Source organism: Budorcas taxicolor, chromosome 18 (genome assembly GCF_023091745.1).
Source record: "Budorcas taxicolor isolate Tak-1 chromosome 18, Takin1.1, whole genome shotgun sequence".
Lineage (NCBI taxonomy): Eukaryota > Metazoa > Chordata > Mammalia > Artiodactyla > Bovidae > Budorcas > Budorcas taxicolor.
In genome coordinates this window covers 33,353,783-33,425,871 of record NC_068927.1, presented here as the reverse complement: position 1 = coordinate 33,425,871, position 72,089 = coordinate 33,353,783, and positions in this window count along the sequence as shown.

Below are 72,089 nucleotides of genomic sequence, written 5' to 3'. Positions count from 1 at the left end.
ATCTATAAAATAAACTATCTCTAAAATAAATAAAACAGGGGATATAGCCAATATTTTATAATAAGTACAAATGGAATATAAACTTTAAAAATTGCCATTGAGTTATACACATGAAGCTTATACACATCAACTATACCTCAATGAAAAACAAGTAAAAAAAGAAATGAATTGATTACTCTTCATAGTTACTTCACCCTTACAATATCACTAGACTCAGTCTGGGCTCAGAAAGGATTCCAATATTTCTTAGGATGAAACTGTATCTGAATCATCTGGATACTTGATGATTTGTGTACTGATTCTCTGTTTGTTTGTTTTTTTTAATTGAAGTATAGTTGACTTACAGTATTATGTTAGTTTTAGGTGTACAACATAGTTATTCAAAATATTTATAGGTTATACTCCATTTAAAGTTATTATAAAATATTGACTATATTCCTTGTGCTGTCCACCATATCTTTAGATCATATTTATCTTATTCATAGTAATTTGTACCTCATGATCCCCTACCCCTAGGTTTTGATACTACTTGTTTGGGTGGAGCTTTGTTGTTGTTGAGTTGCTCAGTCGTGTCTGACTCTTTGTGATCCCATGGAATAGAGTATGCTAGGTTTCCCTGTCCTTAGAGCTTGGTACTGTTCATTTGTTGGAGCAGTCCAGGCTATCTGTATGAGGGTAGTTTGGAGACAAAACTTTGATCTATGGATGATGTTGAACATCAGTGATATACATATGTTTAATACCAGCATGCTTAGCATTGGGGGTGGTACCCTCAATCCTTTGGTATTTATTAACAGTTCTCTCTTTTGAACCAAGAGTTTGTTTTTCCCCTAATTTTATGAATTTTTCCTTTATATTCCATCATTATGATAAAGATCTTATTGAATAATTCCCATTTTCTAGAGAAACTAAAATATTATTTCACATTACAGCATGTCTCTGATTGTTATAATTAATGATTAAATAATTTAATATAATGGTTAAATATAGCTCAGTTGGTAATCTGCCTGCAATGCAGGAGATCTGGGTTTGATTCCTGGGTCAGGAAGATCTCCTGGAGAAGGAAATGGCAACCCACTCCAGTATTCTTGCCTGGAGAATCCCATGGACAGAGGAGCCTGGTAGGCTTCAGTCCATGGAATTTCAAGAGTCGACACGACTTACTGACTAAACCGTCACCACCATAATTTTAAAATAATTTGTGAAATAGAAAATCTGTGCAACAAACTTCAATTTCTATTTGATTAAAAAATACATATGGATAACTGTTAATTTCAATTACTCTGAACTCAATAACTAGTTTTTGTGTACAAGTCCATAATATAACAACAAGATACTAATTAGTCAGAGTGGGAGATGTTCACAATGTGTTCATAACTCTTTGAAGTCCTTCGTGTGATACATGTTTACATTATACACCCCCAAAACTCTAATCTTTTTTCTCTGGACATCAGATTGCCTGCATGTCACTTAGAGCTTGACTTACTGCAACTGTAATTTCAGTAAGGGTCATGGAGCAGAACTATATATGTACTCCACTGTGTTCTTGTAAACTTCACAAGGAATTTCTTAGTGTTCATTTCCCAGTTAGCTGATAGGTTACTAAGGCTCATAATCTGAATATTTTTAAGTTGTGTTGTCTACATACCAGAACCTACTACAATTTTAATGCCATTAGCAGGCAAAGTGAATGTAGTGGTATTGTCTTATGTATTTGACTAACTCAAGACAGTCTGTTGATGTAGCAGTTGTTTGCTGAACATCAATAATTTGTGGTTCAATGCAGAGCCTCAGGGTTGGTGATATTGTTTTATGCTTGTATAATTTATTTTGCTTGTTTGTTTAAGGCATAGCAAACCCAGGCTGGAACAACTTTCTAAAGATTGCTTTCTGTGAGAACAACTCTGCCTTGGTTCTAGACACTGCACTAATTAAGTTGAGCTTGCTGCTGCTACTGCTGCTGCTAAGTCACGTCAGTCGTGTCCAACTCTGTGTGACCCCATAGACGGTAGCCCACCAGGCTCCCCCTTCCCTGGGATTCTCCAGGCAAGAACACTGGAGTGGGTTGTCATTTCTTTCTCCAGTGCATGAAAGTGAAAAGTGAAAGTGAAGTCGCTCAGTCGTGTCCGACTCTTAGCGACCCCATGGACTGCAGCCTACCAGGCTTCTCCGTCCATGGGATTTTCCAGGCAGGAGTACTGGAGTGGGGTGCCATTGCCTTCTCCAGGTTGAGCTTACTCATTATCTTAGGTCAGGCCTGGAATCAGAGCCTGAGAGGTTTACTGTGAAAGTGATTTTTGAAAGAGTTCTCTCAGAGAAATCTATAAGAAATGAGGAGGAAAGAGATGAGGACAGGAAAGCAACCCACAGAGATATGCCTTCCAAGGCTCAACTTCAACGTTGTATCACAGGAAATCCTGAAGATAAATTGTTTTACAGATGTCCCACCTAATGATAACAAGATAAGACTACCATGGCCGTGGTCTGCCTTGGAGGTATGAGGAGTATAACCTTCCAACATTCCAGACATCTGTAGGACAAGTTGGCTCCTATTGGTCAAGAATAATACTTTGGAGAAGATGGGTGCAGGTATTGGCAGTCAACACCATGATTAAGTGGGGAATGGAGGTACTATCCTAATAAATTGCATCTGATTAGAGAATAGCATCTGCCTCACCCAGCCCATATAGCAATCTGAAACAGGAACTTGTGTGTTTCTTTTTTACCAGGCTTTATGAATATAAGAAAAAGAATTGAGAAAAGATAACTGAAACTATAAAAGAAAGTATCTAAATTCAATTTGTACTTCCTTACGGAAAAATTAAGATGTCAATTGCAGAAATTTCTATCTTATTACAATGACTTAATGATCTTTCATCTGTAGTTGTGCACTGATGTCTGTGCAACACTGAAGTTTTTAGAATCTGTCCTTTGTAGCAGAATTGTGATTATGATTTTCACATAAAAACACAGTAAGCATCTCTAGTTTTAATATCTGCCTCTTTGAACAATATCCATCATGTTATTAGCCCTAACACTTGTACTATGACACTACAGGATGGTGAAGAGGTGAAAAACCAACTTATTCTAGGTTAAGAATAACTTGTTATAGCAGAGAAGTCATTTGACATATAGCCATGGCTTCATATACAAAAAACTGCTTTGTCAGCTGTATCAGTGTGGTGTTTCATGGTTTAATATTTTTTTAAAGACACTCCCCTTGTAAACTATGATCTTATTTTTGGTAACTTCTGTTCATCAATATATGGTTTTCATCTACTCCTGAGACTGTGGGAGGAGTTGAGTTCCCCACTTCTCAGAGGTATAGGCAAAGTCATATAATTTGCTTTTGAGCAATAGAATATAAGTACAAATGCATATAAGTACAAATGATATGCATCAGTTCCAGGTAGCAGCATTTAATTGTTGATGCTCAGCTCTTCAGACTGTGCTTTCCCCTGGGGGGAAAATGTTTTTGAAAGGGTGCATTTGAGTAGAGGCATCTAGAGATGCTGAGATAACATGTAGAGGATGGATGGATTGGAGAATCACCTGGACCAGACATGAATGTTGTATAAGGATACCATTTAACATGACACTGATGCTTTTGGTGTTACTTGCTGAACCCAATGTGATGTAGGGTATCCGAATAAAGGTATTGAATCACTTTACTCTATCACAGGAATAAACGAACACCAGTATTATGCACATTTGACAAAAAAGTTGAACTACTAGTACAGTATATGCTTTCCCTAGAAGCAAAGAGAAAATGGGTGAAAAGAAAAAAGAAATTTGAAAACAAATCTGCTGTGAACCTAAGGCAATTTTCTACTACTTGCAGGATGAAAACAAAGTATCTTCTGCATTGCCTAATTATAGTGGATATGACCATATGATAATTGCATGTCAGTATACTGTCAGCTCCCAGTGAAGACACAACCATTTGATTATCATATCTTCATAAATACTAATGACATTTTTGCGAAGGAAATTTTTAAAACAATTTAGACAAGATAGAAACACGATGATCAATGCATTAACATTTCTATAAAGTGCAATGTTCTAGACTCCAAATACAATTAAAATCTAAATAATAGAATTTAGAATCAGAATAATAACAAAATAATAACAAGTTCACAATTGCATCTTCTTGACTTGCTTCTACTAATTCTAGTATTATTGTCATCACTGAGTATCTGATTTTTTAGCTAGTTATATTTTATGTAAATTAATCTTCATCAAAATATAAGTCAGATATTACTGCTCACAATTTTACCACTGAGAAACAGAAAATATAAACAATCTGCTCAAGGTCACAGAGTTTCTATGAGAGGGGATTCAAATACAATTTCATTTGAGTAGGACTTCATGAAAAACCTTAGCTTGTATCTTAGCTTAGTGATGACTTACTTACTGGATTATCTCAAGGCCTTTTCTATTATTGATGTTTTTTACATATGAAATTAAAGATAATAATATGTCTCATAGGTTTCGTGGGAGTATGGAATGAAATAACTCATATGAAAACATCTAAACATTATAAGAACTCATACAAGACAATATAGTTTTCTTATTATTTTATAAACAATTATGAGGATATTATAAGTGTTATCTGAATCTGTGCCCATACTTGGTTCTGTTTACCGTTTCTTGTAAAGAAGAGTGATTAAAAAAAAAAAAAAAGCCTCAAAACTGCCTTACATGTAATTGTTTAGTTGGTAAGTGTAAGTGGTTGATTTAACTGTGTTGGTAATTCTTTTTTGAAATGTATCCCTAGCAAATAACTGTATAGCTCATTGGAGCAACCAAAATTAAAAATACATACATAACGCTTAAATACTCAAAAATAGCTCACAGTTAAACATCATACTGCTTAAAATTTTAAAAGATGCAGTTATCTTTTTTTGGCAATCTCTGAATATTCTCTGGATTCTTGGTGGCTATAAAATGTTTTCAAACAGTAGTTTTTACAAGGTTCTGTTAAGTTGAAATTCAGAGAGGTATGCTGTTTTCCTCTCTTCGGTATAATCTCTCTCTCAGTTTCCTCCTGGTATATACATACTCCCTGAAAAATACTTCACTGGGAATTGGGCTTCTCAGGTGGTACAATGGTAAAGAATTCACCTGCCAGTGCAGGAGGCACAGAAGACACCAGTTTGATCCCTGGGTTGGGAAGATCCCCTGGAGGAGAAAATGTCGACCCATTCCAATATTCTTGCTGTAAAATGCCATGGACAGAGGTGCCTGGTGGACTACGTACAGTCCAAAGGATTGAAAAAGAGTTGGACATGCCTGAGTAACTGAGCAGAGCACTCTGAGAAATAGATTAATTCAGTCAATTTTGGAAGTTTGAAATAGGGATAGGTAATTAGAAATTCAGTGCTTATCAGTGTGTAAAGTAAAATAATTTTACTTCATTCCAAATAAGTTTGGAATATCCATGAAATACACATATACATACATACACACACACACCTTTGCATTATTTAACATCATGTACAGTTCTCTTAGAATTTGAATCCTAGAGGGTATGATTACTTACTACATATTTTGATCAAAACAATTTAGAATATAAAATATTTTCTACTTAAAAATGTTAGGGGAAGATATAAAAAGAATAAAGGTAAATGGCAGTACTATGGTAGACATTGGTGTACTATTTGTATACTTGTTCACTGGACACATATATATTTGTACACTCACTATATGCCAGGCATTGTTCAAGGAATCAGGATATGGCCGTAAACAAAACAAACCCCATTGACTTGTAGAGCTCATATTATAGTGAGCAAGATAGACTGTAAACAGATATATAGCCATGGTAAAGGGTGGTCAATGTCCTGAAGGAAAATAAGCATAGTAAAAGTGTAAGATTTATAAGACTATTTGTATAGGATTTCATACTGTTTACAATTATTTTTTAATTGTCCTAAAACTTTAATAAGGTCTTATTTATTACATGCATTTTTATGGTATAGAAAATACTCTTTAAGAAGTTCACAGACAAGAATCATACACTATTGCCAATTGCCAGTGATGTATTTTTTCAAGTTCAAGTGTCATTGTGTGACATTTTTCTCTGGATTTTGGTAAATTATTTTCTCCACTAGAACGTCATTACTCTAATGATTTGTTTTCTTTGTAAAGTACTCCTAATTAAGCAACAATAGAGATATTAAATTTAAAAAATTTCTGAAAAGTCAAAAGCCCTTTTAGCTGTTTTCATGCACTTTAACCCTAAAATACCTCTTGGATGTTGAACGAGGGTTCGTTTATTCATACTGTACCCAACATTCTAATTGCAGTAGTTTGGTTTTCTGATTCTCCAAACTATCGTATATTAGAAACATCACAGTAGATAATGAAGGGACGTTGAGCAGCAAGAACATGATTGGTCAACTGGCAACATCAAATCTAGGAGGGAGAATGGAAATGTATTTAAAAATAAATTAAGATGTACACCCACAATATGGCAATTCTATTTTAAATTTTTTTGAGAAACTGCTGTACTGTTTTCCATAGTGGATTTACATTCCCACCAACAGTGTACAAGAGTTCCCTTTTCTCCACATCCTCACCACCACTTGTTATCTCTCTACTTTTTTGAAATTTATTTTTTTATTTGAAGGATACCTGCTTTACAGTACTGTACTGGATTTACAACAGTGTGAATCAGCCATATGCATTCATGTATCTACTCCCTCTGGAACCTCCCTCCTGCTCCCCTATCCCACCCCTCACCCGTCTAGGTTGTTACAGAGCACCAGGTTGTTATATAGCAACTTCCCACTAGCTATCTCTTTTACATATGGCAATGTATATGTCTCAGTGCTACTCTCTTATTAATTTGTCCCACCCTCTCCGATAAGGTTCTTGCAGGAACACAATGACACATTTGAACTGGGATACTTTAGGGTATTTATTTATTAAAGAGACTGTTTATAAACTCGTGAACTCAGTGCTGGAAAATTCTAACAGATGATTTAATACTTCCTGGGATAGTAAGAGACCTTATCATGTCTGAAGGCATCCAGAATAGAATCTGGAATAGAGAGAGAATTTATGAATAGAGCCATTTGATGAGGAACTGTGACTTTAGTGGTGACTTCCACAAAGAACAGAGGAATAAATACCCAAAACTAACATGCCTTCCTCCATCTAGTCTCCAGATGGTGCTGTTCAGTGGACAAGACCTCCCAGAAATCAAAGGGCAAGGCAGTTAGTCGTATAGTAGATACTGGACTGCCCGGTAGGGCAGGGAACAGATTAGAGAATGGGTCTAGAGGGGGAAATAGAAGATAGATCCATAGGTATTCAAGGCATCCCCCTCTGGAAAGTAATACTTTAGCAGAGACCTGAGCTAGTTACAGGGCAGAGATCATAACAGTAGTCTGGCGGAAGCTCTTTCAAGACTGAGGGAACACAAAATTGTAGGGTCTTCAGCAGCAGCCCACTTTTGAGCAGTGCCTGAATATCATGAAGAACTATCTGTAAAACAGGTCCCAGTGTTCTCTTCTTCTGTTAGTATAAGCAATGTCCTATTCTGTCTTTTGTATTTATATCCCTTTTCCAGTTCCCACTGTTATCACTCTAATTTAAATATTCGTTATTCTGGCCAATATTATATACGGTGTGGTCCAATTATCCACAGGTAACTTGTTGGGGCCCAGTCCTGACCAGGTGAATTATTGCCACTAATAACATCTAGATAATTATTTGCAGAAAGTTAATACACGCCAACCAAGCTTCATCAGAGTAAGATAGCCAGTATGTAATAGAGCGAGGGTGTTTCAAGATGAAAAATTGTAAACTTAATGAGATGCTGACAGTGATGGGGCGAAGCAGTTGGTTGCAGACAGAACACTGGAGCTCTGCCCGAGTTCATGGCCTGGTGCCTTTAGTGACTATTTCTTGCCACATGTGGCCATTAAAGGTATGGAGAGAAAATAAAAATGTCTATTACTTCATGCATTCATTCAGAAAATATGATTTGGGCATCCACCATCATTCTAAGTTCAAATGATGTAAAATAATTGGGAGTATGTGCTGTGTTGTGCTGTGCTCAGTCACTTCAGTCATGTCCAACTCTTTGAGACTCTGTGAACTGTAGCCTATAGCCTACTCTATAGACTGTAGCCTATAGTCACCATCTGCAGTGATTTTGGAGCCCAAAATCACTGCAGATGGTGACTGCAGCCATGAAATTAAAAGACGCTTACTCCTTGGAAGAAAAGTTATGACCAACCTATAGCATATTGAAAGCAGAGACATTAGTTTGCCAACAAAGGTCCGTCTAGTCAAGGCTATGGTTTTTCCAGTGGTCATGTATGGATGTGAGAGTTGGACTGTGAAGAAGGCTGAGCACCGAAGAATTGATGCTTTTGAACTGTGTTGGAGAAAACTCTTGAGAGTCCCTTGGACTGCAAGGAGATCCAACCAGTCCATTCTGAAGGAGATCAGCCCTGGGATTTCTTTGGAAGGAATGATGCTAAAGCTGAAACTCCAGTACTTTGGCCACCTCATGCGAAGAGTTGACTCATTGGAAAAGACTCTGATGCTGGGAGGGATTGGGGGCAGGAGGAGAGAAGGGAACGACAGAGGATGAGATGGCTGGATGGCATCACTGACTCGATGGACGTGAGTCTGAGTGAACTCCGGGAGTTGGTGATGCACAGGGAGGCCTGGCGTGCTGTGATTCATTGGGTCTCAAGGAGTCAGACACAACTGAGCGACTGAACTGAGACGGGAGCCTGCCAGGCTCCTCTGTCCATGTGATTCTCCAGGCAAGAATACTTAAGTGCGTCACCATGCCCTCCTTCAGGAGATCTTCCTGACCCAGGGATTGAACCTATGTCTCTTATATCTCCAGTATTGGCAAGCAGGTTCTTTACCACTAGTGCCACCTGGGAGGCCTAGTTGGGAGTATGTGTGTGTGTGCTTGTCGCTCAGTTTTGTCTGACTCTTTGTGACCCCGTGGAGTATAGCCTGCAAGGCTCCTCTGTCTGTGGGGATTCTCCAGGCAAGAATACTGGAGTGGGTTGCCATGGCCTCCTCCATGGAATTTTCCCAGCCCAGGGATTGAACCCAGGTCTTCTGCATTTCAGACAGATTCTTTGCCATCTGAGCCACCAAAGAAGCCCAACTGAGGGTATCAACTTTAAATGAGATGATCAGAGAAGGTTTTGTGAGATGAAATTTTAAATTTATACTGTAAATGAGCATGGGGAGAAAAGGCTAAGAGTCCACTGTAAGATATAACAGCTTCCTAATTGTTTTCTATCTCTTAGTTCACCCATTAATAGAGTTTGTCTCTAGAGTAAGTGGTGATGATGCTGATTATAGGATTAGGATGATGAGAGTAATATTGAAGGTAACAAGACACCAAAGGTGATAAGAATTGATATAATAAAATTCTCATAAAGGCAGAGGCCATGTGTCTTTTGTTTGCTCCTTTATCCTCAAGCATCTATCACAGCCACAACATCAACATTCAATAGATAATTTTTTGGATGAACAGAAGCATGAATGAAAGATGATGATAATGACTAGGACTGGTTCAATTCAATTGAGTTGATGATAGTGTATTATGTACCTCAAAATTAGAGAGAGTCAATTTTCGTCTGTTTCAGTGACTTTTAAGGAAATGAACCATTCCAGTGATATTGTATCTCAGACAATTAATTTTCACCTTACTCTGTTGAGCATTATCACCTAGTATTTAGCACATTGCTAATTATCACTTTGTAACCATTTGTAAAGTGTGAAAAACCTGCTGCACACATTCCTTTCTTTCACTAGTTGTGTTTCTATTCCAATCCAGAATAGTGACATACAGTACAGCATTTGTGGTAACAAATCTAAAATCAACTGATATTTTTTCTTCTAAAAAGTAAAACATCAGTAATTCCTCTGCATGTACTGACAGAAAACAAAAGTGTTTTATGTGAAGTATTGAATGCTTCATTAAAAAATCCAGAATGAAATTCCAAGTCAATTGTGTATAACTACATCAATATAATACTGACATAGAGGAAGGAAAAATAACAGCTCTGGGATCATAATACATGACTCAAATCTGATCTGTGTAGTTGGCTCCTGGGAATATTACATAAATACTCTAATTTTCATTTTTAACTTTTGTTATAATTATGAGAATTACTTTACACCCAGCATAAAGTAGGTACTCATTGGATACTAGTTGCCGACAACTTTCAACACAACTACATTCAACACAGTGTCTTATTAGAGAAATTGTCAAGCTATAGATGGAACTAAAAGTTATGATTTTAACTGCTCAAATAAGCTTTTAACTTTATTATCCTTTACACCTACTGTGTGTACAGTTTAGTGACAGATATTTTAGAAAAACTACTAATGCATTAAATATGATCCTTGCCTTTAGCTTATAGTCTATGAGTAGATGGCTATAATGCACTAATTAATTCTGAATCATTGTTTGTTAAAAGTAATTATAAATAAATTCTGGATAAAAGCATTATTTTTATTCTAAAGCTATGAAATCATTTTATGTAATCATGAAACTATGGTTAAATAGCTTATGTCTATATGATTATAGCTACTGTATGTACAATTTTGTTATATTTCCTAGAGTCCCTCATGCCTCAATGCCTCCTAAAGACTTTTTTTCTTTCCAATACTAGCAATATGTCATTCACAGCTTAATAAATTGTTACGAAGAACAGATACAAGCTGAACCTTGTTATTATGTGACTATCAAGACATTGCAAGGGCCAGAGATTCTGAACTTGAAGAACATGAAATATAAAAAGTTCAGAGATCATCCGAATATGGTGCATGGTTCCAAATATGTGACCTTCTGGAAAAGGCAAAACTATGGAAATCATAAAAATCAATGTTTGCCCGGTATTAGGGGGGACAAAGTGGAAGGATGGATAGGCAGAACACATGGGACTTTCAGGACAGTGAAATACTCTGTATGATACCACGAGGATGGATGCTTGTCATTATATATTTGCTCAAATTGATAGACTGCACAACGCTAAAAGTAAGTCATAATGTAAACCATGCACTTTTGGTGACTATGATATGTCAGTGTAGGATCATCAGTGTTACAAATGTACCACTCTACTGGAGGATGATAATGAGGGAGGCCATGCATGTGTGGGCGCTTCCCAGGTGGCACAATGGTAAAGAATCCACCTGCTAATGTAGGAGATGGAAGAGATACAGGTTTGATTCCTGAATCTGAAGGATCCCCTGAAGTAGAAAATGGCAACCCATTCCGGTATTCTTGCCTGGAGAATCCCATAGATGAGGAGCCTAGCGATCTATGGGGTCGCAAAGAGTCTGACACAACTGAGCATCTAACCACCACATGCAAATATGCATGTGTGGAGGCAGAGGGTACACCAGAAATATCTGTACCTTCCTCGCAATGTTGCTATGAACCTAAAACTGCTATAGAAAATACAATCTTAATAATAATTTTTAAAAGTCCAGGAATAATGTCTAATTTTCAAAAGTACATAAACAATCAGAGTTTATTTCTATCCCCACAGACAAGTTAGTATTTCTAACAGATGGATGGTGGGACATCAGAGTGAGGAAATGGCTGACTAGGTGTCGGTAGTCTAGCTGAGAAGTTGCTGTTTCTAGAGCTGGATATGTAAGGGAGAAGAATTCCTAGACTCCTAGATAAGTTTGGTGATTTGAGGAGAAAGAAGACCATCAGTTGCTTCCAGATGGTGCCTTGCTGATCTCCCTGTCAATCCAAATACATTAGAAGTAGCAGAGTGAGTATTGTTATATAGGAGATTTTTTTTTTTTTTTTTTTTAGTTTCATAAGAGAATTGTAGTTCACAGAGCAAACTGCCACCTCAAAATCTGGGTTTGCAGGGGTATCTAGGGAGGCACAGTTGAAATCTGCTTGGAATGGAAATTGTTAAAGCGATAAACTGGTAGAAAGACTTAAATGATAATTTCAAAAAATTACTGGAGTCTGAGTGTGGACTTGCATAAGAATGAGAAGCTCCTGGTTTGAAGCAGTCTTAAAGTGACTTCCACAATTTTGGGGGTTTTACCTCCAGGAGCCCTACCAGCTTCTCAAGGTAAAAATCTGAAAAAAATCCCTTCCTGACTCTGATACGTAGATAGGAAGGGTAATTCTCCTGAATACTCCCAGAGCAGTCTTCACAACAAAGGCTTACTCTCTAGGAGAATTGTCTTTATCAGAGCTTTATTTATTTATTTATTTTCAGAGCCTTATTTAATGTGGGGGAAAAGAAAATATCCTACTTCAGCCCATTCTAGTCTTCCAGTGTTACCAAAGGGGAACAAAAATCTGAGAAAAACCTGTGAATGTCATAGCCCAGGGACAGAGGACTACTAAATGTTTAGGAGTTAATAAGAGGTATACACAATGCTTCCCCTCTCCATACCTTACTACTATGCTAATAGAACTCCAGTATAATAGTATAATGGGAAATTACAACTGAAAGATGTACAAAACATGAACTCTTCCTGAGAAGAGTTATGCAGTAAAGATCAAAATCCAGAGAGCAAACAAAAAGAAAAACACTAGAGGAATTTGAAGCCTCTGGGAACTATAGCCACAACAAATATTTAAAAAGCCCACTTTCAGCCACACTAAAATAAATTCCCACACCAAGGACCTACATATCTTAGTTATCATTCTAATACAGCACATCCATCTTTCAACAGAAAAATTACAAAACATGCCAAAAAGCAAGAAAAATTAAAAAGTAGTCTGAATAGACAAAGTAAACCTAGATCCAAACTCAGAAATGGCACAGATGTTGAAATTATCAGATAGGGAATTTTAAATAACTGTGATTAATATGTTAGGGCTCTAATGGAAAAGTAGACAGCATGTAAGAACAGATGGTTAATGAAAGCTGAGGGATGAGAGCTCTAAAAAATAATCAGAAGGAAATGCTAGAAACAGAAATTAAGAATTCCTTTAATGGGCTCCTCAGTACACTGGAAATGGCCAAGAAAAGAATCAGTAAGTTTGAAGATAGGTCAATGGAAATTTCCCAACTGAAATACAAAGAGGAAAATAAGAATTAAAAACAAATAAACAGATCACCTAAGAAGTCTGGGACAGTTTCATAATGTGTAAGATATATATCTGCAATATCAGAAGATGAAGGAAGAGAAAATGGAGCAAAAAGTATATAAGACTCAGAATTTTAAAAACTAATGACACACACTAAGTCTTATTTAGGAACCCCACAAAACACCAAGAAGGATAAATACAAACAAAAGCATAGAAACAAATGAAAAAACTACACCTATGTATGTCATAGTCAAACTGCAGAAAACCAAAACAAAACAAAATCTTGGTGAAGCCAGAGAAGGGAAAAAGTCAACTTACCTATTCATGAACAGAGTTAAAAATTACAGTGAACTTCTCAACAGAAACCAAATTAAGACAGTAGAAAATGGAGTATGTCAATTAAAAAAAAATGTACATCCTAAAAGTTGAGAATTATATTTTATTTGGAGCACTGCTGAAGACTATAGCCAGGAAGCAACCTCTCAAATAACTCTGAGAAGCTGTTCCAAAGAGGTAATGGTGGAGCCAGGATACACAGGGTTTTTTGTTTGTTTGTTTGTTTGTTTAACTTTTTATTTTGTATCAGGGTATAGCCAGTTATATGGACTGATGCTGAAGCTGAATCTCCAGTACTTTGGCCACCTGATGTGAAGAGCTGACTCATTGGAAAAGGCCCTGATGATGGGAAAGATTGAGGGCAAGAGGAAAAGAGGGCAACAGAAAATGAGATGATTGGACGTCATCACTAACTCAATGGACATGTGTTTGAGCCAACTCACGGAGATAGTAAAGGACAGAGAAACCTGGCCTGCTGCAGTTCATAGGGTTGCAGAGTCGGACACAACTTAGCAACTGAAAAGCAACAACAACAAAATAGCCAGTTAACAAACAATGTTGTGATAGTTTCAGGTGAACAGGGAAGGGACTCAGCCATACATATACATGTATCCATTCTTCCCCAAATTCCCCTCCCATCCAAGCTGCCCCATAACATTGAGCAGAGTTCCTTGTGCTATGTCTTTGTTGGTTATCCATTTTACACAGGAGTTTTTATTGGGAACAAAACAAAACATGTAGTCAAACACCAAGATATTACTGCTAGTCACAAAATGAAAACAGACATCTCAAATTAATAATGATTTCTCTGATATGCATCTTACCTATATAAGACCAGTATCCTGTTGTTCTCCACCCAGAATTCCCCTCAGAATGCATTATTGCTGGCTGCAGTGGCTGATGACTTTGGTAGGGAACATTCTTTGTCCACAAATATTTAAGTATTGAAAAAAGATCACCAAACTAAAATTATTTTCCAATGAATTGTCCTCCAAAAAGAGCAGGTAAACCTTTCTCAGACAAATAAGAACTGAGGGAATTCATCACCAGCATATATGACCAGAAAAGAACGTTAGAAGTAGTTTTTCAGGGAGAAGGAAAATGATAGGTTAGAAACTTGAATCTGTGTAAAGAAGGGAAAGCATCAGAGATTGAATAAATGAAAGTAAATATTTTTAATATTCTTAACATAGCTAAGATATACATCTTACAGAAGTACTGAAAGAATGAAATAATTATGTATAAATCAAATAAAATGTGGAAAACTACACTACAACACTCAGAGAAAAAAAAAAGACATAAATAAACTGATAAATATCTATGTTCATCCATTAGAAGAATCACTAATGTTAAGCTGTCAGTTCCTTCAAATGTGATCTATAGATTCAATGTAATCCCAAGCAGACTTCCAGCAAATTATTTTGTACAAACAAAACACTCAATCCAAAGTTTATATTGAAAGATAAATGACCTTGAGTAGCCAACATAATGCTTTAGAAGAACAAATTGGAGAATTGGCATTACCTGACTTTTAAGACCATTTAAAGCTACTATAATCAACAGAGTGTAAATACATGAATCAATGGAATATAAAAGGAAGCCCAGAGGTGGAGCCACAGAGACATAGTCAATGGATCTTTGACAAAACAAACAAAAAAAAAAAGGCAATTCAATGAATAATGATATTATTTTCAATAAATGATGCTAGGGCAATTGGATATGCATATGAAAAAAAGAATGAATATAAACCAAACAAGTACACTTTTTACAAAGCTGCCTCAAAGTGGGTTATAGACTTCAATGTAAAACACACAACTATAAAATTTCTAGAAGAAAATATGAGAAGAATTAGATGACCTTGAGTTTACCCATATGTTTTAGATACAATACCAAAAGCATGATCCATGAAAAAATATTATACTTTATTAAAATTAGAAATTTTGCTCTGTGAAAGACATCATTAAGAGAATAAAACAAACTAGTCGTAGGTTGGAAGTTTAACATTTGCAGAACACTATCTGGTAAACTTTTTGTTTTGTTTTTTAATCTCAAACATTCAAATAACTCTAAAAACTCAAGAAAGCAGCTCTAGTAAGAAATGAGCAAATGGTCTAAACAGCCATGTTTTCAAAGACGATACACAACAACAAATACGTTTGAAATGACACATAATGTCATTTGACATTATAGAACTTTAAGACAACAATAAGATATCACTGCCCACATTTTAGAGTAGCTAAAATAGTTTTAAAGAAAGCAAAATTCTGGTTGCTGTTGAGGGTTGAAAGCAAGAGAAGCTATTAATCATTGCTGGAGGTGATGCCAGCTGGCAGAGTCACTTTGGAAGACAGGTTGGTAGTTTCCTGCAAAGATCTAAAGAGTCTGTCATTCAGTCTAGCAGTCATGGTCTTACGTATTCAATAAATGGATTTGAAATCTACATCTATACAAAAATAGGCAAGTAAATGTTCATAACAGCTTTACCTGTAAATGCCCCAAACTGAGAGCAAACCACGAAGGCTTCCAACAGGTGAACTGTTAAACAATCTATGGTATATCTGTACAATGGAATATTATTCAGCAGTAAAAGGAAATGAGCTAGCATTCTGTGAAAAGGCACAAGGTTAAGCTTATAAGCAAATGTTAAGTAAAAAAATTACCTCCCATTTGAAAAGACTACATCCCATTTGATTCCAAATATGTGACATTTTAAGAAAGGCAAAACTACAGAAGTATTAAAAATATCAGAGATTGCCAGAGAGGAGGAAGGTGAAGAGGGCACTGAACATATTCTATATGAAACTGGCACTGCGCATTAGTCAAAAGCCATAGAGCTTTACAGCTACAAGTTGAACCTTGGTGTATGAAAATTTAGAATATGTTTATATCATAGGGCCCCAGGACACACAGAAGAATGAGACAGAGCAATCTAACTGTATTATATATATATATATAGGCGTGTATATATATATATATATATATATATATATATATATGAAACAATTTCACCTAATGGGATGGAAGAAACATTTTGCTTTCAGTAATTTTGGAGATGAGTGGAGTCTAAGATTAAAGGCAAAAGAGGCTGAACATAGATAGTGTAGTCAAGCTGTTAAAGTTATTTCCTTCAGGCACTGATGCGCAGTTCTCATAGTGTTACATATGTACACTAAGTTCAGTTCAGTTGCTCAGTTGTGTCCAACTTTTTGCGACCCTATGGACTAGAGCATAGCAGGCTTCCCTGTCTATCACCCACTCCTGGAGCTTGCTCAAACTCATGTCCATAGAGTCACTGATGCCATCCAACCATCTCATCCTCTGTCGTCACCCTCTCCTCCTCCCTTCAATCTTTCCCAGCATCAGGGTCTTTTCCAATGAGTCAGTTTCTCACATCAGGTGGCCAAAGTATTGGAGTTTCAGCTTCAGCCTCAGTCCTTCCAATGAATATTCAAGACTGATTTCCTTTAGGATTGACTGATTTGATCTCCTTGTAGTCCAAGGGACTCTCAAGAGTCTTCTCCAACACCACAGTTCAAAAGCATCAATTAACGTATGTATACTAGAGTCAATGAACATATATATATATATACTAGTATACATCAACATGTATTCTAGAATTAAGCAAATGAATGGCTTATGGTGGAAGTTAGAAAGCAAGAAAGTTTCTTGCCGCTGGAGTGAGACTTTAGAGAAAAACGAAAATGAGGTAGTTTATGTGGAAATGGATTACAGTTAGAGTCATTAGTATAAATACATACTTGACTCAGAATAGAATTTATTACATATAGAGATTTATAGATATGAATATATGAATATACATATAGGTCAATATAAACACATTGTTCTCACATTGGAGAGTCTTGAAACATCCACACCTCAGTAGCTACAAGCACACCTAGTACTTAGATCTTGGCTTCTAATACGATTCTTACATTAAGAGGAGCCAGGCCTTCTTGGAGATTTGGCTCAATGTAGGACGAGGGTGAAAATGAAAGTGTTGGTCACTCAGTCATGTCCAAGTCTTTGTGATCCCATGGAATTTAGCCTGCCAGTGTCCTCTGTCCATGGAATTCTCCAGCCAAGAATATGAGTGAGTAGTCATTCCCTTCTCCACAGGATCTTCCCAGTTCAGGGATGGAGCTTGTGTCTCCCACACTGCAGGCAGATTCTTCACCATCTGAGCTACCAGAGAAGCAGTCATGAAATACAGAAAGTGAATATGTTGAAGGGACACAGGAACCAAATGGAAAAGCTCTCAGTGACCAAAGCAGGGATCAATTTGAGCAACAAAATACAATTTTATTGTATTATAACCCAAAGTATAAAATAAATATCCATTAATCCATTCTGATATTTATAAATCATTGAATAAATAAATAGGGAAGAGTAGACAAATCTATCATCCATTATTTCAGATTATTTATGCAGATGCTTTGCCATCTTTACTCCTTATGTGTGAGCTGTGCATATTGCTTTCTTTCCAAAGACCACAATGTGAACAGATTCAACAGTTGTAACTTCACAATGGAAAAACTGATAAACACTAACTACTCAACCAGGTATCAAGATTATCATCAACTGTGATAAGGCATGTCAGTAGTAAGTGCCCTTGATATGATGTGAAGAATATGGCACTTTATATCTGGTTTTCCTTACAAAAATCACATAATCCCACTATAACCTTGAAAAGATGTCAGACAAATCCCAACTGAGGTATACGGTTTACAAAATGTCTACAGTTTACCATTATTTCTTAAACTGTTAAGGTCGTCATAAGCAAGAAAAGTCTGTAAAACTCCCACAATTAAGGGAATCTAATGATACATGTTTACTAAATGTAATATGCCAATCTGGATGTAATCTTGGGATAGGAAAAAAATTAGGTAAAGGCAAAATAAATGTGAATAATACCCAAAATTTAGTTGATGATAATGTGTCAATGTTGGTTTATTAATTATAAAAATGTGCTATGTGAATCATTAACTATTGGGGGAACTTGATGTGAGTCATATGGAGACCTCCTAAAAAATCTTCACAAATTTTCTCCAAATTTAAAACTTCTCTTTTAAATCAAAAGCTTATCAAAAAATGTAGTCAATAAAACTGTGACATCTATAACTTAATGATGCTTGATCATATAGTTTTCCTAAAACTTACCATTTTGTTTAATAAAGTATGTTTGTTTAATTTAGTTTTATATTTCCCCTGTATTTGTATTTGTCCTCAACAAAACTACTACAGAGATTATTCTTTATTTTCATTAATATTACATAAAATAGTATTGATAATTTTAATGATTTATTTGTGTATCAGAGAAATCAACCATTTTGCTAATCCAAAGCAGTGCCAGGAAGCAGTCCACTGTAATTAGATTTATCTGTTAACTTTGTAAATGTATTTCCTTGAAGATGTTTAGCAATAGGGTACAACTGAAACAGATGATTATCTAATTAATAAAAACCATCATTTAGCATGAATTTCTTATTGCATCTAATGCCAAGTATATATTCAATGATGTATCTATTCAGTGCTATAAAGTGAACAATATATCTACTTACTACATATGTGTATACACACACAGAATATGAACAAGTCCATTACTTTAATGCAGATACACACATAATTCAGAGTGATGAGTTATATTACAACATAAAGGCATACAGGCAGTAAGTATGTGTGTATGTATATGTATGTATAAGTAAATGCTGGAGAGAAAAGGGAACCCTCCTACACTGTTGGTGAGAATGTAAATTGGTACAGACACAATGGAAAACAGTATGGAGGTTCCTTAAAACACTGTATTAGAACTACCATATGACCCAGCAATCTCACTCCTGGGCATATACCCAGAGAAACCATAATTCAGAAAGGTGCATGCATGTTAATGTTCATTGCAACACTATTTGCAACAGCCAGGACACAGAAGAAATGTAAATGTCCATTGATGGAGGAGTGAATAATATGGTACATATGTGAAGTACTTCACTCTTCACAGATGTGGTACATATAAACATAGGAATATTACTCAGTCATAAATAAAAACACTTGTAGAAATATGAATGGACCTAGAGATGGTCTTACTGAATGAAATAAGCAAACATAGAAAGACAAATATCATGTGATATTCCTTATATGTGGAAACCAGGGGGGGGGGGGGAATGGTGCAAATGTACTTAATTAAAAACCGAAGTAGAATCACAGATATGGAAAACAAATTTATGGTTATCAGCGAATGAGAGGAGGAGGGATAAATTGGGAGATTGGGATTGACATATATACATTATCATATATAAAATAGTTAACTAATAAGAAGTTACTCTACTCAACACTCAGTATTGACCTAAATGGAAAAAGAATCTAAAAAAAAGCATGGATGTATGTATATGTATAACTGATTCACTTTGCTGTTCACCTGAAACTAACACAATGTTGTAAATCAACTATACTTAAATAAAAATTGAAAAAAAAAGAATAATAGTTTCTACTCTTAGAGCATCCAGAATAGTATGAGCTATTGGCTATCCATGTATGGTTATTCAAAGATTTGTTTTTATGAAGTTCCAGTATGGTCCAGTTTTACCCAGCCTTCATCCCATGCCCAAGTTCCTCTAGAAGAAATATTTTCATTCGTGTTTTCTCCTAAGGAAAACAAACAACTATTTTCAGTTGTCTACCCAGTATGAAGATCAGAAACTTTTGAGCATTAGAACATTCTTACAGCATGCATTTCAAAGATAAATCGAATTATCAGCATGTGCTCTTTATTATTTTTTTTTATTTTTCAGTATGGTGCAGTCCTTGTATTTGGAAACATATAACAGGCAGTCATATTTTAAATAGTAATCAGTCATAGTAATTTTCTTGTAGTATTGTTTAAAGTTTGGGTCAACATGTATTGAAAAGATACATGTTAGCAAGTTTCCAAGCTTCTTTCATTTCAGCTGTCCTGCATGTGTGTTTATGTGAGTTCTTACACTTGGGTCAGGAAAAATCTTTTTTAAACCTGATAGCAAATCATACGTCATATGTGAAATATATCCATCCCTAAACATAGAAAAAAGAAAAGAACACGAGTGGGGTGGGGAAAACAGGTAATCTGGGGAATCTGCTTTGTCTACTGCATGTTGGTTATTTTTATCCATGTCGTTTAATTTCTTCTATGCAATTTTTCATGAAGAGGTTAGTTTAGATAATTATTTTTTTATATTTAAAACAGGTCTATGTCACCAAAAATACATGCCAATTCCAATTTATATATTCCTATGTCAATGTTACCATGTTAAAAGAAAGCTAGATTTGACATTTTTCAAGGCTCCTTCCCCAATAATACTCTCAACTTAGAAAATGTTTTTGAATTTGAATATTACTTTAAATTTGTAATCATTGTAATAAGATTACGCAATTAAGGAAAATGTAGAGGCAGTTGTGTCCAGCCTTTCATTCTTCAGCTGTGGAGAATTTCCCTTGCAGAGATCACATTTCAAACATTATATATCTACTGGCTATCAAAATTGAAATGCTAACCCTGGTCTTCCAGCTGCAGAGTACTTTGCTCTGACCACCAGATACTCATAATGCCTTATGTACCTACTGAGGGCAAGGTGGCATACAGAATATGAGGGGCAGACTCAGGCTATGACTAATGAGTAGCTCCACACTGATGGTGCAACTTGTGATCAAGATCTTGGCTCTTAGTTTTACAAACTGAGTACCACTAATTATTCACGTACAGGTAATCCTTCTCTACACAGACTGTGAAAAACAATCTAACCAACTGTGATGTTTCCTTTAATTTATAATGAAACATAAAATGTGGCAGAATCACCAGCTCTATTCTATTTATTTTACTGTGTGAATATTGATTACTTTCAGTATTCAACCTGTAAATATGGACATTATGGATAACAAATGTGAAGACCACTCAGTCAAATCACAGTATAGATTTTAGAGCTGCTGGAAAAAATAGGGGAGATATCTCAAAAGATAGATCAGTCAATGTTGGGGAGTCCTTGAATAGCAGAATGATAAATTACAACTTAATTTCTTTGGCAATTAGAAGATGTTGAAAGTTGTGGAGTAGGCAAATTATATGATTAGAGTTATATGTCAGGAAAATTGATTTTGCAAATACATTATAGTTTCAAATATTATTCTTTTCCTGCCTAAGATTGATTTTCTCATATTCTCAAGGAATTGCCCCATTTTTCTTTAGGAGGCTACCCTTTTCCTAGTGATAAAAGTGTTTTTACTGAACTGAAGAGAAAAGTAATAGGGTTGTTTTAATGTTATTAATATTGTTAAGATAAAACACAATGAAATCCACATCAGAGTGACATTGATGATTTTGCTTCTTTTTTTTTTAATATAGTCACCCTGCTTATTTAACTTTTTTAATATAAATTTATTTATTTTAATTGGAGGTTAATTACTTTACAATATTGTATTGGTTTTGCCATACATCAACATGAATCCGCCACAGGTATACATGTTTTGCTTCTTAGTAATTAGTCAGGTGAAGAGCTAAGAGGGAAAGGAAACGGAGGACTAATGGATGTCTCATTTTGATATGGGGAGGTGAAAAAATAGTGCTTGTTTTTGTATGTAGTGATATCTGATGGAAAAGTTATTTAGAAAACCAGAGAATAAGATCCTTGCTTCTCCAACTATTTAATAATTATGTGACCTTAAGCAAGCACTCTACCTTCTCTATTCTTCAGATGTTTCATGGTAAGATGATAGAGTTGAACAAAATGAACTCTAAATTTAAGCCAGGTCTAAGATCCATATTATAACTGAAATGACCATTTTTATTTTATCATGGAGAATTCAATTTATTGGATGATTACTCATTATTTGAGATCCTTATATGAGCATAAAGTTCATTTCATACACTATTACAGAAGCAAATTTTAATTAAACCTGAGAACTGAGAAACATTGCGTTAAGTTCAATTTATGACAGCAACAACTAGGAATAACTATTTTACAATAGAGTAATACATAGATTACTGCATAGGTAGTATCTTACGATCTCTTATCCTTGATTTCCCTTCCTGCTAGGGCCCCGGGGCTCTTAGTTTGGACTAGTGAGGCCTCAATCCTGTGACTCTAGTAGACTGGGCTGATCAGGACCATTGTTTTAGTACTCTGAGGGCTCACTGTACAGTAAACCATCCTGATAATCTGGGCCTAATTGTAGAAACTTAATATCTCCTTTATATTTGAGGGATAAGTCTAGTCCTGTGAGTGTAAGATAGTGTATCAGCAAGTTCTCTGTGCCTGAATCTGATTCACCATTATGTGCACAGCGCCAAGCAGAATGCCTAGGACAGGAGAGAAGCTCAGAGTTTCATTATCAGATGAATTAATGCTATCTTTGCATTGATTACTTGTCCAGAGAGCAAACAATGTTTTGAATGTGCTTAACGATATTGCCCGGAGAAGGCAATGGCAGCCCACTCCAGTACTCTTGTCTGGAAAATCCCACGGACAGAGGAGCCTGGTAGGCTGCAGTCCGTGGGATTGCTGAGGGTCGGACATCACTGAGTGACTTCTCTTTAACGTTTCACATTCGTGCATTGGAGAAGGAAATGGCAACCCACTCCAGTGTTCTTGCCTGGAGAATCCCAGGGACAGGCGAGCCTGGTGGGCTGCTGTCTATGGGGTTGCACACGACTGATGTGACTTAGCAGCAGCAGCAACAATATTGCCACTGCTTTAGTTCTCTTCACTGAATTCCTTGATCAGCATCAATTTACTTTGTAGCACTCTCCACAGTGAGTGTTCTAAGCTCGTATGGCCATGGATATTAATAGCCATATCCACTTCTATCTTGACTTCTCTCCTCTAGCATTGTCTGCCCTAACTTGCGGTTTTGAGGGCATTCTGTACTTGCCATTTTAATTGTATGTTTTTGTTTATTTGTTTAGTTTCTTCCCAAACATACTTCAAGGCAAAACTCAAATTAATTTGATTTGTGCAATCTGCTCTTTGCTCTGCTTCTAAGCACATTTTTTTTTTTTTTTTGTCCAATGTGCCAAATCCTTGGAATGGAAACTAGGTAAGTCCCAGTTCTTGCACAACTAGAAATTCTTAACACATTCACCCCCACACTCAGATTGTAAACGAAATCATCAGCAGGCTAGTAGGGTATGGTGAAATCTATGTTGTTCAGAAAAAGAGCAAATTGACTATCTTTTGATCAGTTTTGAAACTTTTGCTTTTGTTCCGTTTGGTTTTCCCCCAATTCTAAAATTAAGAGACTTGCTTAGATATCTCTAGATTCCTTTTCACTTTTAATTTATATACCTACAATATACTGCTTGATACATTTTCAAAGTGATATTGGAGATATGTTTTTACTTTGTTTCATTTTTATTGAGAGGCTCAAAGAAATTGAGGAATAGTTTTCTTTCATTCAACCATTGACTAGGTAGCTATGATGCGTCTCTACTCCCTTCCATCACAAATCAGTCCATGACATTTTAATAAGGTAGAATTTTAAACTAATAAAAACAACCAAATTATAGGCAAGCAGGACTTGCTTCAAGTCTTCGCTCCAGTAGATACTGTGTGACATTAGACCGATTCCTTTACCTTTCTAAGTTTACTTTTTAAGTACATTAATTCACAGTATTACTTAATTTATCATTTATAGTGAGGTTAAGTGCATTGTTTAAATTAACCCAGGGTCAGGCACATGAACATGATTATTAGATCTAAATATGATTAATCATATAATTAGTAGGCATATTGTTTCTAGTGTGCTTGCAAATATCTATTCTGCAAGCATGAGGGTACACATGACCATCACCAGTGCTTTAATACTGAGACTCCTATGAAAATCTATGGGCCTGTTAATTAAGCCTTAGTAAATAGTAGTTTGTTCTTGGAAGACAAGATGTTTTTCTCAAATTTATGTCTCTCACTATCCCTAGCACAGATTTCAGTGCATTATATGTGGCTTAATATCTGTTTATGACATCATCTTGTCACTGTACTATGACTAAAGGAACACATCATTTTTCTTTCAAAATTGATTTCCAGTGTAAGCTTCAACAAATTCTATAACCCTGTGCTTGAAAGTCTGGGGAGAATAGTATAAATCACTATCCCAAGATAGAGTGTATGTGGCATGCCTGTATCACAGCAGACTTATTAACAGCAGCCTTTTTCCCCCTATATTCTCCACGTAGACTTAAATGTTTTTAACAGACTGTTCCGGAAGGCTATTACCAATGCATAAGAGGGATTGAAATCTCTTTCACAGTCTTGATCTAACTTTATCTTTATATTAATTCTGAACATGAGACTCAGGGGATTTAAGTAACTTTCTCATTAGAATCAAGATTTTTTGGTTCCCCAGGTTTGCAATTGTGAAATAGTGGAGGGTGAAATATTGAAGGAAAGATAAGTGGTATTTATTGATTACTTATGTTTTGTCAAGTCCTGATATGTATTATGTAAACTCACTTTCACAGGACTCTAATTATGAAAGTATTTTTTCTTTTTTTACAGATGAGAATACATGTAGGAAGCAGTAGTGCTGAGATCTGAATCTCAAATTGCCAAAATATTTTTTTCTTTATAATTTTTCTCCTTCAATCATGTAATTAAAACCCCTCCATTGACAAATAGTTGCCTCATTCCCAGTTGTTGTTGTTGTTCAGTTACCAAGTGTGTCTAGCTCTTCGTGACCCCATGGACTGCAGCACACCTGGCCTCCCTGTCACCCACCATCTTCTGGAGTTTGCCCAAGTTCCTGCCGTGCATCAGTGATGCCATCCAACCATCTCATCTTCTGTCGTCCTCGTCTCCTTCTGACTTCAATCTATCCCAGCATCAGGGTCTTTTTCAAGGAGTCAGCTGTTCGCGTCAGGTGGCCAGAGTGTGGGAGCTGCATTCCCAGTGCCCTCGGTTAAATGGTTTGTTCAGGGTTATAAATGCATCAAATCAGTGGCAGTGCTCAGTGCATTTCTGAGTAAGGTGGTGTTCATTTGCCTGCCATGGTTGAGAGCTTCGCCCTGATTTTTTTTTTTTTTTCCATGAAAGGGAGACATAATACTTTGCCTCTACTGAAAATATTTACTTAAAATTAAAGGCAGATTAAGTCAAGCTCCTGATAGATTGTTGAAAGAGTTTAGACTTGAAATCTTGTTATAGTAAGTTTACAGAGAACACTTCCAGTCACTTAATGTTTGGGTGCATCTTTTATGTCTCTGGAAATATGTTACACAAACTATGAGAATTTATTCATTTTGTTCACGTTCTTGGCTCAATTTGTCCCAGGTAAAATCTTTATTACAGTACATCTTAAAGAGGAGAGTTCTTAGCAGGCAGATTCCCTTATCAGGCAAACCGAGAATACCACATACACAACATAAACAACTGCATACAAACTGAGAGTACCACACACAACATATAGAACTGCATGCACACACAGGCACACACACACTCCTCAAATTGGTGTGCTTTTTTCCCCCTTTGGAAATGTTGTTTCAGTCAATTTTTATGCTCTAAGCACAACTTCCCATATTAGTTCATCTACTACCAGAGGGACACGCTTTAAAGATAATGAATATCAAAAGAGACTTGTGCAAAACATTTAGCCTAGTGAATGGTGAATTACTTTGAGCTCTGGTAATTCCTCCATCACACTTCCTGCAGGAAGCCCAGCATAATTAAGAGCAGAAGAGGACTACAGAAAATCAGTTAATATATTCCTCTGTCATTCTTATAAGTATCTGCTGCTGCTGCGTCGTGTCAGTCCTGTCCGACTCTTATGTGCCCATAGACAGCAGCCCACCAGGCTCCCCTGTCCCTGGGATTCTCCAGGCAAGAACTCTGGAGTGGGTTGCCATTTCCTTCTCCAGTGCATGACAGTGAAAAGTGAAAGTGAAGTCGCTCAGTTATGTCCGACTCTTTGCGACCCCATGGACTGCAGCCTACCAGGCTCTTCCGTTCATGGGATTTTCCAGGCAAGAGTACTGGAGTGGGTTACCATTGCCTTCTCTGATCTTATAAGTGTATTGAACATTAAATGATGTAAGCTATATCTAGTAAACCTTTCTGAAACTTTTAACTCTGTAATTTGATATTTTGATGGGTGATCTCTAGTCAGTTCCCCAAACCAGGAGATTGCAAATTCACCAAGGCATTTAAAGGCATTTATATCTGGTGACAAATCACAGACATTCTAAAGTGTGTCTACTGACATCAAATTCTACTCCTAATTCTGAAGTTGTTGCATAAGGCAAATGAATTTACCTATCTAACTTTTATTTCTTCATTTTTAAATTTGGGATAATAATAGTGCTTAAGGAATATGACATTTTCAAAATGAAATAATCTTTGTAAAGCATGTGATAGAATGCATTTCAACAATAAAGTTTCAATAAATGATTCCTTCTTGTTCCACAGGGCACTATCTCTAATCCCCAAAACAACTCCATTGAAAAGAAATCATTGTCCCCACTTTACGGATTTAAAAAAATACTGATCCTCAAAGTGGTACTGTAATTGACAAACTAATAAGTGGTTAAATCAGTTCAAACGCTAGTCTATTCCGTTCCAAAACCTATGTGTTTTCCACCCCACCAAGCATGACATTACTGTAACATTCAAGAAGTGGTCATGGGAGGTAAATGAACCTGTTAGCAAGACATCATTAGAAAGAACAGCTCAATTTCAACCCTGCCAAAACTCTGACCATTGTGTTTGGCAGACACGCTTCAGCTTCCAGATGGATAATGTTGAGCCAAGCCACTAATCAGGTCAGTAGGTCAACCCAGAGGAAGTGTTTTGCAGCTAATGTATCCTGGCAGATCTGTTAAAATGTGGTCATGCTCAAAATCTGGTGCTGCACAGGGCATTTCAAGGGCCTTTCAGTGCAGAAGCAAATAACAGGAAATGCCTATTTTCAAAACTTCCCATACTAAGGCCACTTCCTTTGTGATTTGTGGAACAGAAATTGAAGGCAGCAACTATGTATTTGCACAAACACTGAAGAGATTAAAGCCTCACCTCCTAAAGAACATTTTTTGGGGGTAAGTGTTCTTGACATTTTGGGGGAAGTATACATTGGGATTATACTCTGTAGAGTAATATAGAAAAATGCCCATAAAAGACATACAGTGTAGTGAGAGAAAATAGCGCGTACTTAGGACAGGGACCAATATGGTGCTATTCCTGGTTATTGTCACTCATGACCTTGGGCCAGTTGCTTAATATTCCTGAATTTCATACCATATGTAACATTAGAGGAACAGTACCTACAGCATGGAGTTGCTGTAATAAAGAAGAAAAAATGTTTATAACAACTGACACAGTTGTCATTATACAACTTTAATTCGTCTGCCTTTTCTTGACCATCTTGCAATTAATTTACTATATTTTGACATCTTAAAGATCTTCCTAAGATTGGACATTCTACACAGCATCTTGAAGCTGATTTACTGAAACTGTAATGACAAGGCCTATAGAAGTTGAAAACTTAGCAACATATTGATTTGACTGTAAAGCAGTGATTACCAAAACCAAACGGATCCTCAGTAATCTAACAACCTTGCTTTGTTTATCTTCCTCTCATTGCTTTCTCTCTCTCTGTAACTGTATTAAAAATTATCCACTCTCTTCAAAGATCTGCTGCCTTCTTCTCCATCCCACTCTCCATTCACCTTAAACATATGACCCGAAAGATACCCTGAAACACATCTATTAGTGTCAACACATTTGGGCTCAAAATGTACTTAACAATTATCTACTGAACGAAGTTTTTTCTACTAAAATAAATTTTAAGTGCTTATCACAGCTTTTGCAATGGAGTAGATGTTCAATATATATATGCTAAGTGAATGATCAATAAGTTTCAAAAATAATGAGCTAGGTGGATTAAAACAACAGAACCTTTTAAATTCAGATTGAGAATAATACCTCCTTATAATATTATTGTCATTTACACAATATGGGATATTTTAGTTCCATGATAATTCCTAAATACTCCATGATGTAGGCAGGTCGAATGCTTATTTAATATTTATAGATAGCAAGGATCTCATCAATTTATATTGTATTCTGAGTTTATTTAGTCTAACAGGTATGTCAGTAGTGCTTACTTTTACATTGTTCAAGGTGCAATGACTTGGAAATGATTTCTCTTCAAGCAGGTATCATCATACCTTCCTGGAAATTCTAGCATATTGTGTATACTGCTTCTGGTCCCACAACTAGTAAGTAGACTTTAAAGATCTAGGACTGAAGGCCTATTCATAAAGACCTTACATAATGTTTCCTAGGTAGTAAGTGTTAACTCATTCCCTTCTCTATGGTACTTTCTTTTGGAAAGTTATGGACTTTCTGAAATTAGAGACAGATTCCCTGAAAAGAGTGCTTACGTTTTTTTTTCAGTGATTTTATGTCAACCACATTCCTCTCCAGTAATTGTGTTCTCCTAACACCAGAGAAATTATTGATAAAATGTGGTCTTTTTACACAAGTGAATATGGTTGCATTTGGTAGCAGCAATATTATAGGAAAAGATGAGATTTAGAGAGCCTGCAACTTTTTGCTGTACAACCTTAAGGTGAATCTTACTATATCTGTGAAGTAGGGCTGGTAATTACCTATCACACCTGATTATCATGCATGTATAAAAAGGCAGTGAATATAAAAGTGGTGAAGATACTTAGTTATGCTCATTACAGTCTTAAATTTACTTATTGATAATGAGTATATTACTTTATTCTTCTATCTCTACGTAGTTGTTTGTATGCAAAGATGAATGTTTTATTCTTAAGAATGTAAAGATATTAAAAGTACCTAACGGTCTAGAAAATTGAGCCAGAAATAATCTAAGAAATGGAAACTATTTAATCAGCACCTTCAACTTTCACAACAAACACACCATGCAATTTTGTCACATTCTTCTCTTCAATTTGGTTTGTATTCTCAAATGTACAGTGTGAAATCTTCAGGTTTGATCATGCTAACTACAGAATTGTACAAGTACAGTGCCATTCAGATGAAAGAGAGAAGGGAATGGAAAACGGAAATAATATTGTTCTATTGTTCTATTGTTCTATTGTTCCAATCTGTTCTATTGTTATTCAGTCACTCAGTCATGTCTAATTCTTTGCAGTCCCATGGACTGCAGCACTCCAGGCTTCCCTGCCCTTCACTCTCTCCCCGAATTTGCTCAGATTCACATCCATTGAGTCGACAATGCTATCAAACCATCTCATCCTCTGCTGCCTTCTCCTTTTGCCTTCAATCTTTCCCAGCATCAAGGTCTTTTCCAATGAGTCAGCTCTTCGCATCAGGTGGCCAAAGTATTGGAGCTTCAGCTTCATCATCAGTCCTTCAAATGAATATTCAGGATTGATTTCCTTTAGGATTGACTGCTTTGATCTCCTTGCTATCCAAGTAGCTCTCAAGAGGCTTCTCCAGCACCACAATTTGAAAGCCTCAATTCTTCAGCCCTTAGCCTTCTTTATGGTCCAACTATCACATCTGTACATGACTACTGGAAAAATCACAGTTTTGACTATACAGACCAAAGCAAACAAGAAAACCAAAGCAAAAAAAAAGAAGAAGAAGAAAGAAATCTGAAATCTTTACCCTAGGCATTTATCTGTTTCTTTACAAGTAGAGACCATGGAGGCTTATCCAGCTTAAGTAAGCAGATAAAGGGCACACAACTATTAAGCTGTGTCTCAACATTCAAACTAATTCACATCAGACTGAATTCCATCCCTTTTCTTTTCATGATGCATGGTAAATCCTCCTAATCTTCTCTATTTTGTTCAACATTCACCCATGTACAGAGGCATCATCAAGTATTAAATACCACATGTGCACAGTAACACTTCTCTAGCTACTTCCTTTTCTTTCTTATCCTCCACAGGTCTCTAATTTCTTGCCTTCCTTACTTTGAAATCTCATTTATCTTTAATTTCATGATGAAAAACCATTAACTTTTTCTCTTGGGGATGAGCTGAGCTGCAATGTGGTGTCACCTCCACTCCTACCTGTGACCCACAGAATCTCCATATCCCTACTGGCCATTCTGACCACTTACATTGGGTAGTAAGAAAAATTAGCCCAATTCCACCATGTAGTCATCTTTTGATTGTGGAAATCAGTGAACATACTAGATTTCTGTCCAAAACAAAGAATTATTTTGGCAAGTAGGTCCTTTACACTGAAGTGTATATGACTCCCTCTTGAGGATTAACATCTGCTTTTTAAAAAAAGGCCTTTAAAACAAAATTCTACTGTATAGCAGAGGGAACTATATTAACTATATTCAATATCTTTAATAAACCATAATTGAAAATAATATGAAAGGGAATATGTATATATACATGTATATGAAGCATATGTGTGTGCATATATGTGTGTGTGTATGTATGTATGTGTCTGAATCACTTTCCTATACACCAGAAAACTAACACAACCTTGTAAATCAAATATACTTAAAAAAAAAAAAAAAGCCTTTTAAATCCTTGTCTAGGACACTGGGTTATCTTTACAACAATTTTAACCTGTTAGATTTCTACTTTTACTTTGGATGGACTAAATATTCACTATGGATTCTTATCCTTATCATTTATAAGCTAAAAAGGCCTTATAAGATGTAACCCAGTATTTCCCATGTTACCCTGCAGGAGACTGACTTTATTACATCTACATTCAGATGGAAGGAATAAAGGCAATGAAAGGAAAAGAAAAGTAAGATAAGCAATCAACAGTGTATGCCTCTGCAGAGGGAGCTAATGAAAGCTAGTTATGGGGACAAGTTTTTATGACTGGCCCAAATTTAGGCAATAAAGAATCACCAGTTCTACCTCTCATTAGACAAATGAAGCTATAGAAACTCAAATGTCTTCGTAGATCACATAACTTTGATGGAAGTGGAAATATTAGACTCCAGACGTCGTGGTTTACAGATAAGTGGCCTTACCACCTAGACACACTCACCAAGGAGTCTCATGGGGGACTTATAATTAAAGTCCTCTTTCTGCATTTTTTGTAGTAATTAGATGTGTAGGCTGTTGTTAAATGAAGGGTACTTTTTATTTTCCTGGACCTCTAAAGAGTGTTGCAATCCAAGTTTAGGGCTATAAATTAATACTAAAAGGTTTAATTAGTAAAACATATTCTTTAACATTTATTATGAAATAGCAGACTAAGCATAACAAATTGTTTAAAGTAGCACTATCATATGTCAGGCACCCTCCTCAATCTACTTTCTGCTTTAATCCTCACAAAATTAAGTTTTGTAGACTGCTACATATCTTATGAAAAGCAGATCCTAAGTACAATTTAGATGTACTAGCCATTGTTCTCAGTACAGACATACACACACACACACACACACACACACACACACATGAATGTATGAACTCATTTAATCCTAATAGCTCTGTGAGTTAGGTATTACTGTTTTTATCCTCACTATACATACGAGGAGATAAAGAATCAGAGGCACTGAATAATGGTTATTCAGTGTGTAATAATTAAATATTTCCTCCTTTTGGACATTATTATGTAAGCACAAGGCCAATAAGGATTCATATGAAAGAAGTGGTCCTAGAGTCTGAGGTCTGATGAGGAATACAGATTTTCAACTGATAGCACTGAGAGCTATTACTAATTAGCATGAAATTGCTATAATGAAGAAATTTATAGAGGTGTGTATGATATAGAGGTAAAATCTCATCTCTATAAAAGGAAAGGTTTTCTCTAAGCCATAACAGTAGAATAGAACAGCTTCCCAGGGGAAGGCAGAGGGAGGAGAATGAAGGCAATAAGGGTTCGACTTGCACTGTCCAGTATAGGACATGAAAAGTGGCTGCTGTAAATTCACGTGTGCTGTAAGTCCAGTATACACAAAAACTTCTAAATGTTATTATAAAAGTAAAAGAATATAAATCATCTTGTTCATACCTCTGAATAGACTGCATGTCAAAAGTTAATGTTTTGGATGCATGTGAATGCTAAGTTGCTTCAGTTGTGTCCCACTTTTTGTGATCCCACTGACTGTAGCCTGCCAGACTTCTCTATCCATGGGATTCTCCAGGCAAGAATACCAGAGTGGGTTGCCATTCCCTTCTCCAGAGGATCTTCCTGACCCAGGGATCGAACCTGCATCTCTTAAGCTTCCTGTATTGGCATGTGGGTCCTTTACCACTAGCACCACCTGGGATGGCCAAATGTTTTGGATATATTGGGTTAAATTTAAAAAAATGCAATCTAAATTAACTTCGCCTGTTTAATTTACATTTTTAGTGTGGCTACTAGAAAATTTATAATTACACATGGGACTTGCTTTGTGGCTCATACTATCTATTAGGCAAGATGACATAGGGTTTCAGATCACAGAAAATGCCAGTAGGTGGGAGGACTTGTTGAGAAGCAGACCTATGAAACTGTAGTGGGTTAACTATGATGTGGCAAGAGATGAGTCTGGAGATAGACAGATAAAGTGTACACACCTAGGACTTGGCATCAGATGCTAGGGCATTCTTGCTTCTTCATTCAACCAACGACCAGGGTTCTCATCACTTCAAAGGCTCTAGGATGCACAGATCCATGTTTCTGGAATTTACGTTCTTCAAATGAGCTACTCAGAAAGAACATGTCAGAAACTGAAAATGGGAAAAAATGATATATCTCTGCCAATTCTCTGAATGAGCAAGATTTTGGCACCCAAGATGGGGCACTGAGAAAATAATATAATGTACACTCAGGTGGTAAAGAATCTGCCTGCAGTGCAGGAATCCGAGGTTCAATCCCTGGGTCAGGAAGATCCCCTGGAAAAGGGAATGGCAACACACAACAGCCTTCTTGCCTGGAGAATCCCATGGAAAGACCATGGGCTTGCAAAGAATCATACATTAGTTAGTGACTAACTTTCACTTTCCTAATGGTTACCCTAGCCTCTCTTTTTTCCACCCTTTCTCCATAGTTTATTATCTTTTCTTTATTTTATTTTTTTCTGTTAGTGTCCATCCTCAGACAAACTCCATTACAGAGATTCCTAGAGGTCTACTGTCATATCTCTTGTACTAAACCCAAGCACTTTCTGAAAGATCTAATCCTATCCCAGTTCTAGAGCTTATTGCATCCTTCTTTGAGTTTTTAGTTGTATTTGCTTATGCTTTTTTCCCTGGGATAAACCAAGATAATGTACTGAAGCAGAAATAATACTAAATGAATGTTACAGTTAGTTACCATAACTAATAAAATAAATGAAAAGACAGAGAAAAGGAAACACCAAAGAAATATAAGAAATATAATCAGAATTTGATGTTACATGTAGAATATTGGTCATCTTGTATTTATAAGCAGCAAAACCTATTTTAAAAGAGTGTATGGATGTGGCATGTGCATGCACTCATGTGTGTGTCTGTATAAGGGCATCACTGTGAATGTGTGGATGGGGGTGTGTAAGCCCATCATATAGTCCAGAGTTGAGATATCAATGTAGACATCTGTGCTTCGCTCTTTCATTCACAATAGCTAAAGTATGTTTGCTAGACTTTAAAGAAAATTACTGTCGAAATTCCCCTTTCTGAATACATGGTAGCTAAAGTGACTGAGGTCATTTTTATTGATAAGTGTCTATAATTTTAATGGAAAACTTGAAAATTAACTTTCTTCAAAAAACTTAACTAGGTAATTTTTATGATGGTAGAATTTATTTGCTCTGAGTGTTAATAAGATTTATTTTGGAGCTTCCTATTGCTCTCCTACAAAAGATATTTGGATGAATCCTTTCACCAACCCTCTCTCTTCTGTTCTTGTTTCGCTTATTAAAAGAATATTTAATTCATGTAATTCTATCACATATCCTGAACATGGCCCTGAGACTGTAAAATCCAATCTACTCAGGAAGCAAGTACATAAACATAGTGGTTGCTGCCATAACCATGTTCAGGAAGCATCGATGTGGTTTAGAGGTGATAAAAACAAAAGCATAATCCATGGAAGGTGCTATTTCAGATGATTCTTGACAGATAAGAGCTTGCCTTTAAAATTATGAAAAGAAATCCCAGGTAGAGAAATTGGAATGGCAAAATGTTAGGACAGTGAAAAAAAAAAAGTCACATTCCAAAAAGCACAAGTAGTTTGGTGTAGCTAAAATGTAGGATATAATGACATTAGCATATTAGAGATTAAGTTGCCTGAGAAATGAGGTTCAGTTAATGTCATGTTAAAAAATTTGGACTTTATCCTGTAGACTGAAAGATACCAAAGACATTTTTGGACAAAATTTACTTAGCTTTCTGTTTGAGAAAGAACATCTTTGCAGTAATGTGTGCTACCTTGTTTATTTATATTTAACAAGTCTGAAAGAATGAGAACTCCTGTCTTCAATTTCTTTTCTCACAAGAAAACTAGCATACTCCTTACCATATGAGAGGAACTTATATTTATTGAAGAGAAGTGAATATTATTAGAGATATTTAAGTAGAAAGTTAGCTTTGGTACAACACAAACCCAAGTTAATAGCCTGGTTTTATTTATTAGTTATGTCACTATTGCACCTCAGTTTCCTCTCGTAATAATGGGAATGCAGATATTGAGCAGAAATGTTACTGAGACCTTTGATTTGTGCATAGACTTTCCTCAGTCAGATTTTGTATTTATACATTTGTGTATATGACTGCTGTCATGGTTTCTTAAATTATCCCTCTGCCAGTGTGTATCTTCAAAACAAACCAAATGAAATGCTGTTAGATTAGATTGCCATAAAAACAAAACAACCGACTACCACTGAAAATGATTTATTTTAAACTTTATTAGTATATTATGTCAGCTACAGAAAATAAAGAGAAGATTTTAGTGCAACTACTTTAAATTCTAAACAACACATACTTAGAGTTTAGAGCAAGAATCAAAGCCTAGTTACACATTTGGTTTTAAGCACATTCTAACTGACCCTGAACAAAAATCCAAATTCTATTCTGCACAGATGGCAGAAAACAATATTCTTGTGCTGCCAAAAATATGTGCAAGCTGAGAGAAGCACTAGATGACTTATTAAAATTGTTCTTTTAGCATCACCTTTGATGAGGGCTTCAAGACATTTCGAACTAAATGAAAAACTTCCAATGACTTATAGAACACAAAATGAATATAGGATGCTGATGCTTTGATGGGATATATTCCCAATGTGAATAAGATTTCAAATTGGATTACTGTGCAGAGACAAAAAGACCAAAAACTGAAACTGCTAACAAAGTTTATAATCTGATCTGGGGAGATGAAAGAGTGGGAAGTCTTCCAAATAGTTGCATTTAACACAGGCACAGCCCAATTTCCATTCCATTCTAAGTTTTTCCTTGAGAATATACTGTTGCTCTTGGGGAAGTCTCCATCAAAATTTTCTCAACAGATAGCTCTGGCTAAATCCAGATTACTGACCCCTGGGGCCTTGTTCTTTGGTTTGCCAATTCAAATGATGCTTTCTCAACACTTGTATTGGCTGTATTATTTTAAAAGGTTTAAATGATATTTTGAAGTTCCTTAAAAAATAGTTCACTGTGCCTGGGGGCCAAATGGCAGTAAATGCTGCTGCTGTTAATTGAAATAAATAAAAATAAGAGGTCAGGCAGATTTACAAATATTCTGTATGAAGCAAAGTGCAACATGCATCTCCCCTTTTCTTTTTCTTTCTTAGACTTTATAATATTCAACTTCAATGGAAAATTCAATCAGCCTATCTCTGATTTATTTTTACTTAACACATCAGAATGTTTTTTAATTGCTAGTTGATGTCAAAGATACATTATGAAGATTTATGTAGGTAGTTTCCAGCCTTTCGTTTTAGAATGTATAAAGTTGCATTTAACGTTAAAAGGGTCTGTAAAGGTTGATTTTGATGCTGCAGTTGAACTCCACAAATGATAAATACATCCAGTCTCAGGGAAATATATTTCTCCATGAACACTATTATAATATGAAGTTTTATGAGGCATCATATCTTCATGCACACTCTCCTTTGTCATAAAAGTAAGAGCATAACAAGTGGGTGTTTGAAAAGGATAAAACTATTGCAACAGTAGAGCTGACTCTGGGCATAAAAATAATCATGAAAAAAGTGTTTATCGTGGATAGTTTTATCATTTTTAGCAATTAATGCTTATGTCTACACATGAATTAAGAATCTATACACATTAAACTTTGGGATGCACAGAAACAGATAGAGACCAGAAAGTTTTATTTGAAATGCTGGTATTAGCATCAGTTAATCAGTTAATATGTCAATCTATGTTCAGGTATCCCCAAGTGACAGAGACTTCCAGAATCTCAGATATTAGTTTTAGTTTTGTGTATTACCATAAGAGTTCTATTCATTTTGGCATTCAGGGATCCAGGCTGAAAGACATTTTTATCTAAATGCATGTCTATATTAACCAAGTGGTGCAAAGGCAATCTGATGAATTGCCGCCTCCCTCTTTAATATTTCATTCACAAGTGACATATCATTTCATTTTTCATTTCTTTGACAAAAACAAGTCACATGCTCACACCCAATTTCAAAGAGAATGGGAAAATTCAATTTTCCATTTACCTAGACTACTAAGAGCCTGATATGTTTGGTCAATTCCAATTAGGTCTACTGATTTTACCAAAAAAGCAAGACCTGAAGAGAGTATGTCACCAAAAGTTCTTAGAGGTGACCTAAAATAGAAATCTAGGAAGCTATTTCATATCAAAAAGAAGGATTGAAGCCATTAAAATGAGAGTAAAATATGAAATAAAACAAAATGCAAAGAGATTGGTGGATTCTGTGACTGTCTCACATAAAGATGGGTCTTCTTTATATCTAAAATATTCCTAACTCACTGTATAAAGATTATTCTGTGTGTCTTAAAGGTGCAAGTCAAAATTGGTAACAAATCTAGAGATTGTGTCACTACAAACTCTTCTGTCTCAGTATTTGATAACTGTATTTGTGTGATTCAGTGAATTGAATTTAGATCGTTGATTGAATTCAGTTGAATTTAGTTCAATGATTCAATGATTCTGCTTTAACAACTTTAAAAACAACAACAAAATATTTTTCTTTCTAACTTATATGGGATACAGTTGCTAAAACTTGACTACAGAGTTGATGAAGTCATCTTTTGCTCCTTGGACTGGGGTATTCCCATAAGAACCCTAAGTTTTCCAGATGTAAATTCCCTAAATATGTGCTCAGCTACTCAGCTGTATCCAGTTCTTTGAGACCCCATGGACTGTAGCCCATCGGGCTCTGCCATCCATGGAATTCTCCTGGTAAGAATACTGGAGTGGGTTGCCATTTCCTAGTGTAGATCTTCCCAAGCCAGGATTGAATCCATGTCTTTTGTGTCTACTGCATCGGCAGGTGGATTCTTTATCATGCCATCTGGGAAGCCACCTTTTTGAAGATTCTTCAAAGAATCTTCTATATCTAGAACCTTCATTCTTCTTTTGGCACTTTTGAAATTCACTTTTGCTCTTCAGTAAGCTACAGTGGAATGATCCTTGGGTTTGGTGTCAAACAACAGAAGCTTGAGTGCCAACCATGCCAGTTTTAAATGTGAGTCATATCTTAGCACTGTCTTAGTTTTACCATCTACACAATGGCAGTAATGTTGCTTATTTTGCATTGTTTTATAAAGATAAAATACTATCTTAAAAACATAGCTTAAAATTCAAAAGAGTAGACATGGATTAAGTAGTTATTTCCTGGACAAACTTTAATGGTGATATTAAGTGAGGCAGTATACCATAGTGTTCAAAAGTAGAAATAAACTACCTTTGTTTAAAATTTGTATAGAGGAACAAAAGACCCTGAATAGCCAAGACAGTCTTGAGAATGAAGAACAGAGCTGGAGAAATCACACTCCCTGACTTTAGATTACACTACAAAGCTACAGTAAGCAAAACAGTTTGGTACTGGCACAAAAACAGATATGCAATTCAATGGAAAAGAATAGAGAGCCCAGAAATATAGCCACACACTTACAGTCATTTACTCTGTGGACAAATGTGGCAAGAATATACACTGAAGAAAACAGTCTCTTCAATAAATGGTACTGGAAAAACTGAATGGCTGCATGTAAAAGACTGAAATTAGAACATTTTCTAATACCATATATAAAAATAAACTCAAAAGACCTAAATATAAGACCAGATATCATAAAAATCCTAGAGTAAAACACAGGTAGAACACTCTCTGACATAAATCACATCAATACATTTTTGGATCCATCTGCTAAAACAAAGGAAATGAAAGCAAAAATAATCAAATTGGATCCCATTAAACTTAAAAGCTTTTGCACAGCAAAGGAAACCACTGACAAAATGAAAAGAGAACCTACTGGAGAGAATATTTTTTCAAATGATATGACTAATAATGGGTTGATATCCAACATATATAAACAGATCATACAACTCAACATAAAATCAAAAATCTAGTTAAAAAATTGAGCAGAACTGAATAGTCACTTTTCCAAAAAGGAAATTTGGATGGCTAGCAGGCACATGAGGAGATGCTCAACATACCTAGTCATCAGGGAATGCAAAACTACAATGAGATATCACCTCACACCTATCACAATGGCTAGCTTCAAAAAGAACATAGCACATGTTGGTGAAGATGTGGAGAAAAGGGAATCCTCCTACGCTATTGATTGGAACGTAAATTGGTGCTGCCATTTTTGAAAACTATAGGAAATTTTCTTAAGGAACTGAAAATAGAACTCTTTGTATACATAAACAAGCAAACAAATAACAGCAGTTCTTTGGTATATACCTGAAAAAATACAAGAACACTGATTTAAAAAGGTACATGATTCCTAATGTTCATAGCAGCATTATGTACAAATGCCAAGATGTGGAAGCAACATTATTGTGAATATCACAGTGAAATACCACTCAACTTAAAAAAGAATGAGAGTTTCCCATTAGCTGCAATATGAATGGACTTGGAGGCTGTTATGCTAAGTGAAATAAGTCAGGCAGAGAAAGATAAATAATGGATGGTATCATTTATATGTAGAATCTAAATATATAAAACAAACTAGTCAATATAAACAAAAAACCAAACTCACAGATGTAGAGAACAAAGTAATAGGTACCAGTGGGGAGAGAAAGAAGGGAGGGGCAATATAGTAGTAGGGCACTAAGAAATATGAACTATTAGGTATAAAATTAGCTATAAGGATATATTGTAAAACATAAGGAATACAGAAAATATTGGCTGCTATTTATAAATGGAGTTAACCTTTAAAAATTGTGACTCACTATGTTGTACACATGTAGCATATACATTATTGCACATGAACTGTGCAATAAAAATTAAAATTAAATTATTTTAATTTAAAAATTAAATTTTTTAATAAAAAATTAAAAATCAAATCCTACTGCAGCCACTGTGTAACTTTCAACAGGTCAACACCTTGAGATATATCTTTTCAATTAGCTAAACTGAAATCATAATAAGAATGCCAATCTTACAGTATTGATGGAAAATTAAAGGCAATATTCTACCAAAACTTAGCTTTATGCCTGGCAAACAGTAAGGACTTAAAACAAGCTAGATACTATTACTGAGTTAAACACGTGAAAATGCTTTGTAAACTGTCATTTAATACAAATGTTAGTTATAGCATCATTTTTCTTATTATAGTCATAGTTTGCCTTATTGTAAGGAATAATAATACTGTTAGACTCCAATGGCACCCTACTCCAGTACTCTTGCCTGGAAAATCCCATTGACAGAGGAGCCTGGTAGGCTGCAGTCCATGGGGTCGCTAAGAGTCAGACACGACTGAGCAACTTCACTTTCTCTTTTCAGTTTCATGCATTGGAGAAGGAAATGGCAACCCACTCCAGTGTTCTTGCCTGGAGAATCCCAGGGACAGGGGAGGCTGGTGGGCTGCCGTCTATGGGGTCGCACAGAGTCGGACATGACTGAAGCGACTTAGCAGCAGCAGCAGCAGACTCCATGGATTACTGACAGTTACTCAAGTTGTTGTGCCCAAATGATAATAACTTTGTCATTGATACACTGTTAGAGAAGGAAGGATATTGTGAGGTTTAATGTGTATTTTTGAAAGTGGAAATATTTTTTTTCTTTTCCCCAGTTCAGTTCAGTCGCTCAGTTATGTCTGACTCTTTGTGACCGCGTGGACTGCAGTACGCCAGGCTTCTTTGTCCATCAACAACTCTCAGAGCCTACTCAAACTCATATCCATCATGTCAGTGATGCCATCCAACCATCTCATCCTCTGTTGTCCCTTTCTCCTCCCACCTTCAATCTTTCCCAGCATCAGGGTATCTTCAGATAAGTCAGTTCTTTGCATTAGGTGGCAAAAGGATTGGAGTTTCAGCTTCAACATCAGGCCTTGCAATGAATATTCAGGACTGATTTCCTTTAAGATTGACTGGTTGGATCTCCTTGCAGTCCAAGGGATTCTCAAGAGTGTTAGGTAAAGGACGACCAGGACACACACACACACAAAAAAAGTCTAACAAGCTCTTTAATGACGAAGCGCTACCGGCGGGATTCTTGGACCCAAACGAGGCAGGTCGAGGAAGTCCGCGCCCGGGCCGTGTTAGAAGCAGCTTATGTAAGTTTGTTGCGAGGGATGGTCAGGTTAATGGATGGGGGTTTGGATAGGTCCTCGGGCCGAGGTGTCGCGGGCTGATAGGTCCTTCTACGTGGCTGGGGTGGGGCGGCTTTAGCTGGCGAACTGTGCTGTCACTGGTCCCCGGGATCTGGGAGGCTCCTTCCTTAGGGACTTACCCCGCCGGCGGGGGAGGGAAGGGGTGGCCCATCATGGCCCCCGGGGTCCGACCTTACAAAGAGTCTTCTCCAGCACTACAGTTCAATAGCATCAATTCTTCGGTGCTCAGCTTTCTTTATAGTCCAACTGTCACATCCATACATGACTACTGGAAAAACCATAGCTTTGACTAGACAGACCTTTGTGGTTAATATAAAAAGTAAAGTTGCTCAGTCATATCCGACTCTTTGCAACCTCATGGACTGTAGCCTACAAGGCTCCTCTGTCCGTGGGATTTTCCAGGCAAGAATACTGGAGTGGGTTGCCATTTCTTTCTCCAGGAGATCTTCCTGATCCAGGGATTGAACCCAGGTCTTCCGCATTGTAGGCAGACACTTTACTGTCTGAGCCACCAGGGAAGTCCGGGTAATGCAATGTCTCTGCTTTTTAATATGTTGTCTAGGTTGGTCATAGCTTTTCTTCCAAGGAGAAATCATCTTTTAATTTCATGGCTACAGTCACCATCTGCAATGATTTTGGAGCCCAGAAAAATAAAGTTTCTCACTGTTTTCATTGTTTTCCCGTCTATCTGCCATGAAATGATGGGACCAAATACCATGATCTTAGTTTTCTGAATGTTGAGTTTAAAGCCAACTTTTTCACTCTCCTCTTTCACTTTCATCAAGAGTTTCTATTTCTTTTTCGCTTTCTGCCATAAGGTTGGTGTCATCTGCATATCTGAGGTTATTGATGTTTCTCCCAGCAGTCTTGATCCCTGCTTGTGCTTCATCGAGTCCAGCATTTCTCATGATGTACTCTGCATATAAGTTAACTGAACAGGGTGACAATATACAGCCTTGACGTATTCATATACTCCTTTCCTGATTTGGAACCAGTCTGTTATGCCATGCCCCATTCTAAATGTTGCTTCTTGACCTGCTGCATACAGATTTCTCAGGAGGCAGGTCAAGTGGTCTCATATTCCCATCTGTTTAAGAATTTTCCACAGTTTTTTGTGATCTACACAGTCAAAGGCTTTGGCGTAGCCAATAAAGCAAAAATAGATGTTTCTCTGGAATGCTCTTGTCTTTTGGATGATCCAAAAGATGGTGGTAACTTGATCTCTGGTTCCTCTGCCTTTTCTAAATCCAGCTTTAACATCTGGAAGTTCACAGTTCACGTAATGTTGAAGCCTGGCTTCAACAGGAGAATCTGGCGCATTACTTCGCTAGCGTGTGAGATGAGTGCAATTGTGCGGTAGTGTGAACATTCTTTGGTCCTCTCTTTCTTTGTGATTGGAATGAAAACTGACCTTTTCCAGTCTTGTTGTCACTGCTGAGTTTTCCAGATTTACTGGCATATTGAGTGCAGCACTTTCATATTTTAGGATTTTAAAAAGCTCAACTAGAATTCCATCATATCCACTAACTTTGTAGTGATGTTTCCTAAGGCCTACTTGACTTTGCATTCCAGGACGTCTGGCTCTAGGTGAGTGATCACACCATCATGGTTATCTGGGTCATGAAGATCTTTTTTTGTGTAGTGCTTCTGTGTACTCTTGGCACCTCTTTTTAATATCTTCGCTTCTGTTAGGTTCATATCACTTCTATCCTTTATTGTGATCATCTTTGCATGAAATGTTCCCTTGGTGTCTCTAATTTTCTTGAAGAGGTCGCTAGTTTTTTCCCATTCTATTGTTTTCCTCTATTTCCTCTCATTGATTACTAAGGATGGCTTTCTTATCTCTCCTTGCTATTTTTTAAAACTCTGCATTCAAATAGGTATATCTTTCCTTTTCTCTTTTGCCTTTTGCTTCTCTTGTTTTCACAGCTATTTATAAGGCCTCCTCAGACAACCATTTTGCCTTTTTGCATTTCTTTTTCTTGTGGATGGTCTTGATCACTGTCTCCCCAGATAACCAAATAAAGCTCAACTTTAAAAATAAATAAATCTGAAATTGTGTGTGGTGGGTTGGTTTTAGAATAATATCTTAGTCTATTCTATTTGAACAGCTTATTATTTATATTCTATGTCATATTCTTTATTCTTGCCTTTGTTTTCCTGAATCATTCACATGCTGATTAATATAAACCATGGTTAGGCTCAAATGAGTTCGTATACAATCTGAGAAAGTATACAATATAGCTATTTTAATATCAAATTAAAGGCTAATCTTAAAACAGAAATCTTGAAGACATACAGAGCCTGTTCTCTTTCTCTGTGTCTTAGTCTGCCTGTTTCTCTCAGTCACTTCCTTATTCACAAATAGAGACACACATCTGCTTTTCTTTTCATAAAAAAGTTGGTCCTATCACCAATAATATCAAAAAAGCTTAAACATCCCATATATTTTATAAAAAGTGAAGACTTGTTTTGTTTGAGGAAATCACATTTAATTTTAAGTAATTCATATCAATTACATATAAAATATTTTAGATATTATACTTAAAACCAGCAATATACTTGCAGATAAGGATTCTAGCCTAGAAAAGCTTTTAATTGGGTAGGAGAGATAGGCAAGCATATAACTAAGTTTAAAAGAAGTCAGTGTGATATGCATTCCAAATGGGGTTTGAAGCAAATTGCCATGTGTTCAGGGTAGGAAGAGTGATTAATTCAGTATGAAGGCATCAGGAAAGATTCACAAATGCATTCCATCATCATTTGTGTGATATGGCTGGGGGAGCACAGGATCATTTATGTTCTTTATTTTTGACTTCTAACTAGGCTCTAATTAATTTCCAAGGGACTCTCCACTTGGATCAGCTCTTCCCTCCAAAGAACAACCTCTGACCCCACGTCTCAACCTTTTAATTGTTTGTGCATTGATTGTTCAGAAAGCTTTTGACCAAATGATGAGTAGTTATCCATTTCTCCACATTTCCTGGGCACTGAGATTTCTGTTCACATTTTCTGTTCATTAGGGATTTAAATGAAGGCACAAACCATATTTTTCAAAAGTGGCTATCTTCTGTTTCTTTGTTTTGCATTCAGACCATTTCTCTGGGCAGAATGTGTTCCATTATTTCATTAATTTGTAGACCAAAGTTTTAATGATATAATCAAATCCGTATATCCTCAGAAAAAAGGAAAACGTGTGTGTGTGTGTGTGTGTGTGTGTGTGTGTAAGCACAGTATTTTGTATTATCTTGTTTGTAGGGAGGTAGATGTACAAATAATACAATACATAACTTGCAGCAAAACAAAATATGAACTGAGCTCAGATTTAACAGGTGACAATCTATAACTATTTGGGGAGAATCCTTTTTTCTCTCTTCTGCCCCATCCTACCCGAGACATGGTGGACACTTTACAGCTGTGAACTATAGAGTTTTAAACAATCAATGTTCATTCAAAAATTTGTTGTTTAAATAAAATTATCGTGTCTATGCTCTTATATTTTGGAACTACCAGGAACACATTTGAATTTGATTAACCTTCAGAGAATCTAAAGTTACATGGTTATAGATGTAAATATAGCATAGCCCACTGACTGTCATATTTCCCTTTCTTCTTCCTAGTCAACTGCCCCTTCAGATGTCTTCTTCCTCTGTACACCTCAGAGTGCCTAGGTTCCTTTTCCTCCTCTTCCTCCTGCTTTCCTCCCACTCTCCCTTTAGGGCCTCACTGTGTGGTCCTACTTTGTACATGAGCTGGTAAGTTCCATTTCATGCCACTGGTGCTTTGGTTGGAGTTAGTGGACCCTTCAGCATGGAGTTCCTAAGACACTGCTTTACTCCATACGCAGCGTTAAGTTCAATCAATTACTGTGTATAAACATTATCTTCTCAATCAGGAGTTAAACTGGAGTGGTTCTAAGGGCTGGAGACAGAAAACCTCTGTCTATTCTACCACATTTGCACAGATTCTACAGGATACACTAGAGCCATGAAAATTATGTGTTCAGGAATTACAGTATCATGAGAGCAAGCTTATATTATAATATTAAATTTAAATAGCAAAATAAAAAATTTGTATATAAAATAGAACACCAGAAGTATAGAAACATTGGTTAAAGACAAAATAAGAAAGAAAATAAATTGAAAAAGAGAGACAATTAAAATATGAGATGCTATCAGTATTTGTTTGGTACTATAACACTGTGATGAAAAGTATGGGTGCCTTTTTTCTGCCTTTTCTCTTTTGTTTTTTCTGTATCTCTCATTCTTTCTCTCCCTCCCTCCCTCCCTATCTGAAATCATAAATCAAAATGCCTACCTGAGTAATAATATTATTGAAGAATGAAATCTCTTAGCAATATACATTATTTTATAAGCAATTTATAAGCAATTTTTACTAAATCATTTTGTTTTAAGAATACACACTTTGGTTTCATCACACTGATGTATGTGATAACACTATTTGTTTAAAATGTTTCTTAGTTTTTTAAATACACATGAAGCATATACACACCAGAGCTTTTTTCTAAGTAATAATTACAGAAAAAAGTCAACTTGCATTGCGTGAATTGTATACAAATACATTGCTGCAAAGGTTAAAACATTGTCCAGGTATTATCAATATAGTGCTGATTAATTGTTTCTACTTTTGGAAATAAAAATGAATATGTCAGCTAGAAAGAAAGAATAATGATTTGAGGAGTGATTTAAAATATGATTCAGGTAGTAGAAGGCAAGAATTCCTTCTGCTTTCTTTCTTAAATTCATCTCCCCTCAGTGGCACAATACTGACTAGAAAGGCTTAGAAATCTTTGTGAAGGTAACAAGAAGAAAAAAATCCTTCTACAGCATCGTACTTTCTAAGTTTTCATCTGCACGATGCTTTCCTTCCCCTTGATATTATGTGTTGAGGACAACTGAATTATGACTTTGGCTTCCAGTCAGATCCTGTTGAGTTACAGAAGATAAATTGATGAACAATGCTAAAGTTAAGGCTCATAATTCAGTTGTCCAAAGTACATCCTGCAAAAGCAGTTTGTATAAGCAATAAAAATTGAGGGAAAGCTGCCAGGACTGCTCCTTTTTCCATTTTGTTTTGGTTCTTGGAGAGAGCTTTGCCCAGTAAATGTGTTTTGCATTCTTTGAATTTATTACTTTTTGAGCCAAAGCTAAAAACTGGCTGAGTTTCCAAATTTGATGGTTTATTACCTATAGAAAAATTCAGACTTCTTAAAAATCAAATAAAGGATGCTTTCATGCAGTAACATTTCAGGCCCAGAATTTGTGCAAGGAACTCTGACTTCTCCCCTGTATAGTTCATCCACTCATAATTTCTTACATATATTCAACTCCATACTTTGCGCAGGATTAAATGATATGTTTCATGTATATTTTAGTGGCTAAACTACAAACTTTAACAACTTTAGTATTCACTTTTGTGTCTCATGTTAAGCATAGGGCCTAACACATAGTCTAAGTGCATAATCGATACCCAGTAAATATTTGAGTATTAAATATAATACTCAATAAATATTATTTAGTTTTGATTATGTACCAGGCAATGTGATTGTCATATAGGAATAACAACAACAAAAATAAACAGTTAGCTTTTACTAAATTGTTAATATGTTCTGAGAATTATATTAGGTACTTCATCCTCATTTAGTTTCAAAATTAAATTTAAAAGATTGGAGTCATCACTCTTTATGTTTTATCGATAAAGATGTTGAAGTTAAGGCAGGTTAAATAATTGTCCTAAGTTGCAAAACTAAGTGGCAGAATTAGAATATTACACAACATTGGCTTTTGCATCACCCTGGTGGTTCAGACGGTAAAGAATTTGCGTGCAATGCGGGAGACCTGGGTTCAACCCTGGGTTGGGAGGATTCCCTGGAGGAGGGCATGGCAACCCACTCCAGTATTCTTGCCTGGAGAATCTCCATGGACAGAGGAGCCTGGCAGCTACAGTCCTTGGTGTCACAGAGAGTCAAACATGACTGAGCAACTAAGCACAGTACACACATTTAGTCATTATAGTAAGTACATGGGTAGATATTATTACACACTTATTTCTAACATAGTAAAACTGAAACTAACAATCAAAGTCACTGCATTTTTTTAAATAGAAGAGGTGAAGAAAAACAATTTTGGTGGTTTTAAGGAGATTGTAGAGATTAAACCCTCACTCAAGGAACTAAGAACTGGGAAGAGGTTGAGAGATACACAAAAATGATGCAAAACAGGAAGTAGCAAATGCTATGAAAAAAAAATGTAGGCAGATAACACATCTTATGGGAGCTTTGAGAGAGGAGATAGAATCGTGAAAAACTTCACAGAAGAAGCAGCATTCAAAATTTCCTTGAAGCACAGGTGGATCTAGACATAAAAATGATGTAAATAGCAATAAATCCTTGACTCAAAAGATTGGGTTGGAGCATTTGCTTTGTAAAGGAGAGAGAAGAGAGGTACACTAATGCTAAGCATGCCAGTGATACAGTCCCTCAAAGTTTAAGTTTTTTAAGGAAGAAGTTCATATAGATCCTAATATATGATGTACAACAAATCAACTTTTTTCAAGGTCTTTCTGTAAATAAATTTTAAAAGACGAAGCAAACTGACATTAATTGAACATCTATTCTGTGGAGGGCCCTGTAATAGGAACAGGTGTGGGGGGAGAGGGGGAGGTGCACCAAAAACATTGGCAGAGTGGCTAACCTGGAGGCGACTCATGCGACTGTGATCCGTGGGAAAGCAAACCTTCAGCCAGAACAAAATAAAAAGCTAAGTGGCCCGTACAAAAATTGAATTTACAACTGGCCTCATTAGTGCCATGTTCTAGCTAATTGGGCCGTATGTTAATGCACTGGGCATGCAGCAATGTTGGAAGATAAATGAAAAAGAGCTCAGTCTTCCAACTTCACTATCATGGATATATAGAGTACCAGATGGTGGCATGTTATAAATGGAATGAGTCATTCTGGAGGCACATCTGAAGTATCAATAAATATGGGGTTCATGTAAACAGAAGTTTATCTGCAAGCACCTTCTCTAAACACAGGTGGAGGAAGGAGTCAACAATGATTTTGGACGGAGCACTGGATTGAGAATCTGGAAACTGAAGGTTTAACACTGCTGACTACATTTACACCTATTCCTCCCTCTTTGGAATTCACTTCCCCAGAATTTTGTAAGTCTGACTCCTCAAGTACTGTTTATCATTGCAGTTATTTGCCCTCAGACAACTTTCCCTAACATGCTTCAAGTAAATCTTCCTTCATATTCTCAGTCTCACTACTGTATTATGTGTGTGTGTGTTACTTGCTCAGTCCTGTCCAACTCTTTGTGACCCCACAAACTGTAGCCCACCAGGCTCCTCTGGCCATGGGGTCTCTCCAGGCAAGAATACTGGAATGGATTGTCACTTCATTCTCCAAGGGATCTTCTCAACACAGGGATAGAACCCAGGTCTCCTGCATTGTAGGCAGATTCTTTGCCATCTGAGCCACCAGGGAAGCCCCACTACTGTATCAGTTTCCTTGGTTTCTTCCAAATAGGCAATTTTTTTTTTTAACTTGTTCATTATATTTCCTACACTACAATCTAAGCTCCATGAAGGGAGGGATTTTATCCTATTTTGTTTACTAGTGTATCCCCAATGTCTAAAATACCTAGTGCATGGTAGATGCTCAGTAAATATGTTTGACTAGTGAAATTATGGCTTTGCCCTCTACTGTCTGACTTAAGACATTTGGTTTATATAATATTGTTATTATTAGTGAGGAGAAAAATAGCAACACTATATGCTGTTATAGAGATCAAAATTTGTCAAGTCATATGGAAGCCCTTCAAAATTTGTATGGGATAATAGAACAGTTTGCCATTTTCAGTAAAAGAGAAGAGTCATAGAAAGATAAAACTTAATGGTCAAAAGGAGATACTGGTTTTTTGAATAAGCTGGTAAGAGATTGTATGTCCATTGCCAATTCTATTTCCTATTATGTGTTTCAGTCTCTCTCAGCTATGAAGTCTCTCATAACTCTAGAACATGATGAATTGCTGATGTTTCAGCAGATTATAACAACCATTTATGGCAGTGTTTCACAAATTGACATTTCACTATATTCCATTTCTTGGGTCATAGTTAAGATGCCAGCATAGAAGAGGGGTGTGTGGGTGTGTGTGTGTGTGTGTGTGTTTGCCTTCTTGCTTATTTTCTTACTCATTGAGAACTGCCACAATAGACAATATTAAAAAAAAAAATAGTGTTGGGACTTTTTGAGTGGTCCAGTGGTTAAGAATATACCTTCCATGCAAGGGCCTTGGGTTTGATCGCTTGTTGGGAAGCTAAGATTCCCACATGCCATGTATCAGAGCAGATAAGCCCGTGCTGCAACTAGAGAGTCGACATGCTGCAACTAAGACCCCACATGGCCAAATAAATAAATATTTAAAAAAACAAAATGTTGAAAACTTACTGTGCAACCAGAATAGGGCCAAACCCTATTGGCTGACAAAGAGATTTTGCTATTCCAGCGGCATATAACCTAGAGAAGAATTTAAAATGAAAAAAAAATTAATTGAAAAAAAATAGTGCATATTGCTCTCCTACAGTAGCTTTCTCCTGAAATAATAAAGGTTAAACTGGCTAGCATGGATAAGGAAGGAAATAATGTATAAGCAAAAAAGTTCTTATATATATTGTATATATTAATACATTATATTAATGTATATATTAATAGTATGCTTGATAATGAAACTAGGAAGACAGAGGTAAAACCAGAGAGCAGGGACATATCTCAGTCAAAATAACAAGGAAATTGGACAGAGGTTGTCTTTCTAAATAACATATAAGAGATATCAAACTGCAAGCATAGAAAATATGAGAAACATAATTTATAGGAAAGGCAGTGGTATAAAGTTCCAGGAACCACTGGAGAAAAGAAGTAAACTATCATTACTTGAGCACATATGCTCTGCAAAAAGAAAAAAAAAAGGTATTATATTTTACTTATCTTCTAGAAAACTTGCACTGCAGGTATCATTTGTAGGTGTTTACAGAAGAGCAAACTATGACTTACATAGTTTCATTGATTTGTCAAAAGCCACAATGTTACTGTATTAAACAGCCCCTTTTTTGCGTAGAGTTCTATTTTTTTTAGCTTTTTATATGTTTATTTTTTAACACCAAAAACATTTTGTATTGGGGTATCACCAATTAACAATGTTATGGTAGTTTCAGGTGAACATTATCACCCAACTAAAGAGCCTCTTGATGAAAATGAAAGAAAAGAGTGAAAAGTTGATTTAAAGCTCAACGTTCGGCAAATTAAGATCATGGCATCTAGTCCCATCACTTCTTGGTAAATAGATGGGGAAACAGTGACAGCCTTTATTTTTGGGAGCTCCAAAATCACTGCAAATGGTGACTGCAGCCATGAAATTAAAAGATGCTTATGACCAACCTAGACATCATATTGAAAAGCAGAGACATTACTTTGCCAACAAAGGTCTGTCTAGTCAAGGCTATGGTTTTTCCAATAGTAATGTATGGATGTGAGAGTTGAACTGTAAAGAAAGCTGAACACTGAAGAATTGATGCTTTTGAATTGCGGTTTTGGAGAAGACTCTTGAGAGTCCCTTGGACTGCAAAGAGATCCAACAAGTCAATCCTGAAAGAAATCTGTCCTGAATATTCATTGGAAGGACTGATACTGAAGCTGAAACTCCAATATTTTGGCCACCTGATGTGAAGAACTGACCCATTGGGAAAGACCCTGATGCTGGGAAAGATTGAAGGCAGGAGAAGGGGACGGCAGAGGATGAGATGGCTGGATGTCATCACTGACTCAATGGACATTAGTTTGAGTAAACTCTGGGAGTTAGTAATGGACAGGGAGGCCTGGTGTTCTGCAGTCCATGGGGCTGCAAAGAATCGGACACAACTGAGCGACTGAACTGTACTCTCACTCAAACCCCACTCCTATCCAGACTATCTCGTGACATTAAGCATAGGACCATGTGCTATACAATAGGTCTTTGTTGGTTATCCATTTTAAATATAGCAGTTGGAGTGTGTACATGACCTTCCCAAAGTCCCTAACTATCCCTTCCCCCCAGCAACTATAAGTTCATTTTCTAAGTCTGTGATTCTCTTTCTTTCTTTCTTTTTTTTTTTTTTTTTTGTGATTATACTTGACAAGTTTAATTCTGTTCTGTTTCAAATATATCATCCTTGAATCTTACGGATGTATGTGTTAAGTCGCTTCAGTCGTGTCTGACACTTTGCAACCCTATAGACTATAGCCTGCCAGGTTCTGCTGTCCATGGGATTCTCCTGGCAAGAATCCTGGAGTGGGTTGCGATGCCCTTGCCCATCTCCAGGGGATCTCCCTGACTCAGGGGTTGAACCCATGTCTTCTGCCCTGGCAGGTAGGTTTTTTACCACTAGTACCATCTGGGAAGCCATAAGGAGGTATAGGAGTTTAGAACACTTATACAAAAGCAGGGTTTATTTACATTCTTATCACTTTTGTAGGGGGATTTCCTAGTAGCTCAGCTGGTAAAGAATCTGCCTGCAATGCAGGAGATCCTGGTTTGATTCTTGGGTCGGGAAGATCTGCTGGAGAAGGGGTAGGCTACCCACTCCAGTACTCTGGCCTGACAACTGAGACAGACTTAGCAACTCTCACTTTCACTTTTGTAGACTTACAGCCCAGCATCTTTGTGTAAACCCTTGCCTATCTAAAAGTGCACCAAACTGAGTCTGATGTCTGAAATTTTTATGGTACTGCAATAATTTGAAAATAGTCAACTTTGAAAGGGGATTGCAAAACCTTTACCATGACTAGTCCATGTGGCAGTTTTGCAGGAAAAGCTCAAGAAAAACACATTGAAAACCCTACTTTATGCTGTGAATTCCCAAGAAATACAGTGCTATCACTGTAATGCAAGTTTCTTTCTATTTATCTGAGTTGATATCTTAAAACTCTAATTTGAAAGAAAAATTTGTGATTAAGTACACTTATTTTACACTTTAAATAATAGCAGTTTAACTGAAAAATTTATCACTCTGATAATAGAAATCATAAAATTAGTTAAAAAGACAAACAAGAGTCAGAAAATAATATTGTAAGATTTTTAGCATTTTTATGCTTTACAATTAGTAATGTTTTGTTTTATAGACACTCATGCATCATTATTTGCTAATGTTTATTTAATAAATATGCACATATTCTTCACGTAGTGGAACTTGCACTAGATGCCAAGGATTTCAAGATGCTTGTGAAAGTCTCTGTCCCTATGAAGCTTACAGTCCAGTGAGTAAGACAGAAATAAATAATAATTCCAATTTAGTATACTAAAAGCACAATGACCTTGGACAAAAGCTGACCAATTTTGACTGATGGCTTCAAAGACGGCATACCATGAAAAGTTTTTCCTTGGTTGAAGGCAGCAGACAAAGCGGTAATGCAGATGTCACAGCCTTTCCCACAGCAAGATGTGGTAGAGCACTCATGAAAAGAGAACAGATCTGTGTGGTTGAAGCTTTACCATCTGCCCTGGAGCAAAGAAACCTGACTGAGAAGTGGTTTAGCTACCAGTACTGAAAGGCCACAGACGCCATGCCCCTGGATTTGAGTCATCATCTCATCTGTAATTGGAGCTCACAGAGTCACTTCCTTTTAGAATTTTCCTGTATAATCTATAGCCCTGTCAAGGATCCAGAGAAAACAAGCTGAAGCAAATGCAATACAGGATTGAATATTTCAGTCAGGAGAAAATAACATGACAGAGTTAAACAGTGTGTGGTTGAACAGAAAGCATTAGCAATGATTATATATCAGTTTGAATTTTACGTTTATAAGACAGCAGATATAGATAAATCTGATTTTTATCACCTGTGACATTTTCAAACAATGAAGTATGCCTTTATGAAGGTTTTAACATCTTTCAGAACTTGCAGTTGTGACTTGCAGTGTCAATGGTTTACAGGAAGCTCTTGCATGCCAATGCTCTAGACTTCAGGGAGTCACTTGCTGTCTACAGTCTTAAAGACTGTCTTAGGGTTCTAGGGTTTTCTCCTCGATAACTGTGTATATATAAGTTTTCATTAACTGTGCTGAAGATGAGACAAATAAACAAGCAAAGACATCCCTCCATTTCTTCTTTCTTTTTGCTATTCTCCCTTCATTCTTCTTTCCCTCCTTTCCTTCTTCTGAGGAGAAACCTACCTGTTTTTGAGAACCTACCAAGTGACTGGCATGGCTGTCATGAGTGACTAAAGTACAATCTCTGTCCTCAGTTAGGTTACATTCTGGAGAAGCTGTGACGCAGTAAAAGGCCTATATAGTAAACATACAATTCATAAAATGATGTTGGATAAGTATTATGCTTTGAAAAGATCTATGTTATGGCCGTTCCCAAACACAGCGACCAGCTTATTCTGGTTTGCCTCACACTTTTGTACTTTTAGGGTCTGGAAGTCTCATGTCCCAGCAGTACTCCCAGCACCTGATAAACTAAGTCAATTGGTCACTGTAACTTTCATGAGCACCTTGCTATTTGAATATAGAGCATCACCTGTGAATAAAGTGCAAGACTTTTAAAGGATGTTTTCAGCTTAAGCCTAAACTATATTTACTCAGGATACTGTTCTATCTAAGCTCCCCAAAGGGAAGGTTTTTCAGGTGTTTTTCTGTGTTTATGTGAACTATCAAAAAGCCTGCTGGGAAATAACTTTTCCAGAGGTCAAAAATAATTTAGTCACAACATTGCATTCATGGATAGCAGGGCTGTTGTATATGTAAGAGTCTAATGTCTACTAAGGCTTATCTGTAGTCTTAGCTCTGTACATCTGGGAAGGGACATCTCCATGACTCCTTAGGGAGGCATGGGCAAGAAAAGCTCTAGAGACAGAAGCATTTGGTAAGGTGGTGGAAAGGAGAGATGAGGAAAAGAAGGTTATCTAGAGTAGTAGGACAAAGGGTCAGTAAAAAAGAAATGAATAAATCTTCTTATTTACAGCTATGCTGAAATATACAAGAATTAACTGACTAGAGTAAAGCCATCAATATTTGTTCAGAATTTACTTATCTAGTGATTTTAATGACCAATATTTACTGTTTTTAAAATACTATTAAAATAAATGATTTAGGATACAGATGTAAAGTGGATACCCAAATGTGCTAAGAATTTGCTAAATTCTAGGTCTTATGCTAGAAAATTTGCAAAATTTCTTCTAAATCCTCAACAAATGCAATGAAAAATAGATCGTTTTCCCTGTGTAGCAGATCAGGAGACTGAGTGTTCAAAACACGGTTTGACTTTTCCAAAGATCACACAACTAATGAATGCCTCCACAAGATTTCAGTAGAAAACCTTGGCTAACAATGGTTTTATGAAAAATATTCTGCTGGATGGATATGAACCAAATATTCTGAAAACAGTGGAAAATGTTTTGCTTACAGTCCTCCAGAAATGCTTTGTAATACATCTTCGGAATCCATGTTGGGAAATCTTGCCTTCAGAAACCACTTTGTTATAGCTGAGGGTAATCATTGATGAAAATAAAATGATCCTGAGTCAATCAAAATTAACAAGTATATTTTATGAATGCAAAAGCATTACGATAATTTTATATAGCAGTATGAAAAACCTAAAAAGTTTTATGCTCACCATGGGCACTAGAGATTAATATCATTTGAAAGCTTTCCTCTCCCCTGCTGAATTTTTTAGTTTTCAAGGGCAAGCTATCAAAAGAGGAAGAAATGAGAAATCAGAAGGGTAAAAGAAATACTTATATCCAATGATTCTTAAGAAAGCCATCTTCTAGATGGTAAAACAAGTGTTGCGCTAGGTGAAAGGAGATCTGGGCTTTGGTCCTTACTTTTTCACCAACAAACTTTGGTCTTTAGGCTATTCCTTTATCCGCTATGGATTTCAGGATGTGTATATTAATATCTGTTCTCACTTCATAATTCAGTCTTTATTTTTAAGAACAAATGATAAAACGTATATATGTTTGAAAATTATAAGATAACAGCACATGACAATGAATTTATGTTATTTAAATAATAAAATGTTAATATCTAAGAAAATAAAATATCTGATAAATATTTTAATTTTTATATTTTAGAACTCCATTAGAATTCAACAAAATATCTGAGTTTATTATAATTTAATATTGCTATAACTTTTTCTTTAGCATTAGGAACTAATGAATGCCTCCCCAAGATTTCAGTAGAAAACCTTGGCTAACAACGGTTTTATGAAAAATATGCTGCTGTATTTGAACCAAATATTTTGAAAACACTGGAAAATGTTTTGCTTACAGTCCTCCAGATATGCTTCATAATACATCTTTGGAATCCATGTTGGGAAATCTTGCCTTCAGAAACCACTTTATTATGGCCTGCCTGCCTGGGAATTAAAAATTTAAAGCAAACAAATAAATAGACAAAAACTAGATACTATTGTCCCCCTAAAAGATTTGACTTATTGTATATAATAATTATAACAAGTATTTATAAATTATATATACATATATATAAAACATGGTACACATGCCTGATACAGCTTTGTTCTTTCCAAAATTCATCTCACCTGATTGTGCATTAGCAATGTGACAGTTTTAGTATTTATTTCAATTTATAGAAGTGGAAACAAAGTCTCAGAGACATACCTGAAGTGATGTAATGAATCTAGACATCCCTCAGAGACATTGTGGGTTTGGACACTACAACAAAGCAAAGATTGCAATGAAGCAAGTCGCATTTTTTGGTTTCCCAGAGCAAAAAGAAAAAATGTTTATATTATTTTGTTGTTGTTATTTAGTCATATAAGTCATACTATAGTTCATTAAGTGTACAATAGTGTTATGTATAAAAAATATACACACCTTAATTTAAAAATATTTTATTACTAAAAATGCTAACCATCATCTGAGCCTTCGATGATCTATGATCTAAGATCAGTTATCTTTCCATTGTCACAAAGATCACTGATCATAGATCACTATAACAAATATAATAATAATGAAAAAGTTGAAATATTGTGAGAATTACCAAAATGTGACACAGAAACCTGAAGTGAGCAAATGCTGTTGGAAAAATGGTGGCAATAGACTTGCTTTATGCAGGGTTGTCATAAACCTTCAATTTTTAAAAAAATAAAAAAAAGTGTGATATCGGTGAAACAGAATAAAGGAAGCACAATAAAACGAAGTATACCTGTGTCAAATGGAGCTGAGGTTAAAGTAAGTACATCAGAGATCTCACAACACCACTTTTCCGTCACACAAAAATACCTCCCAGTTTATTGCTTAGAGAAAGAGTAAGAACTGAATGAGGAAACATAGGCTACATATTCTATAGTCTCTAAAGCAGTATCCTCTCTTATAACACCTGCTGTGCAGCACCCTGTAGCTCAGGTGGTTATAAGGCTACACAACGCTCCCTGGTGGTCTAGTGGTAAGGATTCGGTGCTCTCACTGCTTTGGACAGGGTTCATTTCCCGGTCAGAAAAGCCATTCTTCTTGGGGTTCCCTGGTGGCTCAGAGGGTAAAGAATCCACCTGCAATATGGGAGACTTGGGTTTGATCCCTGGGTTGGGAAGATTCCCTGGAGGAGGGCATGGCAACCCACTCCACTATTCTTCCCTGGAGAACCCCCATTTACAGAGGAGCCTGGCAGGCTTCAGTCCAAAGGGTCGCAAACAGTTGGACACGACTGAGAGACTAAGAAATAAAGCTATACAAAGAAGAACAAGAGGGCTCCGGAGAGGCTCCTGCTGTCCACAGGCTTTTTTGACCTTCTTTCTGTCTTTGGTGTGCCTTGGTGTGATTCATTATCATCTTCCTCTGATAGACATGCATATTCAGTTTAGAGCTGGAATGAGGCAGGACTTGCTGGTTGTTTTTGTGACTTTTGCTTAAAAGGAGAGTAATCCGGACTGTCTTGCATTTTGCATTTCCAACTTGATTGAAATGTTTTGAACATAGGAATTTGGTTTTATATTTCTTTGCCCACCCACTAATACTTAACCAATATAATTCTAAAACTAGGCTATAAGTGTATGTCAGTTGTTTTTATAATGGTGCAATGCTAAAAATAAAGGATAAAAAGGAAAAAAAAAGAGAAACTTTTGAATTCTCTCCCCTTGAAAATGCACTTGTCTTGAGGATGATCTAAGGAATCAAGAAGCTACCGCATGCCCACTGTCACCCCAAATAGAAGTCAAATCTTCAAAGCCTACCCAATATTTAAACTCTGGCAGAAATAGTAAATTAATTTTCTTTGGAAGCAGGATTGTGCATGTTTATTTTGTGATTTAATAAAAAGCTGACATAGCGGTCATTAGCTTCCCAGAGTGCGCTCCATTTAATATGCAAAACACACAGAAATTAACATAGTAATTATGTTAGAACTAACAGGATACAAACATTTTAAATGGATTTAACACATTAAATAATTTCATGTCTTATGTGGCCCTGGTGTCTTTCACAGATGGTCACAACATTTGCTAATTTGTTCTACAGGTAGTGCAAATTAATATGATTTTCTTTGACTCTTATTCTTTTTTATCTTTAATAAAGATAGCTTTATTTTTATTTAAAATTATAGCTATTCTGCCTAATGTGTTTTTGGTTCCATTAGCAAAGAAGATCTATGTTTTGTTTTGTTTTGTTTTTTCAAAATGGTGGCTTTCTTTGAATACAGATTTTGATGTTGAGGAAGAAAAAAGGAAGTTAGTAAAAATATGTCCATTTGATACTTCAGACTGCATGAATATTAAAGTCACTAATTCTAGTCAACTAGAAATAATTTACTCCTTTGCATAACAACCATTTAAAAACTATTCACAGTGTATGCTACTAACTGCTGACAGTACAAGGATGAATAGTATGTATGTATTTATTATGTCTTCAGTCTTTACAGTCTGTATGTGCACAGTCATTTCTGACTCTTTGCGACTCCATGGACTCTAGCCCTCCAGGCTCCTCTGTTCACGGAACATTCCAGGCAAAAATACTGGAGTCTATAGGAATTGCTAAATCAGATTTACAAAAAGACTTTTTTCTTTCATCTTAGTATTCCAACAAAGCACTATAAATAATATTCTGTAGGAGTTAAAGGAAATGAAATATAATTATTACCAGTTAAAGTAACATATTTTAATAAAAAGTGTTAGTGCTTTTTGGAGAAATACCTGGTTCTAGACCTAGAATGATTGGAGAAGGAAATGGCAACCCACTCCAGTGTTCTTGCCTGGAGAATCCCAGGGATGGGGGAGCCTGGTGGGCTGCTGTCTATGGGATTGCACAGTCAGACATGACTGAAGCAACTTAGCAGCAGCAGCAGACCTAGAATGGCAATATAAAGAATGATATGGGAACATCTCTTTATATAAAAAATTCAAGGATGTAGTCAAAGTCTACCATATTCAAATCAAAACTAAAGGAGTTAGGAGTCTGATTGAAGAGGTCTCATTGGTCAAAGATAAGATAATGCAACCATTGATAGGGATAATAACTACAGTGGTTTAAAATTCAAAACATATGATTTAATGAGAGCCATTATTATGAAAACAAAACAGAAAGTATCATTTCTGACCACCTTTGGAGAATGCTAGAACTTACTCTTTCTTAAACTGGTAACAGGGAAAAAATTAAACATTATCCTGATATTATTATACACCCTGTATCTTAGACTAACCATATCATGAATGAAGGAAAATTTCCCTTAATGGAAACATTCCAGCTTAGAAAAAGAAAAAAAAAAAACAAAAACAGAAGAATCAGTAGAACTAGAAAGTCTCCGTTTTGCAACCCTTAATGATTTTGTAGCCATGGAAAATGTTCATGGATGGCTACTATCATCACTAAATGGGAATTGACAGAAGAACACCGTATCTTCTAAGAATTTGTTTAAAAAAGAACAATAAAGATAAATAAAACAAGAATGACAGAACAACAGCAAAAACCTTGATAAAAATTCATGATTCTCAACCAGGTATAATTTTGCCCTTAGGTGACATTTGGCAAAATCTGGAGCCTTTTTTTTCATTTTTAATTGTTACAGTTAGAAAGTGCTAAGAGGTGTCTAGAGGAGAGGCCAGGGATGCTGCTAAACATCACACAATGCACAGGAAGTCTCCCGCAACAAAGGATTATTCAAACAACTTAATAAAAAATGTCAGCAGTTCTGAGATTGAAAAACTCTTTTGTAAACCTATGTGTGTTAGTCGCTTAGTCATGTCTGACTCTTTGCAACCCCATGGATTGTAGCCCACCAGGCTCCTCTGTCCATGGAATTCTCCAGGCGAGAATACTGGAGTGGGTAGCCATTCCCTTTTCCAGGGGATCTTCCTAACCCAGGGATTGGGGTCTTCTACAATGAAGGCAGATTCATAACTGTTTGAGACACCAAGGAATACAAGATGTAGAATATTGTGTTAAATAGTACAGTGTGATTGCACTCAGTAAATCTGGACTGAGGGAAAAACTCTGCAGGGCTAAAGACATGACTCTTCAAAAAATAAATTACAAAGAAATAAAGGAAAGAGAAGAAAAGAGAGATGCACACACAGATAGAACAGAGATGATCTATAAATTAATAAGATTTGAGATTTATCACCCAATCCTGATATATAGCCATAAAACCATGCTTAAGAGAATATAGTATTAATGGGATAAATTGAAATTTGGGGCTGTGATTAGATATTTGAATTGCTAACAAAATATTATTTTTTGTATGATAATGATATTGTCAATGTTTAAAATATTGAAGCCCTTCTATTGATAGATGATGCAGAAATTTTTAGAAATAATATATATGAAATTTGCCTCAAAATAATCCAAAAATGGGAAAAAATATATTGAATGGAAACATACATGGAACAATGTGATCCATGAGTTCATAAACTTGATGCTGAATGCTGGTTATCTAGGAGGTCTTTAAACTACATAGTGTTTGAAATTCCTCCAAGGGTACTTATCAAAATAAAGAGTTTATCCCACCATTTCTAATGTAGTACAAATCTAAAAAATAATTAATCTACTAATTTAGTAAATTACTCACAGATTATTTTGATCTGATTTACTGGATGGAAACAGTCATTTGAATCAAACACTCTTAGATTTTAATTTCAGTTTCACCAATTAATAACTATATGACATTCAGTTCAGTTCAGTTCAGTCACTCAGTTGTGTCTGACTCTTTGTGACCCCATGAATTGCAGCACGCCAGGCCTCCCTGTCCATCACCAACGCCCAGAGTTCACCCAAACTCATGTCCATCGAGTCGGTGATGCCATCCAGCCATCTCATCCTCTGTCGTCCCCTTCTCCTCCTGCCCCCAGTCCCTCCCAGCATCCGAGTCTTTTCCAATGAGTCAACTCTTTGCATGAGGTGGCCAAAATACTGGAGTTTCAGCTTTAGCATCGGTCCTTCCAATGAACACCCAGGACTGCTCTCCTTCAGAATGGACTGGTTGGATCTCCTTGCAGTCCAAGAGACTCTCAAGAGTCTTCTCCAACACCACAGTTCAAAAGCATCAATTCTTCAGCGCTCAGCTTTCTTCACAGTCCAACTCTCACATCCATACATGACCACTGGAGAAACCATAGCCTTGACTAGACGGACCTTTGTTGGCAAAGTAATGTCTCTGCTTTTGAATATGCTTTCTAGTTTGGTCATAACTTTCCTTCTAAGGAGTAAGCGTCTTTAAATTTCATGGCTGCAGTCACCATCTGCAGTGATTTTGGAACCCAAAAAAATAATGTCTGACACTGTTTTCACATTGATGCAGTTATTTCCTTCCTATTATCAACATTTTTACTCATTTCCATAATGTAGGATCAAAATGGCTAATATTAATAATGGTTGTACTAAAGATTATAAGTGAAAACTACGTAGCACTGTGTTTGGTACGAAATAGATATGTAATGAATAGTTGCTGTTATCACTACAAACTTTTCAAGAAAAGAGTAAATGTACTGTATATAAAGCAGTGTTTTGTTAAAATGGTTTATCTTCAGTGTATCCTTCACTGAAGGAAGTAGATTTTAAATTGGTAAAATTGTCCTGTGTGCTAAGTTATTTCAGTAGTGTCCAACTTTTTGTGATACTATGGACAGTAGCCCACCAGGCTCCTCTGTCTATGGGATTCTCCAGGCTAGAACACTGAAGTGGATTGCTGTGCCCTCCTTCAGGGTTTCTTCCTAACCCAGGGACCTGAGTCTCCTATGTCTCCTGAGTTGGCAGGCAGTCTTTACCACTAGTGCTACCTGGGAAGCCCAAAAATTGCTCTATGAATGAACAAAATGTAAAATGTATTTTACTTTCATGCAGCTATACTTCCCAAGCCTGAATTTCCTTTGCAAATATCAGTGATTAAGTTTGACTTGGTGAAACTGACTGTTTGTGGCTTATGCTGACCTTAAAATCCCTCAACTGTCTTCAGTGTGACTAATTATTGATTTTGGGTAAGGACTATTTAATTAAATAGATACCAGAAAGAGATAGCATTTCTGAGTAGAGAGAAATGGCTGAAGGTGATTATTAAATGTTTTCCTTGTGGAATCTTGATAAAGTCATTGTTAATTTATATTTTCTTCTTTAGGACATGCTTGTCTCTTCATTTTTCGTCTTTTCTGACATTGCCACACCATTGGGAGGGTGCCTGTTTATTTGAGATGTCTGACATTTCTCAAAAAGTTGGCTTGATACATGTGTACTAATAAAGCTCAATTATTGAAAGATTAATAGTGCATTGGGAAAGGTCATGTATGAGAGAATGACTTATATTTGAAACTTATTCAGGTGGTTAAAATAAATTAACCTGAGCGTTATCTGCTGGTGTATACTACCATGATTAACTCAGACAGTGATCAATGGTACAAACCCTCTAAAATATATATATCTGTATATCTATATCTATATCTATCTATCTATCTATAAATACAGTGAGAGGCTTCTCTCTTAGATTCCACATCCAAGTGGAAAGTTTGGTAAGCATTCTCTTGGAGAAAAGAGCATATAAGTAGTAGGAAGGAAGTGATCTTAGGCAGAGTACTGACCCAGAGAAAGAGAATACCACAAAACAGATGGTATAAAGGTAGAATTACCAGAACTAACCCCTAGGCTGATATCTAAGAATTGACATTTATTAGCTGGGTTAGGATAAATGAATACTTTTTATTGAGCATTCTTCATCATCTGTGCACTGTTTATTGTGACCTTACATTTATGTAAGAATTATGACATAAGTAATCATGTTAAGATAATTAAGAATAATAACAGAAAAGTCACTCAACCAAAATAAATAGCAAGACATCCTGCTTGTTAAGTACCTACTGTGTATTAGGCATTCTCAGTATCAAGTTCTTCACATTTTCTGATTTTCTGGAACCATGCATTTTAATATTTCTAAACATGTATCTGCTATGGGCAATGTTTCAAAGTATAAGGAGAAATTATTACTTGAGGATAGTGAAGAAATAATATTTACATATCATACAGAATCCAGTGGAGTTTATAAATGGAGTTTTCCTACTTTAATAGTAATGAGAATGTTTATGCTCTAATTATGTTTTATTAAGTTTGGCTGGATGGCAGTACTGTGTAGTATTGGGAAGGAAAAAAGTTCTTGGCCCTTAAAATATATTTTCCTGTAATCAAAGTCTAGCATATATGCCCTTAGAAGTGTAGGAATTTTAGAAAATAATCAGATAAATATAGGTTTACATTCATATACTGCTATTGTACTTAAAAATGTATTTTATTTAATAAATTACAGCAAATTCTAGCAATGGAATAAAAAAGAATATTTATGCTTTATATTCACAAAAAATGTTATTGTGTATTGAATAGGTGCCAAGAATCTATACTGGGTGTGAAGGATATATCAGTTAAAATTAAAATAATAATATAGATACATATTTACATGGTGAACTGCATAGAATATGTTGTAAATGAAAAAACATATAAATATATCATGTGTATTGTTTTTGATGCACAGTTAGATATAAAACTTATGTTGAATGCACTGAGATATGAATAATAGTGATCCATAATCACTGGATTATCTTATGGATTAACAGTGATTATGAATCACTGTCCCGTGTTAGGTCTTAATGGCACCCTAGCTTTTCCATTTCTGAGTCTTTTACTACACTTTCATTACAGCATATCAGAAATAAACTCTAGGGTCTAGTAATCCCTAGAGCACAAACTGGGAAGCACATATTGCTTATTGACCTACAGTTTTGTAATGTGTTTTCCATAATTTAGTAACTCATATTGTTACAAGGTAGAGTATATCAGTAATCAAAACCAGAGCCTTCACCTGAGGCCTTTCATGCCCCTACCAATTCTTCCAAGAGTAAAGGATGTCAAGTATTTGAGCTCAGACGAGGTATTATCCCTATTTCAAGTGGCTGACATATTTTGGATGTTGTCTCTCTGAAAAAGGCTTGAAATTTGGAGACTCTCAGTCTGCTCTATGTTAAGTAGAAGGTATAAGCAAGAGATGATTTTACTCTCCAGAGGCAGTGAAACAAACTTAGGGAGAGCATCATGTTTCAAGTCTGAATTCCCATTTTTGTTGTTATTTGTTTCTTTTATTTTGTTTTCGTTGTTACAAAGCAAAGTAATTCATTTCTTTACTGAGGTCTTCAACTGCCAACTTCTGTGAAATTTCTATTGCCTTCTTCCTCCTTCTATTTCTTCACTCAGTTTAGAAATAAAACCTTCTCAGTTTGATTTTCAACTCATTGAAATGATTGGAAATTGAAGAGTGTTATACTTTTATCTTCTATCATTCACATGTTTAAGGCCCCACCAGTACTCTGATGTAATTTGTTCCATATGGATATTTCATCATATGATGCACATAATCTGTTTTCACAACTAAGTTATTCCTTTAATAGGTTCAGTATTTTATCCCTGTGTGTGAATGATAAAAGTATTTACTTTGATCACATTGCTACAGTTAGAAGAGCTTCCATAAGGAACCTCTCCGGGAGGCTCATTATTAATAACTTATGTATGTTTCAGCCTGAGTCTCAGACTCTCCAATTACAGTCATTGCTTTTTTCTGATATGATGGTGAAAGTCAATTACTTCTTAAACTTCGTCATTTTTACTGCTTGACAGGAACCACCTACTTCAATTAAAACATAACCATTCTTTTATGTAAGATTCATTTATTTCCACATCCATAACTACTCAAAGATTCTTTCCTCTTGTAGAGTCTTCTTCCAGCCCTCTTGGATCCATTCATTATTTTCAAAGTTTATTTTAATTATTTCTCTGCCAAAATACTCTTTGATCATAGAGATGCTATCCTTCCTCAGGTTTATTTTAGTTTCATGGTATCTTATATCTTTAATCATTCACAATATTTCACTATATAGTACTCAGAGTGATCTTGTAAAATCAGATCAGGTAGCCTTCCTTACATATATCCTTCAATGGCTACCCACAATTACTCTTATCAATTATCTCTTTCTGAATAAAATCAACAGCTTAAAATAACAGCCATTTATTATTTCAAAGCTTCTGAGGGTTAGAACTCAAAGCATGATTCAGCAGTGAGTGCTCTGAGTGCTCTGCTTTGGGATCCCTCATAAGCCTGTAATCAAGGTTGGCTAAAGCTGCGATCTCATCTGAAAGCTCAACTAAGGAAAGATCTGCTTTAAAGACTGCATAGCTATTGTCAGGTTTCAGTTCCTTACAGCCTGTTGGACTAACAGATTTAGTTCCTTGTTGGCTGTTGGCAAGTGACCATTCTCACTTCTTATCTGACTGTTTATTGCCCTCAGTTGATTGCCGTATGGGCCGCCCCCGTATGGCCTCTTGCTTTATCAAAGTCAGCAAGGGTGAGAATCAATAGTGAGAATCTTCCAGCAAGACAGAAGTTTCGATTTTATAGCAAAAAATCACTATACAACCCATTAAAATTTCTGTATTCTGTTCATTAAAAGCAATCCATAGCTCCCACCCACTCTCAAAAGGAGAGGCTGAACATAGGGAATAAATGCCGCATGACGACAGCTTTGGGGGCTGTTTGTCTAACACACTTAACTTCAATCTCATCCTTGAATAATGCAATTTCAGTAGACTTCAGAGTGTTTGCAAGAGTTCTTCTGTTTTAAATGTCCTTTCACTGACTCTGCAAAGTTAAGTGGCTCCGTTTTCCTTCTCAGTTCAAATGCCATCTCTTTAGATAGGTCTTGGCTTACCATTCTTAGACTTTATTACTGGTACTTAATACTTCTTTCTGAATGAATACATGAAAAGCTACCTTCCCCTGGTGTAGTACTGCATTCAGTAGAAAATGGGGTTTGGATATGCATTTTTGTGTAACCCTAGGTAATTTTATTTTCCAACACATTTTATATTTATTCTCAGATGAGAGTGAAAAATCCCAAGGAGGCAGCAGAAATTGCCTTAATTTGTATTTAGAATGGAAAGAAATCAGACTGACTCTTAACAAGATGTAATGGATAGTGCAGGTCATTTGAATTCCTACAAGTTGGAGTGCTTGAAATATAGATTCTTCCATTATTAGGTTAACATTTGTCTCCAGGGCTTGATAATGGTATGTGAACACTGTTTGAGAAATATACATTGTATACAAAGAATAAAAGAAGAAAGGAAATGAGGGAGTAAAGGGAAAGAGGGATTGAGGGAGGAAAGAAAGAAGTAAGAAAGAAGTTAGAAGTACATTTTCTGTTTCTTCTTTTATTGAATAGGTTCAACCACACACACTCAGTAGATAGAACTGTTGAGCATAGAAGGAGAAATAATACTTATTGTATTATACCAATTTATAAAAGATAGAGGTAATGTCAATCTGTGGACAGTAATAGTCTAATATCCTATACTCAGAGTGTATCATATTTGTGGAATCCAATGTTAAATTTCACAGAATATTGAAAACCTCCCCAGTAAGACACAGCACAATAATTGATCTCTATTATAGTAACTCTGATCATTAACACACACTTTAGTGTTTTCTATGCTTGTCATGTTTGTAAGTTTCTGGTCATCTTTAAAAGCTGAGTATTTTTTATTAGAACCAAACATCTGACTGTATATTCTGCTACATCAGCAGCAACAATGAGTCAGTCTCTTTCATAATGCTGGTGTCAGATAAGAAGGCCCTACATTAGAGCCAACACGTCTTTCAACAAATTGAGTTATAGTTCAAGTTTATGATTTAGCTTTTAGAATATTGAAAACTCTAAGATAAAAACTGTGTCATAATGGGATTCTTTTGTATTGGAGGAATTGTTTAAAATACTATTAAATTATTCTGTATCTTTTTTTCATTTCACTGTTTCATATTATTATTATTATTTTGCTATGTCAAGCTCACTTCTTCAGTTGTTCTGGTCAAAGAACTCACCCCCTTTCACATTGCTCCAGGGTTTCCTACACCTCTCAAAATAGGTGTAGGAAATACACCTATATTTGGGAGGAAATACACCTCCTAAATACCCTCGAGTAAGTAATCATGTTCAAACAATACATACCTTCTAATACATTGGTTAGATGGAGGTGGATTTCATGCACTTTTAACATAGATGAGTACATTCTTTATTTTTATTTCTCATTTATACATTCATACAAATATCTAGGATTAGTCTAGAAAATAATTTAATATGAAATCAGGATTTCTCATTATTTCTAATCTTACAATATTTTCATTTATAATAATATTCCTGATGTTAAAGAACTTACCATATGATATTATAAATCTGATCTCCATCTGTTTATTTGAAGGATTTACCAAGTAATAATGCAAATATGATTATCTAATATGTATTTTCTCTTGGATGCAAACCGGTTTCTACTATTCCTTCTGTTTGGATCCACTGTTGTATTTTCAGTTTCTCCCACCTTAGGATAACCTCTATTCAACACAGTTTTCAACTTGAGTGTTATTTCTTTTAAAAAATTCCTTTTTGATCCTAAAGCTTGAATTCAGTTATTAATATTAATTTTCTACAGTTACTATAACAAATTACCACAAACTTAGTGGCTTGTTGGGTTTTCATTCAGTCGGTCAGTCATGTCCAACTCTTTGAGACCCCATGGACTGCAGCATCTCCCAGAGCTTGCTCAAACTCATGTCCATTGAGTTGCTGATGCCATCCAACCATCTCATGCTCTGTTGTCCCCTTCTCCTCCTGTTATCAATCTTTCCCAGCAGCAGGGTCTTTTCTAATGAGTTGGCTCTTTGCATCAGGTGGCCAAAATATTGGAGTTTCAGTTTCAGCATCAGTCCTTCCAATGAATATTCAGAATTAATTTCTTTTAGGATTGACTGGTTAGACCTTCTTGCTGTCCAAGGGACTCTCAAAAGTCTTCTCCAGCACCACAGTTCAAAAGCATCAATTCTTTGGGGCTCAGCTTTCTTTATGGTCCATCTCTCAAATCCATACCTGATGCTGGAAAAGCCATAGCTTTGACTATCCGGACCTTTGTCGGCAAAGTAATGTCTCTGCTTTTTAATGTGCTGTTTGGGTTTGTCATAGTTTTTCTTTCAAGGAGCAAGCATCTTTTAATTTCATGACTGTAGTCACCATCTGCAATGATTTTGGAGCCTGGAAAGGAGCCCAGAAAATAAAGTCTGTCACCATTTCCATCGTTTCTTCATCTATTTGTCATGAAGTGATGTGACTGGGATGCCATGATTTTAATTTTTTGAATGTTGAATTTTAAGCCAGCTTTTTCACTCTCCTCTTTCACTTTCATGAAGGGTCTCTTTAGTTCCTCTTCGCTTTTTGCTGTGAGGGTGGTGTTATCTGCATATCTGACATTATTGATATTTCTCCCTGCAATCTTGATTCTGCCGTGTGCTTCATCCATCCCAGCATTTCTCATGATGAAATCTTCATATAAGTTAAATAAACTGGATGACAGTAGACAGCCTTGAAGTACTCCTTCCCCAGTTTGGAACCAGTCCTTTGTTCCATGTCTGGTTCTAACTGTTTCTTCTTGACCTACATCCAGGTTTCTTAGGAAGCAGGTCAGTTGGTCTGGTAGTCTCATCTCTTAAGAATTTTCCACAGTTTGTTGTGATCCACACATTCAAAGGCTTAGAACAATACATTTTTAATGTATTTATTTTTTAATTGAAGGGTAATTGCTTTACAGAATTTTATTATTTCCTGTCAAACCTCATCATGAATCATCCATAGATATTCATATGTCCCCTCCCTCTTGAACCTCCCTCCCATCTCCCTCCCCATCTCACCCCTCTAGGTTGATGCAGAGCGCCTGTTTGAATTCCCTGAGACAACAAATTCTCTATCTATCATATATATGGTAATGTAAGTTTCCATGTTACTCTCTCCATACGTCTCACCCTCTCCCCATGTCCATAAGTCTGTTCTCTGTGTCTGTTTCTCCATTGCTGCCCTGCAAATAAATTCTTCAGTACCATCTTTCTAGATTCCATATATATGCATTAGTATACAATATTTATCTTTCTCTTTCTGACTTACTTCACTCTGTATAATAGGCTCTAGGTTCATCCACCTCATTAGAACTGACTCAAATGCATTCCCTTTATGACTGAGTAATATTCCACTGTGTATATGTACCACAACTTCTTTATCCATTCATTTGTCAATGGACATCTAGGTTCCTTCCATGTTCTAGCTTTAATAAATAGTGCTGCTGTGAACATTGGGGTACATGTGTAGTTTTCAATTTTGGTTTCCCCAGGGTATATGCCTAGGAGTGGGATTGCTGGGTCATATGGTGGTTTTATTCCTAGGTTTTTAAGGAATCTCCATACCATCAGCAAAGTGGCTGTATTGATTTACATTCCCACCAACAGTGCAAGAGGGTTCCCTTTCCTCTACACCCTCTCCAACATTTATTGTTTGAGACTTTTGATGATAGCCGTTCTGACCAGTGTGAGGTGATACCTCATTGTTTGCATTTCTCTAGTAATGAGCCATGTTGAACATCTTTTCTTGTGTTTATTCACCATCTGTATGTATTCTTTGGAGACTATTTAGGTTATTTTTCCCAGTTTTTTATTGGATTGTTTGCTTTTTTCATATTGAGTTGTATGAGCTGCCTGTATATTTTGGAAATTAATCCTTTGTCAGTTGTTTCATTTGCTATTATTTTCTCCCATTCTGAGGATCCTCTTTTCATCTTGTTTATAGTTTCCTTTGCTGCACAAAGCTTTTAAGTTTAATTAGGTCCCACTTGTTTACTTTTGTTTTTATTTTCATTACTCTAAGAGGTGGGTCATAGAGGATCTTGCTTTGACTTAAAGACAATACAAATTTATTGTTCCATAGGTCAGAAGATATGGGTCTCATTTTGATAAAATTGAGGTGTTAGTAGGACTGATTTGAGCTTCCTTCTGTAAGTTTTAGGAGTGGAATAATTCCCTTGCCTTTTCCAACTTCAAGAAACCATGTACATTGCTTAGCTCATGGACCCTTACCCCTACCTTCAAAGCCAGCAATGGCTACTTGAATCCATTTCACATTTGCATCTATCTGATTTTTTTTTTCTTCCTCTTCTTCCACTTTTAAGGGTTCATACATTCAGATTGGGACAATTTGCCAAATTTAAGATACTCCCCTTCTTTTAAGGTCAACTTCTTAGAGACTTTAATTACATGTGCAACCTTAATCCCATTTTTTCAGGTAACATGCTTTTGAACTGTGGTGTTGGAGAAGACTCTTGAGAGTCCCTTGAACTGCAAGGAGATCCAACCAGTCCATTCTGAAGAAGATCAGCCCTGGGGTTTCTTTGGAGGGAATGATGCTGAAGCTGAAACTCCAGTACTTTGGCCACCTCATGTGAAGAGTTGACTCATTGGAAAAGACTCTGATGCTGGGAGGGATTGGGGGCAGGAGAAGAAGGGGATGATAGAGGATGAGATGGCTGGATGGCCATCACCGACTCGATGGACATGAGTCTGGGTGAACTCCTGGTGTTGGTAATGGACAGGGAGGCCTGGCGTGCTGCGATTCATAGGGTCGCAAAGAGTCAGACATGACTGAGCGACTGAACCGAACTGAACTGAACATATTCATAGTTTCTAAGAAGTAGAATATGTGTGTTATTGGGAGGCCTTTATTCTGCCTTTATACTGTCTCTACAGTGAGTTTCCATTTTAATTTATGTGCAGTGCCATGACAGGATATAATAGCATTCTATTTTTATTGTTTGTTTCCTTGTCTATACTCCACACTCTACATATCCAGTCTTTGCCTCCTCTACACTGCAGGTTTTTAACAGAATAAATATTATGTCCTATGTTTTACCAGAGAATATAGATGTCCTGGAATATAGTTGCCTTTAAATAGATATTGGTTACACTTTGGAAAATGTGTATTCATGTGTGTTCATGTATGTGTTTGTATGTGTGCACACATGTGCATGTATTTGAATTTATCCTGAAAATAAGTTCTGGGTAATTGGAAATTAGCCAGTGGAATCCTACTGATTTTACAGGAAGTAACAATGACTTTCAAATAGATATCTTCTCTGAATTACTGATCCTGCTGCCAACTTCTTTATATCTCTCTTTGGATCTCAAAATTAGCATGTTAGAAAAAGAACCACCAATTCCTTTCACTTCATAATGTGCTGTTTTTCCACCTGTCTCTGAATCAGGCATTAGTGCTACCATATACCTGTAGAACTATTATTACCATTTCTCTTTTCCTTAACATTATACTTAATTAATTGGAGGTATAAAGCTATAGCTTTAAAATTGATTAGAAATCTGTCTACTTTTTCTTCTTTTCTATGTTAATCAACACAGACTACCTTTATCACTTATGAGGATTACTCAGTAACCTTTGCATTAATCTGCTCAGGCTGCAATAACAGAATACCACAGACTGGATGACTTAAACAACATGAATTAATTTTCTTTCAACTCTGGAGCATGAAAATCCAAGGTCAGTGTGCTGGTGGGATTGGTTTCTGATCAGGCCTCTCTTTGTGGCTCGCAAATAACTGCCTTCTCAGTGTGTTTTCACATGGCCCTTCCTGTGTGTGTGCACTCCTGGCTTCTTTTCCGCTCCATATAGGGCCACCTGTCCTGTTTAATAAGGGCCCTGTCCTTGCGATCTCATTTAACCTTAATTACCTGCTTAGAGACTCTATCTCAAAATATAGACACATTGGGAGCTATGGCATCAATCTATGAATTTGTGGAATACAGTTCAATCCACAACAACCTTTCACCCCTACAGCCCATTTTGTACTAAGTAGATAGGTGATTTTCTTAAGATTTAATTTGCATGATAGCATTCCTGTGATAAAACTCTCTAGGCTTTTTGCTAACACTTAAATTTCCAATATCTTGTCCTGGTCTGAAAAGTCTTTTTCATCTGACTCCTCTCTCACTATCTAAGCTTATCCTGTACTACTTCGTTCTTTATTTGTATCTCCAATTCACTCCTGTGACAGTGTTTCTGCATTTATTCTTCCCCTTCTCAGGGAGTTCTTTACCTAGACCTTTTGGTTTTTAAGCCTTAGCTCAGATATTACTGCTGCAGCTTTTTTTTAAACCACTTTGCATAAAGTACATGTCCTGCAACTAAATAGAAGCCACTGGAGCTGTGTTTCAAGTGGTGCATAATCAAATTTGTCTACAAGCTGAAGACTATGACCCTGAGAGGCACTTTCCAACTTTAAAATCAAATACTTCCATATTGCTAGCAAGAAAACAACTATTTATGAATAGATGCTGCTATTCTGCTGAAATGCATTCAATCTAAGTAGCAGAAGGTAATTAGCAAGGAATCTAATCAGCAGCATTGCCTTAGTGCCCACCATTAAAAAGCTTAACTGTTGCACCATTTTTCTTTTCTGCTTTATGAAGAACTCATTTATGTACCATTTCAATGCTGTTGTAATTGTGAGTGAGTTTTATGGAGGGATTAAATTACTGGCCTCAATCTTACAACACAAACATTACCTGCAGTCTTCTATAATCCAGTCACAGGAAAAAGTCGGAAAAAAAGAAAAAAATATCAT